General features: G+C 32.2%; 4 protein-coding genes, 1 long non-coding RNA gene and 1 pseudogene across 6 annotated transcripts; 3 read left to right on the top strand and 3 right to left on the bottom strand.

Annotated features, from left to right (window-relative positions):
* Positions 1–31,737: 31,737 nt before the first annotated feature.
* Positions 31,738–32,569, top strand: LOC105798281 (uncharacterized). Its single transcript, XR_001134995.2, has 2 exons — positions 31,738–31,894; positions 32,332–32,569. It is a non-coding gene; the product is annotated as an uncharacterized LOC105798281 (long non-coding RNA).
* Positions 32,570–33,077: 508 nt separating this feature from the next.
* Positions 33,078–35,848, bottom strand: LOC105798279 (type IV inositol polyphosphate 5-phosphatase 7). Of its 2 annotated transcripts, none has more exons than XM_012628285.2 (7): positions 35,335–35,848; positions 35,175–35,250; positions 34,981–35,091; positions 34,253–34,876; positions 33,754–34,020; positions 33,474–33,663; positions 33,078–33,393 (listed from the first exon to the last, which is right to left on the bottom strand). In XM_012628285.2, the coding sequence occupies exons 1-7, from the start codon at positions 35,441–35,443 to the stop codon at positions 33,283–33,285; spliced, it is 1,488 nt and encodes a 495-aa protein (XP_012483739.1). In that variant the 5' UTR covers positions 35,444–35,848; the 3' UTR covers positions 33,078–33,282. The 2 variants fall into 2 exon arrangements, with proteins under 2 accessions (XP_012483739.1, XP_012483740.1); XM_012628286.2 differs by having other exon boundaries at positions 33,078–33,378; positions 35,335–35,842.
* A 7,536-nt stretch (positions 35,849–43,384) lies between these two features.
* On the bottom strand, positions 43,385–44,263 carry LOC105798280 (helicase SWR1). The gene has a single exon (XM_012628287.2). It carries the CDS (start codon positions 44,079–44,081, stop codon positions 43,506–43,508), a length of 576 nt encoding a protein of 191 aa, XP_012483741.1. The 5' UTR covers positions 44,082–44,263; the 3' UTR covers positions 43,385–43,505.
* An 8,824-nt stretch (positions 44,264–53,087) lies between these two features.
* On the top strand, positions 53,088–53,672 carry LOC105797430 (uncharacterized). Its single transcript, XM_012627410.1, has one exon. The coding sequence runs from the start codon at positions 53,088–53,090 to the stop codon at positions 53,670–53,672; it is 585 nt and encodes a 194-aa protein (XP_012482864.1).
* A 3,901-nt stretch (positions 53,673–57,573) lies between these two features.
* LOC105797429 (uncharacterized) lies at positions 57,574–61,007 on the top strand (annotated as a pseudogene).
* A 4,896-nt stretch (positions 61,008–65,903) lies between these two features.
* LOC105798277 (uncharacterized) lies at positions 65,904–70,438 on the bottom strand. The gene is made up of 4 exons (XM_012628283.2): positions 70,296–70,438; positions 70,008–70,184; positions 66,531–67,595; positions 65,904–66,194 (listed from the first exon to the last, which is right to left on the bottom strand). The coding sequence occupies exons 1-4, from the start codon at positions 70,308–70,310 to the stop codon at positions 66,165–66,167; spliced, it is 1,287 nt and encodes a 428-aa protein (XP_012483737.1). The 5' UTR covers positions 70,311–70,438; the 3' UTR covers positions 65,904–66,164.
* Positions 70,439–72,089: the final 1,651 nt, after the last annotated feature.

Below are 72,089 nucleotides of genomic sequence, written 5' to 3'. Positions count from 1 at the left end.
ACACATATCAAATAGTCTTCCAAATATAATTAAACATGCATAGGGTTCATTTAGCAAAATTTTGAAACTGACTACTTGGGTATTGATATTGAAACAAAAGTATTGATATTTCTTTTAAAAGGTATCGATACCAATTGGAAAATCGGAACCAAAACAACATTTTGTTTCTCATTTAAAAATCAAATCCCAGAAAATATCGGTACCTTTATTAAAGTATCGATTATTCTACCCTAAATATCGATACTCGTGATAAGGTATCGACACCAAATTACAATACTGACTTCCTACACAATGAAATATCACAGAGGTGTCATTTTTAAAACCCAAATATCGATTACCTCTGCTTTAGACACAAATAATACAACATAATAAGGCTAATAATCTATCTCAATCATAAAGCAGTCAACATATAACTAATACCTCATCAAATAAACATCAAAATTACCATAATAATAATCAATCAAAATCGAACCACATTGTCTTCTCCCCATAATTCAAAAAATAATATTAATACCACCTACGCAAATACTAAAGCCTAACTTGGATCACTTCATTGGTATCACCGTAAATGCTAAATATATATAATGGTTAAAGAGAGTAGGTGAGCTTAAACAAGCTCAATGCATGTCGGAGTAACCACAAAGTATACACAATATCAAAGGTTAAACAATAGCATACTACAAAATGTTCACAACCATATTCTAACCAAGTCACAATAACATATTTATGCTTCATTAAATCATAAAACTCGCATATACTCTTATATATAACTACACTCAACCTATATACAAATAATTCATTTTACAATAATTCGTCAAGACTAACAATGTATACATGCTTTAATAACTCACAACTCTAGCTTATATATTCACATGCATTCACAAGTTAAATGAAAACGGCCCAAATCATAATTAGATATGCAATTTACTATGAGAACATACTAACATTTTCATGAAACTTAAATCGACTCATTTAACATATGTTTATGCATCCATCTCACATCGTATTATCATAATATATAAGATCACATATAAATAATAATTTGGCACTTAAGGCTATGAAACATAAAAGTGGGTTCTATCACCACACATCGGATACACAGATCTCCAGCACACCAAATGACTCATAGATTCAAACATATCCTAAAAGTGTAACATATAGCTAACACTCTCCAACAAACCAAACATGTCCGGTTGAATAGAGCTTAGCTCACATACCCTTATCTCTTCAGCTTGTCTCAATGCCTCAATGCCCAAAAACACAATACATATAGGTGAGTACTCACAATACTATGGCATGCCAACTATATCCAATGATTTTAAGAGATCACAAGGCCAAAATATCAACAATTACACATTTTTAATTACTTGTACACAATGCATGCTAATCAGATTCACATTTAATTGCACTTCAAGTGCCACAATAATGCTCATTGAGCCATCACATATCTAACCACATATGTGTGCATTAAAATCAGTACATCATATATCACATAAAAGTATTCTCACATATTAACTATCATAATAATATCACATTCCACAATTCAACACATATATACTTATCAAAATTCTGCTCGCTTTCATTACATATTTGCATTATTAGCATATCATTATCACTGTCATTCGGCATGTATACCATACCCACAACATAATTCACAATAGTCTTCACACATGTCTCATATCACAATATCGTATCATAATAATCAATCCATAATTATTCACATAATCACATAATTTGTCAAAATAAGGCAAGAGAAATAGAAATCTTACATTCAGAACTTAGGATAGGGGTTTAGGATATTCCTAAGCTCCCAATTAACACTATGAATCGTGTCTACAAGTAGGATTCCAAACACTCACCAATCACGCTTTCGCCTAATTGCCGAAAGTTTAAACTAGCTTTTCCTTATCTTTATCTTTACTCGTTGAAGGTCTTAACGATTCCGAAGCTTCAACAAGGTAAATCACAAAAGAACACAATCAACAATAAGCCAAAAACTCACTTCAAATAATCATTACACAAGCCTAAGCTAAATTCTCATGTAATCGAAACCTTTGACATATCAAACATGAATTTCAATTATCTCGGTCTATACTTAATCTTTTTCCATAAAATTGATTTTGTTCATCAATTTTTTAATCAAGAATGAATTACAATAACAATATTATGACTAATTATATGAAATGATATAGATGTAAGATTCTAATATGTTAATTGTGCTTTGTATATGAAAATATGGAAGTGAATTGTAATGAAATATTGAAGCATCTATGATGACAGATTGGTTAAGCTTAGGATTGATTATATTACATGAGCAGATTGATATTGAAGGTGTCAAATGACCTCTTTGATAATATGTTTGAGGATGTTTAGGTATGTATGTATGCATATAGGAGAAGAAAAGAGCATGTTTTCGGTCAATTTTGGGTACACACTGTAATAGCCCATTTTTAGTGAAAAATCAGAAATGTGGTTTTGGGACCACAAATTTGACGTCAAAATATTTATTTTATTATTTTATTGTTTGCATCATGATAGTAGTACCGTATAAAAATTTCATTAAGAAATTTTACTGTTTGCATAATTAATTTGATGAAAGGACTAAACCGCATAAATTGCAAAAGTTGTGTACTAATAGCTAAAGGTATTAAATAGCTATAGAACCTTAAATTATGAGTCCTTATATGGTAACTAGACCATTAATGGGATATTGGATGTACATGGCTTAGCATTAGTGAAATTTTTAATGTTTTTAAAGGTTATAATAGTAATTTGGTTAATAATGACAAATTAAATAAAATAAAGCAAAGTTATCATCTTTTTGTTTCGTCCTCAACCAAAAAAAGGGGTTAGGAATCCATTGGAGAAGCTTCAAAATTCAGCTAGTTCATTTCTAAGTGCATGGTATGTATTTTAGTCCACTTTTTAATGATTTCTATGTTTTTGGGATTGTTGTAGCTTAATCTAGCTAGCCCGGCGACTAATTTATGAAACTGTTAAAATATTAAAGATTTTCCATGAATGAATGTGTATGAGTTTTGATGTTTTATGGAAGAAAATGGTTAGTTGTTAATAGATAAACAACTTTTGTTAAGAGATTTTTGATGAAATTGTCCAATAGGGATTAAATTGAAAAATAGAGAATATTCATGGTGAATTTGTGAAATAAATTAAATGTAGGGCTTGCTAAGGACCTATATGAAATTTGACTATAGTGGATTTAGGATGAATTGCATGAATTTTCATTTTATGAGTCGGGAACAAAATTGAAATGAAATCAAAAGTAAAGGGGCAAAATTGTAATGTTGCTAAAATATGAGTTTGGGTTAAATTGAATAAAATACATATTGAATTGAGATGAATTTATTTGTTCAGATCAAGATAAACCTCATACGGCTTTAGATTGAGGCAAAGATAAAGTTTCAGATTAGTCGCCTCCGTATCTACGATTAATCGTCAAGGTAAATTCGTGTAATTAAATTGTTTTTATATGTTTTTAATTGAATTATACATGTATTGTGAATTTTCATATATAGATATCAGTCGCATATCCAACGATGTTACGTCGACTACTGAGCCCCGTCTGAACCTTAGGAATTCGTAGGATACAGAGGACATGTCATTAGGATTTACATGATTCGGGTGCTAGTCTTGAACATCTTACCGTGGCTGAGGTCCGACAAGTGTTGTGGATACTCCACAGCTCGTGTGAGCAGTATCCTGTAGCTATGTTTCGACCCGCAGCTCGTGTGAGCAGGCCTATTTTTATAGCTTGTGTGAGCATTCTGATTCACAGCTTGTGTGAGCATTCTGATTCAAAGCTCGTGTGAGCATACATGTATAGAAATTGACGGATTACAGTTATATGATTTAGCATACTATGTGTGAGCTATCTTGGGTATCCAACAGTATTCTAAATGGTTCAACGGGCATTATTCAACAAGGAAATGGTAAGAGTTCGATACGAACTAAGACATGGACATATGTGGATTTCATTGAAATGGTGATATAAGGTATATTGAGAGTTGAAATGGATGATATATGCAAATGATACATGATTAAATGTTGTGCTCATCCATGATTATATTTCCTATGTTATATGATTAAATGGCTAACATGTTCGGTGTACATGCTTAGGCTTTGGCCAAGTTGTGGTTGGATTATGACATATTTCACTTATTATGTATTGAAATGGTAAGCTATGTTTTAAATTATACAAACTTACTAAGCATTTATACTTACTTTGTGTTATTTTTCGGTGTTATATAGTGATTCAGAAGCTCGTTAGATTTGGAAGCTTGTCAGAGTTATATCACACTATCCATCGACTATATCGATACTTTTTTATGTTTCTAAGTTTGGTTATAATGGCATGTATAAGTATTTTGGTTGTTGAAGTAGCCATTTGTTTTGGCTTATGCTTATGAATTTTTGGATGATGATATGAAACTAATTTTGGTATGTAAATATTTGGCCTTAAAGCGGTTGACATCTTGGTTCTTGATGCTTGAAAAATTAAAGATGGATGGTAGTTTAAAATGCAAATTATAAATGTTTTGTGATATGTTTGAATATGGTGATTTGGTACATTTGTTATTAATGACATATATGGTTACTGATACTAGTTGTTGAATAGCATATTTGGTACTATTTGGTGTGTTAGTGATAGATAAATCAAATGGTATGTGTTTGATGTAAACTTAGTTTGAAGTTAATGAACATTTTGGCCAATTTGAGTATATGGTTATACATGTTTAAGTGTTGAGATTGAGGTGCCCTTTGGGCATATTGCTTGTATGCAAATGTACCACATTTGAATAGCTTGACTATGCATGGTCTTGGTGCATTTTGATGGCTTGTATATTTGTGCAAAAGTGATTGTAGGTGTATGCATGAATGGGTGAGAAAAGTGGCTTGGAAATGGCCTATTTTTCGTCCACACTAGCGTATGTCTTAGATGTGTGTGACACACAGCCTAGCGATACAACCGTGTGTCCCTGTAGCTTTCAAAGGGTTGCAAGTCAGGTTGTTACACGGCCTAGCATACGGCCTGGCACACGGGCATGTGAGGTCATTTCAAAGGGTACATGGCCTGGTACATGGGAGTGTGGCTTGGCCGTTTGACCCAAGTCAGTAAGTTACACGGGCTCAGACACAACTGTGTGTCCCTACTTCGAGTGTCCACACGGCCTGGAACACGAGCATGTTTCTCGGCCATGTGAGCCCCACAGTTTTGAAAATTTTCGCTGTTTTCTGAAAAATTCTATATGTTTCCAATTTAGTCCTTACTTGTTTCTAATGTGTTTTTAGAGCCTCGAGGGCTCGTATAAGAGACGTTATGCATGTCATGATTGGTTTTAATATGATTAATGATATGAATAGAAATGTTTATAATTTTTTTTCGTTTTGAAATGAAAACTCCAGTAATGCTCTATAACCCTATTTTGGTGACGGATACGGGTTAGGGGTGTTACACACACGGCTTGAGACACAGGCTGTCACACGGTTGTGTGTCACACACAGGCAACCCACATGGGCATGTGCCCTAAGCATGTTTAAGTGCAGTACCCACACGGCCTGTGACACGACCATGTGAGGGTATATCGATTGTTACATGGGATAGATCACGGTCTATGACACGATCGTGTGGATTCATTTTGAATGATACACAATCTGCATACGATTGGCCACACGACCATGTCCCTGCACCATACGGCCTGAGTAGTGCCACGCGACCGTGTGACCCCTATTTTGAATTTTTTTAAAATTTTCCTTGAATATTCTGATTTATTCCGATTTGATCCCTGAATGCTCATAACTTATTTTTAGGGCTTCAAAGGCTCGATTTAAGGCCGATAAGTGTTTGATTTATTTCATGTTGAACCTTATCTAAATTTATGAAAATATTTTAATGATTGGATGCTAATTGAAATGAAATGTTCCGACTTGTACAGTAACACTCCGTAACCCTATTTCGATAATGGAACAGGCTATGGGTGTTACACATATAAAGTTGTGTGTACTGCGCCATTTTGCAAAATCTTAATTTTGGTGAGACTTGTGGTTTGGCGGACTCTTCGTTTTAGTATACGACACCTCAGATGTTATGGTGAACTCGACTAGTTCACAATTGATTAGATATGTTTAATAATTTATTATGGTGGTTTGGTTGGTTAAGTTGAAATTTAGTTAGATTTTAACTAGACTACTATAGATGAAAAGACTTAAATCATCATAAGCCCACTTAATTACGGGAATCAAAAGTGTTAGTTGAATTATTTAATTCTTCCACTAATCCTTATCTTTGTGCTTAAGTATATAAGGATGGTGGTGGTCTTTTGAGCACATTTACGTTTTCTCCATTTCTGCTTTTTTTTAAACTTCCTCTAAAATTCTTTGAAACCTTTGTCCAAAAAAATTCTTCGTAGTATAGTTCGCAGTATTCAGCTAACTTATACATTAGTACCAACTCATTGGTAATTACTGATGAACCCTAGGTTGTCCTCAAAGTAGTTTATATGTTTTTCGTTATGCATGCATAAATGTTAGAATGATATGTGAGGAAGAAAACTTCCTGAAATTATATTAAGTGTTGTTAATTCTTGAATGCATGTTTAGATTTGATAGATTTAGTGATTTGATATGTTTAATTGTCTTTATTTTAGCTTAAGAAGCTACTAAAGGTCCAAGTGATAAAGGCAAATGACCTGCTTTGTAGATTTTGCTAAGTTTTTGGGGAATTCCTTCTTACTTTCATGTGATATAGAGTAAGAACCATTCTTTATGTTTAAGCCACTACCACTTGCTTCTAATATGTATGATATGATATGAACTGCTATATAGAAATGGAGTTAAGGAGATATGTTCATGGCGTAGCATTCGATAGAATGTACATAAAATCGACGGATCACGATACATAAATATGTTTGTATAGCCTTTGGTAGGGCAAATGTGTATTGCAAACTAGATTGGCAGGTCACGATAAAATATGCTAAACTAAATGAGAATGATATGTGGAGTAAACAGGGAGAATGCATATGAATGCAATCGAACAATATGAATCTGACTCTGAATCTGGGTACGTAGCTGACATGAAGATGGTTTGTCTGAGTTGTGTTAAGTTGGTGTATTGTATACGCCCGAATGATAAGTAAAATGGCGTATTGTCTGTCTGAGTTCTATACACGTCATTGTGAAAACTATGTGAATGTGTTTAAACCCTTGGAAAGATTCAATTGTATTATCAGTAATAATCTGTATGGTTTTCTTTTTGGAACTCACTAAGTTCTTATGAACTTACTCAGTTACCTTTTCCTTCTCAAGCTTGCTGACTGAAGAAAGGTTTTGACTAAAGGACTAAGCCAAAGTGTTATTACCATTGTTAGATGACTGCTTTTTTTTTTTACTGTGCATGATTCGTGGGGTGGCACAAAAATGTATTTTGAGAATGAATTGTATAAATAACTTATGCTTTTTAAGACTTTGTTCTTATTGAAATCCTTACGAAGTTTCATGGTTGTATAGAAAGTAATATACTTTGTTTGATGAAGGTTTTATTTTTGGTCTTATACGCTACATGTCTTATATGTTATTTTAAATTTGTTAATAGTTTAAATCCAACTTCAGGTTTTGTAAAGCTTCAATCAGAATTCTTTTGAAAACTATTTTGATTTTTAAGTAGTGACACTTCATACTCTGATCTTTTTAAGGATCGAATTTGGCATGTTACATGATACTATAGTGGAATGACTTTGTTACTAAATAATTTTATAATTAATAGGCAAAAGCTGAAACATAATTATAAATTATTTGAGCCATAATTGCATATGTTCAATCGATCCCTCTACTAGCTCGTTGAAATCATAAATGAACTGCATGTAGAACCAAATGAACATAAATTGATGAAAATGATAAAGTTAAAGAAATGGGTCACATTCACAAATGAATGTGTTTTCTCACTGAGTATAGAAGTGACTTGAGAATTAATTTAAGGTTTCGAACTATTATTTAATTAAATAATTGAAGTTTGAAAATGAAATTAAATTAATTACTCAATATGAATTTGTTGAATATGAAAATCAAATATATTTCCTCATAGATTTTGTTAAGGTAAAATTTACATGACTTTAATACAATTATAATTAGGTTGAGAAAATTATTTAATTAGGAAATTAGTTTATCTAATTATATTAATTAAATAAATAATGCTTATTTTAGGAAATATAAAAACATATAATGGGTTGGATTAAATTATAAAGTATTTGGTTAAAAGTCCAAGAAGCACATATAATTGGACCCAATACAGGAGAGACCCAATTCCCGTCATATTACAAGTGAGGGGCGACAACCCCAGTATATTTTACTAGGGTGTGCCGCCCCCTCTTCTAATTAGATTAAAAGATTGTTTTTCTATTAAATAAATATTATTTGTGTTAGACTAATTCAACTAGGATTCTCCTATCTCTCTTTATAAATAGATGGAAATGGTAGAGCTATTGACACAAGTAACAAACTTTTGAGATATTGTTATTCTCCTAGAAAGTAATGAGAATTTATATTCTAAGTATAAATTCTATTATCTGGGAATTACAATTATACCAGTTTCTATTGAGAGAAAATTGCTTTCCTACTAAAAGTAATAAATTGTTTTTGGTTTTGTGTTTTGTTTGTGATTGTTCGAGCCCACACTAGAAGTAATTTGTGGTGCGAGAATAGAGGAGAAGGTCATTCGGTTGAAAAACAGGAACGTCTAGGATAAGTTTCACTTAAAGCACAGGTGCTTTTCAGAAAAAGTTTATTACTAGAAATATCACAAACTGGCTCGGTTTTCAAAATTTTAAATTTTTATTGTGGCTAAAAACTATTTTTCTAACATCTGGTCGAATCAGTTGCTTTCAAACAGAGCTAAACCAATTTCTATCAAGTAACCCAACACTCAAATCAAAGAAACTTAAACCTAAATGTTACCTAGACTTGAAAAGAAAGCCTACCTGAGATCATGCTCAATTTAACTCAAGAACGAGACCACCGCTCAAAAAAAGAGAGTAAACACTCTACAAAGAGAGGTAGGATCTTATGAGTTTAAGTGAAGTTTATTATTAGGGTGAGTATTGGGTACACTGGCAGTGTACTTTTTTTTATTCTATAAGCAGTTTTGAAAAATTGACATGTATCTCTTTTTTTTTAATATTTATTCTTTAATATTTTACTATACCCTTTTAAGACACTTGTCAACTCCCAGACCCTGTTTGTAGAGTCAAAAAACTCTACAATAGACCTGGCCCGCTCGAAAATTAAGAGGGTTTGGGAAAAATATAGGCCCAAAAAATGGGCTTGGGAAAAAAATAAGGCCCATTTAGAAAATGTGTATGGTCTTGGGTAAGGCTTTTTGGCTTAGGCCCGAATTAGCAAAAAGACTAAAAAAATTAATACTTTTTGCTCTTTTTTTGTTGTTGTGCTGTTATTTTCTTGTTGTTTTCTCACTATTTTGCTACCATTACACTATTATGTTACTATTATTTTGTTGTTATTGCTTGAATACTGTATAGCTTTTATTTTATTGTTAATTTTGTTACTATTTTAAAGGCATTTGCTTGTTAAGTTACACCTATCTTAGTATTATTTAAGTATAAATCTTTTTAAAATTTATTTTCAATTTGTTGGGAAATATTTATTTTAATGTTTTTAGTTTCTTTGATGTATTATATTTTTAAAAAGAATTATAAAAAATTAATTCAAGCAGGCTAGGCTTGGGAAAAATTTTAGACCCATTTTTTGGGTCGAGCCAATCCCAGGCCTAGCAAATGGGCCTAAAATTTTGGCAAGGCCCGACCAAAATCTAATTTAGCCCGGCCCATGGACAAGTCTACTCCACTAGCAGTGTACAAAATAATTTCCTTTATTATTATTATTATTATTATTATTATTATTATTATTATTATTAGGGTGAACTACAACCAATGTCATTAAACTATTAATAAGTTTATGTTTTAGTCACTTAACTTAAAAAAGTTACAAAATGGCCATTGAACTATTCAAAGTTTTCATTTCACTAAACTATTTGAAAGTTATATTTAAGTCATTGGATTGTTAATTTTTTTATATATATAAATTTCGGCTAGCGAGCTCTAAGTGACGCTTTGACGATAAGTAAGGTGTATCAGTACCCATCGACAAGCAGATGAACATGCCTTTGATGCAAGTTGATCTGACGGTCAGTATCAAAGATCTGAGAAGAAAACTATTTAGATTTTAGTTCTCAAATTTGTAACATTCAAAGCCATTTCATTAAAAAATGATTTGTTTTAAAAGATTAGGAAGTAAAAATTTTGATTGGTATGAGTAGTGTGAACAAAGAAAACCATACAATAGCGAGTTTAACAACCCTGTAATTTAAATGAAAACTTTTAAATAGTTTAGTGAACATTTTATAGCTTTTTGAAATTAAATGATAAAACGTAAACTTACAAATATTTTAATGATTTTGGGTGTTGTTTACCCTTATTATTAATTAGTTTTGAAAATTTCAAACTTATGCTCGAAATCTAACATAAATAAATAATCGAATTTAAAGATAAACATGAGAATTTGACTTAGTTTTACTGGATAAATAACTTAATCCAACCTAATAGTAAACGTGTTCAAACTTCTTATAATTTGAGTTTATCTCGTTTCAAGTACCCTAGCCATGCTTATGTATGTGCAGCATCTGTACACTAGCCCTGTAGCACAAGACTGCAGCTTAAAAAAAAATGTTATACAAGCTCATTCAAATTTGTTTCAATCATTTTTAAAATAAGTTAAATAAAAAATATTGATTTTATTATCAAAAGTTTGATCATGTTGCAAACTACCGTATAGCATCTACTCTAATGCTGCCCAACCTATGAAACGATAATTTGGGGGTATCGTAATAAAGACAAAGAACACGTTTATACGAGCAAACTTATTATGCTATAAATTTTATTTATTGTTGTAAATTGAGTCAACTTATAATTAAATTAATTATTTAATGTACTATTCTTTTGTTTAGGAATAAAAGGAAAGCCAAACTCTAGATAAAGCAACATCAAACATGTATGTAATTGGTAAAATTTATTATTATGAATTTTAATTTATAAATTCAAAAATTAAAAATAGTCAAATATTATTAATACTAGTTTAATAGGTAAATTTTGACAAGTTGAATATCAAATTAAATACTAGTTTAATAAAGTAAATGACGAAATATTGTAACGATTGATCTCAAGCCATTAAAAGTGACCATCACCGAATTTATTACCTTCTCTATAGGTATGTTGAATAATCACCTCCCACTCCTTATTCATGTACTTACGAGCCTCCGTATACAACTTCACCAAATTTAGCATTACTAGACAACATATTTAGGGGTGAGCAAAACTCGATTCAACTCAAAAAATTCGAATTTCGAGTTAAACGAATCGAGTTATTCGAGTTAATCGAGTTATTCGAATCAAATCGATTTTTTTTTCAAATTTCGATTTCGAATCGAGTTGAGTTTTCGAATTCGAATAACTCGAATAATTCGAATATCAAACTATAATATTTTACATTTTTACCCCAAACTCCCAAACCTTTTTACTTTTACCTCAAAACTTTTACTCCTTCCCACTTTTCCCCCAAAACTTTTACTCCCCTCCCAACCCTCAATCTACCCAAAATCCATTTCCCACCAAAACTTTACTCTCCCATTTACTTTTTCTCAAAATTTTACTCTCAAAAACTCTCAAAACCTTTTATTTTCCCCCAAAATTTTTACTCCTTCCTACTTTTCCCCTAAAACTTTTATTCCCTTCCCGACTCACCTCCCATCAACCCCAAACCCTCTCCCCTCCAATTTTTTTTAATATTTTCCCTCCAAAATTTTACTGCCCCTATTTATTTTCCCTCAAACTTTTATTCCTCAAAACTTTTTATTTTCCCCCCTAAACTTTTACTTCTCACCCTGTACTCTCAAATAAAAAATCAAAATTATCCAAAAAAATATCACTAAACATAAATAGTAATAATTTTATTTATATCTACTATTTATATTATTAAATTAAATTTCACATTCTATATTATTTATATTATTGAATTGTTTAGTCATATTGAATATTTATATTAAAATTGAATTATTAATTATGCCATAAAATATTCGTGTTAAAATTTTATATTGGTATCAATTTCACATTTTATTTTTAAAATAATTTTATTAAAATTCATATTTTTACATTTAATATATTTTTAATTCCAAAATACATAGTGACAAGAATCTGAAGATAATTGAAACAACTAAGCAAGCAAAGAAGCTAACCAATATATAAAAAATTAATAAATAAATTATGAGGCGATGAAAGTTAATAAAAAATTTGATTAAGGCGGACAAATTTTATTACGATGGGTGACAGTGGTTACAAGGACTCAAAATTATTTTTTAAAATTTAACTCGAACAAATATATTCGATTCGAATTCCATCTCACTCGACTCGATTCGAGAAAACTTCAAATAAAGTTAGGATGATAAAATGAGATTCGAAAACTCGATTAACTCGAAAATTTTCAATTCGATTCGATCGAATGCTCTCCCCTAAACATATTAGTAACCTCCATACTATCGATGGATTTGGCTTTGTTCCCTCCCAAGTTGGTGTGGGTCTATCCTATCCACCATGGTTAGGTAGCATTTACTTCTTAAAGAAAAATTCTAATTCTTTTTTAATTAAACAATACTCATACTATAAAGTTCATATATAAAAAATAAATTTAAAATTAAAATTAAAATATAACTATTTGTTAAAAAACTAGAAGTGTAATAGAGCGGGTTGCCAATTCCATTTTGGTATTAGCCGGCATGAATCAAAATTATTAAACTCAAATTTTTGTGTGTTTCAATTCATTTTAATTAATATTGATAGGAGTGAGCAAAACTCGATTTGACTTGAAAAAATCGAAAAAAAATTCGAACTTCAACTTAAACGAATCGAGTTATTCGAGTCAACTCGAATTTTTTTTCGAATTTCGAGTTCGAATCAAGTTGTGTTTTTGAATTCGAGTAACTCGAATATCAAACTATAATATTTTACATATTTACCCCAAACTCTCAAATCTTTTTACTTTTCCCTCAAAACTTTTACTCCTTCCCACTTTTCCTTCAAAACTTTTACTCTCCTCCCATCCCAATCCCCCCCCGGCCCATCTACCCAAAATCCATTTCCCACCAAAATTTTACTCTCCTATTTACTTTTTCTCAAAATTTTACTACCAAAAACCCTCAAAATTTTTTATTTTCCCCCAAAATTTTTACTCCCTCCCACTTTCCTCCTAAAACTTTTACTCCCTTCCCATCTCACGCCCCATCTACCCCAAACCCATCCCCCCCCCCCCCGAACCCAATTTTTTTTAATATTTTCCCTCCAAAATTTTACTCCTCCCTATTTACTTTCCATCAAACTTTTACTCTCCAAAACTTTTTATTTTCCCCCTAGACTTTTACTTCACTCTCAAATAAAAATTTAAATTATCCAAAAAAAATCCCTAAACATAAATAGTAATAATTTTATTTATATCTACTATTTATATTATTAAATTAAATTTCACATTTTATATTATTTATATTATTGAATTGTTTAATCATATTGAATGTTTATATTAAAATTGAATTATTAATGATGGCATAAAATATTCGTGTTAAAATTTTACATTGGTATCAATTTCACATTTTATCTTTAAAATAATTTTATTAAAAATCACATTTTACATTTAATATATTTTTAATTCCAAAATACATAGTGACAAGAATCAAGATAATTGAAGAAACCAAGAAAGCAAAAAAGCTAACCCAGTATATAAAATATTAATAAATAAATTATGAGGTGATGAAAGTTAATAAAAAATTTGATTACGGTGGACAAATTTTATTACGGTCGGTGACAGTGGCTATAAGGACCCAAAATTATTTTTTAAAATTTAACTTGAACAAATATATTCGATTCGATTTGATTCGAATTCCATCTCACTTGACTCGATTCAAGAAATTTTCAAATCAAATTAGGATGATAAAATATGATTTGTCAACTCGATTAACTCGAAATTTTTTCATTCGATTCAATCGAGTTTCCTAGATTTTGATATTTTAAATCAATTTTTAATAATTTGTGTTTTAAACATTTTTATTTTTATTTTTAAAATTACATTAAAATAAAAAATAATCAATAAATTAAGTAAATGAACATAATTAACAATTTGAATTTTATATTTTCATATAAAAATATTTATACTATATATTTGCATGCATATAGATGGAAAATATTTTAAAATATCCATAAACTTGAAATAGTATTGTGAAATACACGAATACTTATACATATTAATATTAGAAGACAAATGATACATTAACTAATACAGTCCTGACCAAACTTAAAAATATCATTAATTTTTTTCTTCCCATATTTATTTATGTATATATAAATTTCATTTAGTTGAATATTCAACTTGTCTTAAGAGATAAACAAGATAGTAGACTGCTTGGCCAAAGCAGCAGTAGGGCTATTAAATCAATTAATTATTCTCATAGATTCATCGCAGCATGTAAGAAGACTACTAGAGGAAGATGTTCATCGCTCTCTGCATGAGGTGACCTCTATCCCTATGCATTCCTAATTTTCTAGGCATATATTTATATTTACTCAACTTGTCAAAAGTTTACCTATCATACTAGCATCAGGTAATTTTTAACTGTTTTTTATTTTTCATTTCTATAAAACCATGATAATAAATTTTTTATATATTATTTATTAGTGTTTTCTATTTTATTTTCATTCCTATTTTTATTTTTATTAATTTTAAAATTTTCTCCAATTAATATAAAATTTATAAAGTAAATTATAACCTTAATTAAAATTTAATAAACTATAACGTAGCAGTAGGGAAAGGATTGTATGAAACAACTTTGAATCATTGTATCTTCTTCTGAATTTTCATGATTCAATCATCATCATCATCATTATTGTATTGAGAAAATAGAAATTGTTAAAATTAAAACTCACCTTAAAACATCAATTGAATAGAAGCAGCCAACAATTGAATAGCAAAATAGCAGCAGTCAGCAGTTGCTGAAAAAATAACAAATGAATAGCAGCAGCCAACAGTTGCAGAGAAGTGTCAAGAAAAACAACAAATGAATAGCAGCAACTAGCAATTGAATAGAAAAATAGCAGTAGTTGCAGAGAAGTGTAGAGAAATTTTTACTTAGGGTTGAGTTGTGGCGGGAAATTTTTAATTGGGATTTTAGGGATTTATGGTTAAAAATTTGACAAAATAAGGTGTGAATCGCATGTAAAAATTAGCTGACATGTCATTAAATGATTGGCAAGGGATACAGATGAAGTGGCGTCACTATTTTATGCAATACTTTCTCAGACAGGGAATTAGGGGCAGAGGGTATCTACTCACAACCTTGGTGTACCGCTTATTCGGGTATTCACCATGTCTTTGAGAATATTTAAAAAAAATGTACAACCCTAGTGCATAATTAATCGAAAGGGAATCCCCCTGAAATGTAATCACAAGATCCGTACTTGCTTAATAGCTCCAAATGTCCAGGTACAAAAAATGAGTTTAAACATTATACTCATAACGAACGAATAGCTCACGTTGAAGATAAACTTTGGCTTGAAGACAACCAGCATCCTCCATGATCAAAATGACATCATGCTCTAATAATTCCACCATTGCATCTTGATGGCATTTCGATCAAATGGTGGACAATGCATCGACCATACTTTAGATGTTGTCCAACAGCCACACCAAATCCAACATTTCTAATCCATGGTTTTCATTGATTGATTTTGTGGTGGTGGTTTTGGTTGAGTCTTAAGTTAGCCTCCAATCAATCTATAGTTGCATTGGTTGCAGTGGTTGATTGACTGGATTGGCAGTACATCGAACAAAACCTAAGTAGAATAGATATTGAATTCATTTATGGATTTATTCACTTGTGACGTTCATAGTGTGGTATACCTTAATCCTGAGTGGATGACATGTATGCATAACTCATATACTTTAATATAAGTAAAAGCCTGAGTTCAAATAGATAACGAACTAAAAGTTGGTGGGTTAGGTATACAATTTCTGCAATATGTAGTATCATTCACAATAGTGAAATTCATAGCCCAAGAATGAGTAAATAATATCCTCTCATTGGCATTACATGATACATGAAAAGTAAACATGGCCACGAGTCATTTGTCTTTGTGATAGATGGATTAATTACTATTTGATAAGAATTGACTTTTCATGAAAGAAGATGTAATGGTTACCATAAAATAAAATAGGATCATATTGGGAGAACAGATTAATCCTAAAAATAATTAAGAATATCCTATAAGGGTAACACACTTATTACAAGGTCATTAGATGAGAACTAATCGAGTAGCTTTTCAAATGATATGTAATTAAGGAGAGTTTAATCACATTACTATAGTAGAATGACTTCGTGACTAAATAAGTTTATAATTAATAGGCAAAACCTAAAACTTAATTATAAATCTTTTGGGCTCTTATTATATATGTCCAATCGGTCCATTTGCTAGCTCATTGGAACTAGAAGTAAATTACATAAAGAATCAAATGAATAGGAATAGAAGGAAATAGTAAAGTTAGATAAATGAGTTACATTTGGAAATGAATGTGCTTTCTCACTAATTACGGAAACGACGTAAGAATTACTTTAAAATTTTTGAATTATTATTTAATTAAATAATTGAGGTTCGAAAATAGAATTAAATTAATTTGTTATTATGAATTTGTTGAATATGGAAATTAAATATATTTTCTCATAGATTCTTTTATGGTAAAGTTGTCATGACTTTAACGGAATTAAAATTGGGTTGAGAACATTATTTAATTGAAAATTTACTTTAATAAATAATATTTTTTAGAGAAATAGAAAAACATCTACTGGGTTGGACAAAATTATAAAGTGTTGGTGACGTGACCACGTCCCAAGCACCGCCAAGTCCTAGCCATGATTCCACCGAGCTTCCAAAAGGACCATTGACTCGAGCTGTAACATCCCGATTTTGGGCCTAGTTGGAACAGTGGTTTCGAGACCACAAATTCGATGAGAAAAAATTTATTTTTACTATATTTTTATGGTCTAAAATTTCACAAAATGATTTCGTGAAAATTTCATTCAAAAATTACGACGTTTGGGCACTCAATTTAGTCAAAATGACTAAATTGTAAAAAGTGCAAAAGTTGAGTTCTACATGTTAGAGGTGTCCAATTGTTATGAAATTTTAAATTGGAGGTCTTTATATGGTAATTAGACCATTGGTTAAGTTATGGACAAAAATGGACATGAGATAAGTGAAATAGGAAATTTTTAAGTTAGGGGCATTTTGGTAATTCGGTAATTAAAATGAATTAAAAGGGAAAAAGATGGCAAATTGTGCTCATCTTCTTCATTTGGACGAAATTAACAAGGGGGAAGCCATAGTTAGGGTTTTCAAACTTTCAAGCTCCATAATAAGTGATCCCAAGCCCCGTTCTTAATGTTCTTTACGTTTTTTGAGTCCCGGTAACTTGATTTAGCTTATTCTAACAATAAATTAACCTAGGGTTTATATTTGGAAAAATAATCATAGGTTAATTATGTTTATTTTTATGTTTTATGGTAGAATATGAAGCTAGAAATTATGTTAAACAATTTTTGCTATTCGATTTTAAGTGAAAACGAGTAAATTGACATGATCGGTAAAATACCTAATGTTCATAAGTAAGTGTTAGAGTAAGAATTCGATGTTGTCATAGAAGGGTAAAATGTTCAGCATGTTATAAAACATAAGAATAAGAGATGAAGTTTAATTTCTGAGCTTTGGGACAAAAGTGTAATTATGTAAAAGTTTAGGGGCAAAATCGTAATTTTGTAAAAGTTAGAGTCGAGGGCTGTTTTGGTAAATGTGAGTATTAAATAAACTAAATTTGCTATTATAGATCAAGAAGAACGAAATTTGGAGCTAGACCGAGGAAAGAAAAAGATTGAGGACTAAAGTGCTAGATTTGATCACATTTTTGTATCGAGGTAAGTTTACGGTAAATAAATGTAATATTTCAATAATTATTATTAATGCTGCTATTTTCCAGCAATTATGTATTTATTTCATGAAATTATTTAATGTTGACTTAAATATGAGATGACAGATAATCAGTGATAAAAGTCGCGTTGAAACATTAGGAGTGTATTGGATACAAATGCCATGACATTTGGGTAAAGAGATCCCATGTAAGACCATGTCTGGGACATGGCATTGGCATCATTGAGGTTATGAGAGGTCCCATGTAAGACCATATTTGGGACATGGCGTTGGCACCAAGATGAGAGGTCCCCCGTAAGACATTTCAGCAAGAGAAGAGTAAGTCATAATCATGAGTTAGCTAAGTAAACAAGCAAGAGAACGAGTAAGAGATTAAGTAAAGAGGAAATTAGGGATCATGTCACTTGAGTATAATTATTTGTGTTAAGTGTTGTTATTTATTTACTTGTAAACTTACTAAGCTTCATGCTTACTTCTTTTATTTTTCTTTCTTTTATAGTATTGCAAAGCTACTTCAGGGATCTTAAAGACGTCGGAGAGCATCCACACTATCAACCACAACAACTCGGTATTTTATGATGATCAATGTTGAACTATGGCATGTATAGGGACTTAGTCATTTTGAATGTATGTCCTTATGATAATGCTAAAGGATGATGTGTAAATATGTGATAATTTTTAGCTATTAAAATGGCTAAGTAAGAATATGTTTGGGAGTATGTATGCCTAGGTGATAGTTTATACCTAGAAATTGTGAAAAAGTAAAAATTTGCTATGAAACAGATTTCAGACAGCAGCAGTGACTTGACTTTGAAAAATCACCAAGGATAGTATAAAATAAACTAGGGGGTGAATGATATATAGAATTAAAGATTATTGAGTCTATTTTCATAGAAAAATAACGATGTAGAAAAAGGAATTATGTATTCTGAGGTATTTGTATTTTAGTTAGACAATGTCAAAGTGGTTTTTGGAATCACCTGTTCTGACTTTGGAAAATAAGTAAAAATTGTACAAAAATATTTATGAGTATTAATTTATATGTGTAGATTTAATGAGTCTATTTTCTGTAAAAACAAGTGAAAACGCCATATTAAAATCATACAATGATAAAATTGAATTTTAGTGACGAGAGGTCATGACAGCAGTGAAACAGGGAAGAATTTAACTAATAAACTGTACTAATTGGCTGATATAGAAGCTCGAGCCCATTTCTTGAAGACTTCTTACACCTTAGTGCAAGCTGATTTTAGCTCAATTCCTGCTCCCTCAGCTCGTTCCTACTCAAATCAGCTCACTTGAGCTCTTTTCAGCTCATTTGAGCTCAATTAAGCATACTGTAACAGCCCGATTTCGACCCTAATTAGACATAGTGGTTTTAGGACCACAAGTCTGGGTCAAAAAAATAAAATAATTTAATTTAATATTATTTTGTGTGTTTATTATGTGAGAATTTTATTGTGTGGAATTTTCGTGTTTTAATTTTTTCGTTTGAGTGATCGATTAAAGAAAAATGGCTTAATTGCGTAAAAAGATAAAAAGGCTAGTTAATGTGTAATTTGTTAAATTGCTAATGTCATTTTAATATGGAGTCCTCAATAGGTTATTAGTCCACTATTAAGTGAGTGGGTAGTAATGGTCAAGAATGACCTTGTATTATAAGGTATATAAATTTATAAACAAAGGTTAAATAAGTAAACTAGTAATATGTTAATTTATGTTAAATTATATCAAAATATAATTCATTATTCTTCATCTTCTTATGACCGAAACTAAAGAAAAGAAAAAGAAAAAAAAACATAAGTTAGGTTCGGCCAATTTACAAGCTTGATTCAAGGTTAGTTTTGTTTCAGTTTTTGATAATTTTTACGTTTTTGAGATCGTTGCTTCGAATACTTCAAAACCCATGTCTTAATTTTGTGAATTGATGATGATTTTAAAATGTGTCATTGATGAATGTTTGAGTTTTATGATGTTAGTTGATTAAATATGAAATATATGTGTTAGATTAACACGTTTTGTTTTTGAATTTTTGGTGAATTTGAGTAATTAAGGCTAAATTGTGAAAATAAATTTTTGAAGGACTAAAATGTGAAATAAATGACATACAAGGACCTATATGAGACTAAGGGATATTCGGCTAAACTATAGTGTAATTAATTTGGGATATTTTTTTGTTTTTGTTTAAATTGGACTAAATTGTAAATAGTGTAAAATGTTAGGGGAAAAATTATAATTTTCCCATTCATGTGTTTTTAGGCTAAATTGAATAGAATGGTGTTTAAATAAGCTTAATTTGAATATGTTTAGATCACGAATTAAAGAAACCAGATTTGGATCGGAGAAAGACAAAAGTGGTTGAGTAGTCGATTTAACTGTCGACGATATCCGAGGTAAGTCTATAAGCACATAAATGTCGTTAAATTTGATAATATATATATATATATGTTAAATGATGAATGAAATTTTTTTGAATATAATTGTGTATGGCCGAATGTTTATTGAGCAAAGGAGCGATATTTTAAGCTCGAATCGATCGAGATATGTTGTCTGAAAGTCCCGTACGAACCCTAAGAATAGATAGGATACATATGTCATGACATAGGATTTCCGATATGTGTTATCGTGTAATACAACGTCTGGGACGTTGGCATCAACTTGTGTTTACGTGTAAAACCCTGTCTGGGACAGTGGCATCGATATGTGATTACATGTAAGACCACGTCTGGGACGTTGGCATTGTACGAGTTTTCCGACTATCCGCGTGTCCTTTTTAATTTCGAATGGTTCAACGGGCAATGCAAAATAAAGACTGAATGTAAAACTAAATTACAGATTCAGGTATGTGTTAGTTATTTGTTTACACGGAAATAAGGTAAGACGATTATTTGAATTGATAAAAGTTCTTATTTTGATTATGAACAATGTGATAACCTACTTGAATATATAAATATGTATATGATTGATTATGTTCGGCCATAAGGAATATGTATATGAGGTTCAAATGTGAATTGGTAGTAAATGATAATTTGAATTTGATATTATGCATATTCGCCTTGGTAATAAAATGTTAATATGTAATTGTCGATAATTATATTTTTGCTTATGACTTACTAAGCTTAAATAGCTTCTGTGTGTATGTTGTTCTTCGTTTTATAGATTTTGGAAGTTGGTTACGAGCTCTGGGGATCGTCGAGAAGATTATCACACTATCGACTCCTCTCAAGATTTTGTAAATTTTGAATTGATCTTATGGCATGTATAGCGTAGCTGAAATGCTTGAATTTAGATTATGTAATATTAAGCCATGCGAAAATGGCTTACTTTTCTTGTTTGTGCTCGGTTTTGGGCTGAATTATGGTTTAAGCATACTTTAATCATGGATTAGTATTTTATGGTTAGTATTTATATGGTAATGTATATATATGTGTGCATGGTGATTTCATTCAAGTGTTTCAAAAATTATGTGGTTGAAGTAAGTAAGTTTGTTATACTCATTAAGATAAGTAATGTTAAGTTAAGTGTCTAGGTTATGTATTATATATGAAATATATATGATTTTGTTGGATTTAGTAGTTAAGTGAATATAGGAGATGATTTATAAATTGAAGTATGCTTGTAAATATTGATGATTAATTACGTTTGGCTTATTGAGAGAGTAAACGAATGTATATATATTCAAATGTGTATTGATTAGGATTTATGGCTTAGTATATATATAATGGATTAATTTATTTATATAAAAAATTGAATATGTGCTGTTCAATTTTGTACATATGTTATCAAATTTTGATGTATAAATGCAGTTCAATTTTATATATATGTTGTCAAATTTTGATGTATAATTGCAGTCCAATTATATTGTGATGTATAAATGCAGTCCAATTATATATGTATATGCTGTCAAATTTTGATGTATAAATGCAGTCCACTTATATATGTATATGCTGTCAAATTTTGATGTATAAATGCAGTCCAATTTTGTATATATGCTGTCAAATTTTGATGTATAAATGCAGTCCAATTATATATGTATATGCTGTCAAATTTTGACGTATAAATGCAGTCCAATTTTGTATATATGCTGTCCAATTTTGGTGAAAAAAAAATGCTGCTCAAATTGTTGTATATATGCTACCTATATTACTGTATATATGCTATCCAAATTTTGGTGTGAAAATGTTGTCTAGTTTGGTATATAAATGTTGTCCAAATTGATGTATAATAGTTGTCCAAACAGGGTAGACTACCTATGTTGTAATATGTAGTATAGTTAGTAACTTGAAATAAAGTATGTGTACAAATAAATGTTTGGATATATGCTTGAATTATGATTTATAATCATATATATTTGGAAATGTTCTAAGAATTTGAATGATATTAAATTTTGATTTGGTAAATGATAATGATATGGTTGAAATTTTGAGACATGGTTAGTATATGTAATTTGATTAATGATGCGTGTTTGATTTTAATTGGTTATGTGTTTATATATATATATAGAATGAAATTTCGTGGTTGAGTTAGTACAATTTATAAAAAAAAAATTTGAGTTGGGTTTTGATCTGTAATGCCTCGTAACTCTAATCTGGCGACGGACACGAGTTGGGGTGTTACACATACTTTCAGCTCATTTCTTTTATCATCTAAATAAATTAAGTATTAGTTTTATTTTATTTAATTTGCTAAATCTCATGACCAAACATTCCAGCTCAATTTAGTTCATTAAATTGTTTGCCATAGTTTTGATCTAGTCGAATTCAATGTGCTAGCTAAGCTCAATTTAATTTAGTTTCAAATTAGTTAATTTGTTAAATTAATGTGTTTGGTGTTTATACAACCTGGTTCAGCCGAATATACATTTTAATTAAAGTGTTCCTGTTTCATGTAGGTACGGCCGAATGTGAAGATTCATTCAAGCTAGGTGCATGTACGGTTAGATTCATCACAAGGCAGGTGCATGAACGTCTACTTTCAATGCATGATGAGTGAACCATTAGCTTCCTGAGTACTTTTTCGGCCAAGGAATAGCAACCTATGTCCATTCATGAATAGAGCCAATCAAGTGATGCATGAACAGCAAGATTCAACGAATGGGAAGGTGCCTGAATGTCTAGCTACATGAACTCGTGCGATGTATCTTTGGCCTTCTAGGTGACTATTCGACCAAGAGACTCTTATTGGCTGGTACATTTATGTTATAGCCGAGCCTAGACAGGGCTGATAGGTTGCCGTTCATTCATCTACATTCAAGAGCTATGTTTGCTTAAACAAAAAGGTGTCCATTGAAGTTCCATTTAGCCGAATATGGACATGCCCTTCAAGTTCATTTTACTAGGTTAATTTAACTCATTAATAGCTGAATTACTTAGTCATTAAGCTTGATTGTCCATTCGGCTATCATATAGAGGCTATAAATAGTTTGTTATTTCATGTTGTAAAGGACTTTTTGCCAAAATTCTGAATTTGAACATATTGTTCTTGTGAGGTTTTCCTCCTCTCAATTTCGATCGAGTCTCGAATTGACTGACCTAGCTCACTAGCGGTGTCAACCCGAACTCTTGTTTCCTTCCATCTTTTATACCTTTGAATCTTACTTCTTATAAGTAATGGGTCAAGGTCCATCTACTATCTACCATACTTCCCACCTTAAGTGATATAAGTCCCGAGGCAATACTTTATATATAGTATCGAATCGTTCTTGAAACTTAAGTTCTATTCTTCCATTCCATCTTTTCTATCAACAATTATCTTTATTTTATTTTATTAAACCGAACCTATCAACTATCTAAATAATCTATCCTTTTAAACACCCTAAAAAGACTTCTGCTATTACTTAATCAATTTCCTCTGTTAAAACGATTCCAAACAAACTCCTCGTCGACGATCAGGCAACTTAGTGAATTCGACTCATCATCAACGAGCCAGGTCACGTCAATTGGGTTAAAAGTTCAAGAAACACATATGAGTAACCCAAATACAGGAGAGGCATAAAACCCTTCATAATACATATGAAGGGCAACAAACCTAGTATATTTAACTAGGTTGTATTGCTCCCTCTCCTAATAGAACTAGGGGACTAGTTTGAGATATTGTTATTTGTATTCTACTAATTCAATCACGATTCTTCTATCTCTCCTTATAAATAGATGGCACTGATAGAGATAAATAAATAATACAACTTTGATATATTGTTATTCTGCCTGAAAATATTGAGAAATTTATTTTCTAAGTATAATTTTTTTTTCTAGGAATAACAATACTCTAGGAATAACAATACTATCGGTTTCTATTAAGAGATATAATTACTTTGTTACTGAAAGTAAGAAATTGTTTCAAGTTTTGTGTTTGATTCATGGTTGTTTGAACCCACACTCAAAATGATTTGTGGTGCAAGAATAGCAAAGAAGGTCATTAGGATGAAAGTCGAAAACGTCTAGAATCCGTCTCACACAAAGCACAAGTACTTTTCAAAAAAAGTTTATTGCTATAAATGTCACAAACTGATTCGATTTGCATCAAAAATGGATACATTCTCAACCTCCAACCACACATCAGTATCAAGAATGAATACTCAAATCAATCCACCAATACACCATTATATGCATCGAAGTGCTAGTTGAACATAAATGCACTGATCCCACCAACCACACCAGAATACAATCAAACCCCATGGTATTTGAGCTAGGGATGCATTCTCAACCCCCAGGTATTAGAGAACTATCACATAATGACACGCACGTAATAGGGCATGCCCACTATACCCATAACTCTATCTGACAATATTAATAGGGCATTTTCCATTATTAATTATCATAAAACATGTTTCCAACATATTAGCAATCAAACAACATATAGCAAGCATATTCATGTTTAATAAAATATCTTAAACATATCAAATAGTAAAGAATATGCATACCTCACGAACTTGTTCAACATCTATATCTTTTTCTTTCCATTCACTTATTGAGTTATGCATATATAAATATATTAAAAACAAATTATTAAAGCATAGAAGAAATGATTACTCGTCGACGACTTTCGCTTTTCACTTATCCTTCGACGTCCTGGCATCGACTTTGGCTACGTATAACAAATTCAATTACGAAAAAATTATTAGTTCTACATATCAAACATAGAAACATAAAAATTTAACATAAAATGCATTTTATTCAATTAGGTCCCTCAAACCCTAATATCCAAAACACTCATCTCACAATCTACCTATTCAAATATAAATCCAACTTCGTAAATATACTATATGGACTTAAATTATCATTCTATAGCATAAATTTCCAATAGCTTTTATTCTATTCAATATGATCTTAATGTCACAAATTAACCATATAATCTACTATCAAATTAAGCTCAAATCAGCATTACCCACTATGTTCTAACATGTTCTCCACATAGCCAAGCTTATACAAATCATGATTTCAAGCTCCCAATTCACTAATACTCAAAAATGGTAGCTTGAATAAAACTTAGCAATAGGAAAAAAAAAACTAACACTTGGGTTAATTAAATTGAGCTTGGATGATTAAGAATCCATAAAAGTTCAACAAAAAGGAACATGTTTACCTTGTGAATTATGAACCAAAAATGAAAAGAACTAAATCATTTTATTGCTTTCTCAAATTAGGTTGGGAAATGTTCGAAAAGAAAATGTAACACATCTTCCTCTCTCCCACTAAAATGTTATTTAAACAATGGATTAATAAGTTAATTAACCTTAAAAGGGCATAAATCATCATTAGAAAGCTCAGTGGAAATCAAGGGTTAGGATTAAAGTCATCCGCTAACGATCCTTTAATTATGATAATATTACTCATAAGTCCATGGTTCAATTGTCAACTAAGCCCTCTATCATTTCTTCAATTAAAACTCTTTAATGATGAAACTCTCGATTTAGTCCCTATACTATATCTATTAACTTATCTAATAAATTCCATGTAATAATTTGATTTTACAACTTCTATTTATGACACGTAACTATTCAATTATAATTTTAGATTAACTTGATTTAAAAAACTTAATCTCAAAACCAAATTTGACATTGTTGAAACTTGAGCCATTGCACTAACCAAATATCACCCATGGTCCTTTAGAAATAAGAAAACGCTTGAAAAGATTATCCATGGATTGAGACTTCACCATAAAGTAAATGTTTTTCAAGTCCATTAGATGAATTGATTTCGAAAGTTTTCATAAAGCATAGATTTTATTCAATAACATGTTAAACTTGATCCTTCTTCCTAACAACTTGATAATAATTGTTTTTACCATGCTTTACTCTATTAGTTAATGGAGACTCTCAAAGAATTTAATCAAAGATATTCCATTTATTATTTCCATGATAACATCACCCTCCAAAAGGTCAATTTTTTCTTCTTCCAAAGTTGTTGGAATTTCGATACTAAGCAGAGAATAAATGAAAAATTTAGCATCAAAATTGTCCGCTAATGTTTTCATTATTTTCACTCATCTATTTTGAACAATGTAATAAAGGTATTTATAACAAGAAAAACTCATAAATATGGAAAGAAGTAACAAAGATTTTTATACTAATAAATGTCAGATATAAATGTGAAATATATTATACTAATAAATACTAAATCTTCTAGAAAGAAAATATATTTTATTTAACTTGACCTGCAAGCAATCTCATTAAAACATGTTTATATTTTTTAGTTCACCAAAGTTGAAGTGTTCGCCAACTTTGGATGAACGGTCATCTCGCAACACTCCTCCTTGACCTTCATACTGCGAACACCAATTTTATCCCTCAACTCTTCAAACCTCATCTTCCTAAGTGGTTTGGTTATAATGTTTGCAAGTTTGCATCTTGCCTTGTTCACAAGCTTCTAGTTTAATGAGCTCGTATTATGGCGTCCTCGCACTTTTGTAGCACGTATTTCATTCAGTTTGCATTTTGTACTTTGCACAGCTCGCACTTGATTCAGCTTGCAGCTTGCACTTTTCATAGTTTACACATTTGTCAACTCGTACTTTTTTTGAGTTCGCAACTTGCATTTTGGTGAGCTTGCAAACTCACACTTCATCCTACTACTTGCTACTGCATAAGTGGCTAATTTGTAACACTTTTTCTTGACCATCTTGCAGCAAACTCCAATATTGTTTTCTTGTACAACTTATTCAAAAATTGCATGCTTCAATACTACTAAATCACATCTGTGATAAGTTTCAACAATAGGCCTGATACTTTTAACAGGAAGATCATCAAAACTTTTATCTTTATCTTTATCTTTATCTTCAACTTTAGTCATCTTCCCAACCAATTTTTATTTGCACACCTGACTAAGGGAATTATAGTTCACATGTCCTTGCCTTTTATGCCAACTATATGATTTATCCATTGAACTGGTATTATTCATTGAAACTATGACCACTTCCTATCCCAATGAATCAAATATAGTGCAGCATTTATCTTTGAAAACAACTATGTATTTCTTCTCCATCAATTGACCAATGCTAAGGAGATTATGATCTATTTCAGGAACTAAAAGCACATCTATAATTACTTTAGTACCTGTTGGAGTGTTGATCAACACATCCCCTTTTCCCTTAGCTTTTAAGAGTTTGCCATTACCAATCATCACCTTAAGATTGCATCTTCTGTCAATCTTCCTAAATATACTTTCATCTGATGTCATGTGGTTGGTGCTTCCACTATCAATCAACCAACCTTTCGCGACTCTATTTTTTGATACAGAACTTGTGGCTGTGAACACATGCTCCTCCTGAATGTGATCTCCCTCAGTTAACTGAGCTTGCACATTCTGTTGAGGGTTCATCCTTTGTTCGTGCATACTTTCTCCATGTGGCCAAATTGTTTACAGCTTCTACATTGAATATCTCTAGCTTGAACTAGTAATACCTTTCCAAGTGATTTGTCTTTTTGTAATGAAAGCATGGTGGGTTTTCTTCCTTGCCACCATCTCTCCATCTATCCTCTTTCTTCTCTGTCCAACCTTTCTTACCCTTATGTTTCTGGGGGTTTGCATTATCAATACTCAAGGCTCGCAATGTTTCTTCTTCTACGTGCTCCCAAAGCCTTATTTCTTCTTCTTCGTGCTTCCAATGCCTTGATGCTCTTCTTTGCTCTTGAACATACAGAGCATTTATTAATTTTGAAAAAGAGATTACTGAGAGATCCCTTGAGTCTTCGAGTGAGGAAATCTTAGATTCATACCTCTCAAAAAGTGTTATTATATCCTTCTTAATGACCCTGCTATCTGCGAACTGTTCCCCAAGTAACCTGATGTTATTCACTACCGCCATAATTCTGCCTACGTATTTCTTTACTATTTCAGTCTCCTTCATCTTTAAATTCTCAAAATCTCTTCTAAGACTAATGCGTGTGAATATGACATATGAGACACCATTCTGAATACAGGATATTACCTTGTATCTTTTAGTTCGCTTGTCACTATGGTGTTTGATTTGAGCGACTGTAGCATTGTCCCCCAATGGTGCTAGCTCGACATTAATATTCAAAACCTCCCACAAGTCATAAGCTTGTAGGTAGGTCTTCCTCTTAACAACCCATATATGATAGTTTTTTCCATTGAAAATGAATAGTGGAAGTGGTCAGAAGCTTGCAGAAGCCATGTATAACTCAAAAAGAACAGTAACGACCCGTAAGAAGACAAATCTAATACCATTTGTTGGAATTTTGATACTAAGAAAGAAACAATTGCAGAGAAGAACCTCAAAATTTAACAACAAAATTTTCTGTTAAGGTTTTTATTATTTTTCACTCATTTATTTTGAATAATGTAATAAGGGTATTTATAATAAAAAAAACTCCTAAATATGGAAAGAAATAAAAAAGATTTTTATACTAATAAATGTCAAATATAAATGCTAAATATATTATACTAATAAATATTAAATCTTCTAGAAAGAAAATATATTTTGTTTAACTTGACTTGCAAGCAATCTCTTTAAATCCTATTCATATTTTTTAATTCACCAAAATTGAAGTGTTTGTCAACTTTACATGAATGGTCATCTCGCAACAAAAGTCTTGTTTGATTCCTAAACTCCCTTCATTGCCTACAACAAAGTTTCCTTGAAAGACATGTTCTTATTGGATGGTGGCTCTAGGATAATATCCCTATCATCGTGTAGGTTTGCTTCTCTTAAGTGAACTTTCTTTATCACCCTTCTAACCATGGACGATGACGTATTCCCCGGCCACTGGAGTAAGCAGATAGTGAGAGCATGATTTTCCAGGCTTACAACCAAGGAATTTTTCTTGAAAGAATAACCAAGGAATTAATGCAATGGAAAAGTGCTATGAATTTATATTTTATTTAATTTATTACTATAAAATGTTAGAGTAAAGCTCATTTTGTTTTACTTTTAATTTAACACTAAAAAAATTTCTCGTTTTACTTTCAAGAAATCAATAATTAAAAAGAAAATAATTTCTCTAAACTTCTCTCATTATACGCTTAAATGAATTTATTAAGGTAGTGTTTGAAAAGTTATTTAGTAATTAGATTTGGGTATAATTGTTTGTAATTAGACAAGGGTGATATGTTTGGATAATCATTATAATTAGTGGGTCTCACTGAATTGAGTGTAGACCTGACTATAAGTCGGGCTGCTCGCTTAGGCCTGAAGGATTGCCTGAAAAATGAGAGGGTTTGGGTAAAAATATATACTCGAAAAATGAGTTTGGACAAAAAATAAGGCCTATTTTCTAGACGGGTCGTGCCTCGGATAAGATTTTTTTGACTAGGCCTGGCCGAACTCTAATCAATTGTTTTGCTATCATTTCGCTATTATATTGCTACTGTTTTATTGTTCTCGTTTTATTATTAATTTTGCTACAATTTAAGAGGCATTTGCTGGGTGAATTTCTGAAAAATGTCGTTTTTTTTAAATTATTGGAGTAGGCTATTTTTTAAAAAAATTACGGGACTAGGCTGAAATAACGAAAATGCTTCCACTTTCCAAGTGTATTCAGCGTATTGACAAAAAAACGCTTTCAGTTGGAAGTACTTTCGGCCACATCAGTAGAAAACGCTTCCAGCTGAAAGCTTTTTCAACTAATATAGCAGAAAGAGCTTCCAGCTGGAAGTTATTTTAGCTGAAGTGGTAGAAAGAGCTTCCAGTTGGAAATGCTTTCTGCCAATACGCTGAAAATTCTTCCAAGTGGAAGCATTTTCGTTATTTCGGCCTAGTCCCATAATTTTTAGAAAATACAGCCTAATCTAGTAATTTCTTTTTAAAAAAGGCATTTTTGGGAAATTTATTGGCATTTTCTTGCTAAGTTGCAACTATCTTAGTATTATTTAAGTATAAAGATTTTTTAATGTATTTTCAATTTGTAGGGAAACATTTATTTTAATGTTTTTTGATGTATTATATTTTTTAAATTTATTTTATATAAAATATAAAAAAAATTAATACGGGTGGGCCAAGTTAAGCTCGGGTTTAACATTTTTAATATGGGTCGGGCTTGGATAGAATTTTAGACTCATTTTTTGGGCTGAGCCCCAGACCTAGAAAACAGGTTTAAAATTTTGTACCGGCCCTGCCCATGATCAGGTCTAAATGGGGTCAATTGAAGCACTCCAACTACACTTTCCAATTCTTAGGGGAGGGTGAGAATTAAAGTAATTGCGCAGGTAATTACATCCAAATTATCCAATTTTTTTAAAAAATTATTTTTATACAAGTTATAAAAATTATATTATAAGCAAGAGCACTCATGAGTGTTTTAAATGGTTATGGCCAAGAAATTTTATATTATAAGTCCTAAAAATTAAGTTTTAAAAATAAATTGTGTATTTTATAAAGTTATAACAAAAATTAGATTATTTAAATCTTAAAAAATTCTAAAGTTATAGCTATAAAACTTATTAAAAATAATTTGCATGTTATAAAAGTGTTATAATATATTTATTTATAAAAGTTATGGCGGTATGGACATAATTTATATATGTGTCTATACTATATATTATAAAAAATATACTTATTCATAAAAAGTTAAAGTTTTTTTATCATAACTTATTTATAAAAATGATTATTTTAAAGTTATGACAAAAAATGTATTATTTATAGGAAATGTTATGAAAGTTTTGGACAATTTACAAAACAAATATAAATTATTTTTAATACAATTTAAAAAAATAAATAGGTTTTGATAGAGAAAAATGTTTATTCAAGCTGAAATTTGACCTTACATGAACACTTACAACAATGGCATCCACTAGTTTCAACTGAGTAGATATATTCAAAAACCAAGTAGTCTACTCGGCTTAATAGGCTCGACATGATTTAAACTGAGTTTAGATAATAATAAAAAAATTACACATTCTGAATTTCATTTAAATAATAAAAAAATATATAACATATCTAAAAATATATTTTAAATATTTTATGAATTTTTAAATAATGAAACCAATTTTTTTGAATAAACCGACATAAAAATGAACTTCAACTTAAAATTTTTTTGAATCTTATTTCGACCCATAAACATTTCTATATTAAAGTATACAACTGATTTTTCTTAAAAAAATACAATGGATTTAAGGCTTAGGCCCAACCTTCTACACTGGGCTAAGTATAATTTTCTCCCAACTTAGGCGTAAGAGATGCACACCACGATCTTAATTTTCAAAAAACTCTTCGTTTCGTTTGTTCAAATTTGAATTTTCTTTAGTAAAAAACAGGAAGTGAAAGCCAATATGGCGGGAACAGATCTACCACAAAATCTCCCTTTTCTTTACCTCGGCTTGCTTCAGATAAATCCAGAGGAGGTAATATAATCTCTTTACAGTTGCATATATCTTTTTTTTTCTTGAGAAAATGTTGTAATTGAAGTGATAGGAAACTTACGAAATAGCTCACTGATTTATGGATGGAAACTTATATAAGATCAAAAGAAGAAATTTAAAATATAATTAAAAGATAAGATAAAACAATAATAGCGAAAGGTAAATAAAATTATTTAAATATTTTAAATCCAGAAATATCAATAATTTTTTTGAATTTTTTTTTTAAATCCTGTTAACATGAAAGAGAACTGGATTAGAATTTCAGCAAAGCAGTTTTTCCGTCTTCTTTTTTTGCTTCTCTACATTTATTCTCTGTAGAAAACAAAGGGAGATTTATTTTAAAATTTTCACTAATTTGTTTTAAAATTAAATCTTTTTTTTTTTGCATATATTTTTAATAATTGTTCTATTGTTCGCAGGCCAGAATTGCTCTGATTCAAGATGAAATATCCACCGCTGGATCTGATGAAGGAGTTTAAGGTACTAAAACGGCACTGGTTCTATTATTTGCGTATCTGAATGAATCAAGGATTACTTTTTGTTTTTGTAATTAAACATATATTTAAAACTTTTGCATGGATTATTTGACGATTAAAGAAGCAAAAATAAGATAAAAACATCACCTATGTCTTTTTAATTTATGCAGAGATTAGTTTATTTTCCAAATGGTTGAGTTCAATTTTAAGATTAGGTTTGTTGTAAATTCTTCAATCCTTGGTGTTTTAGAGAGAGCGTTATCCAAATTGAAATAGTTATGGTCTAATTTCTTGATGAATGGATTATGGGAATTCATCTTTTGCAAGTCTTTTACGTACTAACATTTCTGTAATGGTATTGACGTCCTTAAATATAAATTGCATGAGAACTTTTGGGGCTATACATTTATGAAAGTTGATTCTATGGTATGGCCATAATTAGTGCCCTAAAGATAAGGTATATATAAATACCTAGTATCTTTGTTCATTAATGCTCAAGGTGCAAAAGAATGTCATTATCTGAATGGATTTTTACAGCAAAATTTCATATATATATATATATATATATATTAGCTTCTTATTGAAAAAAATTGAAATGATTTCTAATGCTCGAGCCTTTACTGCTCTCTTTTACAAATCTCTTACCATACTGTAAAAGAGGTTTTATGTATCTCTGTTCTTGCTCACTGTTATAGTCTTGATAAATATTACTTTCACTTATTGAATTATAGAAACTAGTTTTCATCTGTGGATCTAACTCATAACCAGTCATGGAACTCTGTCCAAAGAAACAAGAGGGAAAGGAGAAGAAAGAAGATTGTAAAATAATAATGCCTTCTTACAGCCGGCCCCGCTGTTAAATAAATTAGCTGAATCCATTTTCATAAGGTTTATCTACAGCTTTTGCGTGTGTATTGAAGATGCTTCTGTATCCTTTACAATCAAAGATAGCAACGTAGCTTTACCCTCTTCATAGTTTCCGCTTGTCCCCTGTAACGGAAAGATCTATCATCATATGCTTATATACAGACTTTAGGAAAAACATGCTAAAGTTAGGCTATAGTAATTAGAATGAGCGAACTTACAATCTGTTCTGGAGGCATAATGTTTGGAACAATGGTATCCTTGGAAAAAATTCTTGGATTGCTAGACTTGTTGACTTCTATCTGAGTTGAGAATAGGGCAGAGACCGGCCGATGATCGGAAAACTTAATTTCACTTCGCAAGTAGGATAAAAGTTTCACTCCTTTTCCATACCACAGAATTCTATCACACCTGTGACAAGACACATGCATCATGCTCATAGAATCAGATCTGTGTTTAAGGAGTTTGATTCTGTGAAAATTAGTTGGTTGCACAATATACCATGCTGGAGTCCTTTGTTTCTCTCCTGATCTACTGGGAACGCCACCTGAGTATCGATTACAATTTGATGAAGAGTATTTATAAGTTGGTGCAAATTCAATGTTACCCTCTCTCCAACCTTGGAACACTCCTCCATCTTCTTGTTCCCTTCGAAGCTGATCGAACTCTTGCAGTGCTTTCCAGTCTTTCTTCTGTATCAAATGCCTAGCTAAATTGTCTTCCAAGTTGTATAACCTATAGTTGAGATCCCCAAACCAGAATATCCGACTGTTCCATAAAAATGATGAAGGTTTTATTTCATGAATTTGGATTGTTAATACAACTAATTTGCATAGATTTCGGTTATTCCTATCCTAATGATACTTCGAACATTAATGTTCAATTGTTGCGACTGGATAATACTTTTTTGTTTGGAATTCAAGGTGGTTGTGAGTGCTAGACGATTTAGATGTCACATTCTGCCTACAAATATGTTCAATTTTGAAGAGGAATTACTTACTCATGTCCTAAGATGGTGAGAGGATGAAGATTGTGTTCATCTTTGGCTGATCGAGGAAAGCTTGTTCGCTTAAAAATCTCTGAAACTTGATGATTCCTTCGGCCTTCATCACCTTGTTTCTCTCCAGAAGCCAAATGAGCAGCAATGAAGCAGAAGCTGGTCCTTTCAATTGACATACTAACTGAAACTGAACCTTTGTTTCCCAAATAACCCATGATCCCACAAGCGACTGAACTAACTTTCACATTTGAAACACTGTATTTCGTCACCAACTCCTCCTTCATCCATACACTTATGAAAACACCAACCATTTTCTTGCTTGCCATTAGCTTGTATTTGCTGCCTCCAATGACTGCTTGCTGATGATGTCGATGTTGAGTTATTGGCTTACCTCTCATCCGCGTATTGTCACAAATTGCACTAAAACTAGCTCTTTTTTCTAAACCAGGATTTCTTACATAATGGTAGCTGTCACTTGAGATTGGATTCAACATGGGAGTCAACCAAGGGCAACCAGAACTTTCGTTTAGTGCTTTTCCTATTAGCAGGTTCCAATTTGTTGCTTTTCTTGGATCTTCTGCCCCTATCACCGTTCGAGTTTTCAAGGGTACAATCTCTTGAAATCTACAGGTTGAAACTTTTGTAATGTCAGTTCAACAATTTACTCTGTTCATTGCATGATAGCAGAGATTAAACAGCATTACATAATTTTTGGAATTATTTCATACCCGAGAACATAGATATCAACAGCATCCTGGGGTTTCAGCCATTCTTCTAAATCAACAGCTAAACTTCCTACAGGAGCTCTTCCAGCAACATTCCAAGTTCCTACAAAAATCCTGAGCCATGGAGGAAAGGTTAGCTAAATTGAACTTTAACCCCCTTTTTTTTTTCCTTTATTGTTTAAGCCTTTAAAACTCACCTTAACTCATTAGTTGAAGTGCATGGATCTATCTCTAACGAACTAACATAAATGTCTTCCATGAAATCATCTCCATCTGCAAGAAACATATCCAATGGTGAAAAAAAAAAAAGAAAAAAGAAAAACTCAAAAAAAAAACTAAAACAAGCATAAAAGTAACCTGAAAGTTCATCCTGTAAGTAATAAGGATCAGGTTGTTTCTTTTTGTGCTTCCTTTTGAGCCATTTCCTAAATTTCCCAGAGCTTGACTTTGGGTTCTTGTCATTCATTGTAACTCCTAATGGAAAACAAGTCCATACCAAATTTCTTTTTCCATAAAACAAGGAGGATTGTAATAAACTTAGTCCAACTTCTGTTGCTTTCTTCCTGATTTCACCGATCTCAATCTATGATAAAACCAAAGAAATATAGTTTTCCCTGTTGAATGTCTTAGTGTTCATCGCCTGGTAAACCTAATAGATGAGCTTGAAAAAAACAGTTTAAAACAATGAGACAAAACCCCGAAGTTTAGGCATTTAGTTTTATTTGATAATCCCAAGAGATTGAAGTATATGAGAGAGGGAGACTGGGAAAAACAGTTACAATGAAAAGTCAAGGCTTTGAAGGATGATGAGAACCTTCATCTTATATCTTGGGCATATGATTGAATTTCCTAAATCTCAAGGAACCAAAAAAATAAAATGAAATGAAATGAAAAAAAATTGGACCTCACAATGTTCTATCAAGAAAATTTTTTTGTTTGATTATTAGAGCTATTAGGTGGTAGTGCTGGTCACGTATGTCTTGTGTATTTGTAACGTGACAAGTTTATTTCATGTCCAACTCAAATTTTATATTATTAATATATTTGGTTGGTTTCTTTTTATAATTATGTTTAAGGGTTAATATTATATATGTTAATAATTCATATTATATCTATGATTTGTTGACATATTCATGTCGAATTATATTAATTTATCTTAGTGTAGTATTTTCTTTAAACATTTTCAAAATCTCAAGAAAAATGAAACCTGGTTTCGTAAAGATTTTACTAAAATGGAACTAAGTACTCAATGCACATTATTCTTTCTCAAGTCATTTTAGTTTAATTTATGTTTGCCTTGAATAAATTATTTAAACTAAACTTTTGATATTTTTTTTATAAATAGGAGTTCAGTCATTAATTGTACTACCTCCGTCATTCTACTAGGCATTGGCTCTGTTAGTCTATGTTGACTACAAACATTATTATATTAAAGTTTCAGAAACACGTAAATTAACTATTTTTGATAAATAAATCGTTCAAAGAAGATGACTATCACTTGTCACTAACATACTTTACCTTGTAACTTAAGTGATATTATAGTTTCACTTAACAAGGATCTTGGAAAGGGCCAATTGATCTATTATATCCAACTATATAAGCCCTCTCTCACCTCAGGCAGGAAGGGTAGAAACACTCATTCTCTTACTTAACACATTTAACTCCTGTCTCTCTCATCATCTCTTTCGTTCCTTCAAACCTCAACTTCTGATCATTGATAGAGTAAGACTCTCCGCAAATAAGATTAACTGTCTCCCGCAGTCATCATGATCTTTTCCACACCATTTCTTAGTATCAACAATCTTAAATCTAAAATACATCAAACTGTTTAGTTTTCATGTTAAAGCAAAAGTATCATATCATGTTAAAGCAATGTAATCTTGAAGGACTTTAACTTCTTTTAACTTGGTTTTCCCTTAGCTATTCATTTTTTAAGATTGACCCCCATGAATTCAAGAAAAAAAAAAGCATAAAAAAAGATGGCATGATGTTTCATCAACTCTTACAATTGACTTTGATTAAACTAAGGAGTTGATTCTCTTTACATTTATTTATTCAACTTGAACATTATATATCCTCTCTCAGATATTTTTCTATTTCTCATCAGATCCATTCCTTTTCGTGCAGACCAATTATTCTTATGACTAAACTAGAGCTGAATATATATAAATTCAATAATTGATTTCCATAAATGAATGTATTTATTTGTTTCTAGGTATCTTGGTTTTACAATGGTCAATTTATGGGAAAATTTTGCAGTTCCGACTCCAACCACAAATTAGACATCATGATTCTCGCTATGACAATAAATAAAATATTATATCCTATTAGAGATGAATAAAATTAAATAAATAAGACGTGTCAGTTTCTTAATTTCACTTGTAGATTTAAAAAATTTCACCTTTAATATATCAAATAATATTTTTATGTTATATTTAAATTTAAGATTTTAATCTATCTTTCCTGGAAAAGATAAAACCTAGCTAACAAATTGAGTCGTACTTATATTTATAGAATTAATATGGAAAAAATACAAAATATGCATATACGTACATATATAGATTATTGAATCTACCAAAAATCGAGTCTCAATCACAATCAGTCCAAAAGAGCAGCATTGGCCCATATCAGTTATGACTACACCTTCCACTTGTGTGGTTTGTTTTGGATATCATATCATCATCTTGTCAACAAAAATAAAAATCATGGTTACAGCTCCTTTTTTTTTTGTACATATGGTTATACTTTGTTCATTCACTCATTTTAATTGGGTTTGTTTCTTTTTAGTACAGATAAGTTTTTAACGGGAGGATAAGGTGAATTTTACATTTGGTCTTAATTTAATTATTATTTTAAAAATTAACTTTTAATATTTATATATTATTTCAATTTGATCATAATTTTAAAATTTTAAAATATAAAGCATACATATATTTTTTAAAAATATTAAAATCTGTAAATATAAAACTTTTTAGAAATCTAATTTAGTTCCAAACCCCAAAAAAAATCCTGATTGACTCTCATATCCACTGGTTTCCTGTTTTTCAAAAAAAGAAAAAACTTTGGCATATGAATCACCATCATCTAGTTTTTTCTCACCCAATTCTTTTGTTTTTCTTTATCACTTTTCGTTTTATAGTTCCTTTTAAAAGTCGACTCGATTTCTTTACCAAGTTTTTCACCATTTGTTTCTTCAAAATCTCAACATCTAGTCACACTCCCTCCTTTTCTCTCCCCCCATCGAAATTATTCTCGATTTCTTTTTTCCTCCCTAAACTCGATAACCCCTGCATCTTTACTTTTCACTTTCGACTTTGAAAACCCATTTGCATTTTCAATTAAAAAACCATGATTTTCAGTGAATTCATCAACTTTATCAAAAATTGACCGTTACTGGGAAGAAATTTTTCCCCCTGGATTTAGGCTCGGGGTTAGACTCTTGATCGATGAGATCAAGGATGATGGGTCCAAAATCAACACGAATGTCACCTTTGGTGAAGGAAAGAGGGGCAAACAAAGTTCTAATAAGAAAACTCACATTCTTAGAAGAAGAAAAAAGAGAAATTTCTAAATCAATTTTTTGAGTTTAAAATTTTGTGGGGTTTTTATTATTCATTTTAGAAAAATCCAAATCTATTTTTGAGAGTTGTGACAATGGGTGGACTAGTCAAGGTGAAGGTTTTGGGGTTTAGAATTTATTAGAATTAAATTAAAGAAACAAAAATAACTAGATGAATAAGAAGAATATAATTATTAGAACATAGATTTTTGGGGTTTAGGAGTAGATTGTTTTTTTTAATTTTTATCTATTTTGTTTTTCAATTTATAGTATTTAGATTTTCAGAAAATATTTATATTTTCTATATACTTTTAAATTCTTTTAAAATTAGGAAGAGATAATATATTAATGTTGAGGGTTAATTTTTTCAAATTATAACTAAATTAATATAACAGGTAAAAATTAAATATTAAATTTATTATTATATCAATTTTAAGCTATCACCTTACTTTCTCTTTAAAAATTTAACCACACTTAACGAACAAAGGACTCAAAAAAACAAAATTAATTGACCATTTTTAAAAAAATTATTAGATAATTAAAAAAATTGAGCATAGTTGGGCCACCTCTAATGTAATTTACCTTTTTTTTTGGATATTAGTCTTTTCACTCAATTTAATTTATAGCTAGTATCCATCAAGTTCCGTTTTTCGAATAAGGTCTAAAAGGTTAGATACAACTATAAATTTGATGTCAGCATTCTAGATAAATTTATTGTTTTAAATAATTCATGTATTTTGGGAAAATTATATTTTATATCTAAATTCAAATATAAACAAAAAAAACAAATATTTGTCAAAATATTTTGAAAACAAAGATTCAAGCAACAAAACCATCAAATATTTCATTGGAAATTATTTACATTAATCTTTCATATTTTAGCTACTTTTCTAGTTAATTTCTTGGATGTTGAGATGTTTTTACTTAAATGTCTATATTTTAATATATAAATTTGAAGTTGTTGAGAGTTTTTCTATATGTCCGTTCATATGAATTAATTTTGTATATTAATATAATACGGTCACTATTCATATATGTGACATGTTAAATAGGTTTTCATACACGATGACATGTATCCTATTTTAGGGTTAACACGCGTATACTCGAAGTAAGTTTGCATACACAGTTTTCACACCACGTGTAAGTGAACTCATTTTATGTATTACGCATCCTTATATTGGGCTCGCTCACACTACAAATATGCGAGCACTACGCATGTGTAAATCTATACAGAATATGAATCAAAACCTGACGAACTAACGGGTCAGTGGGTTGATAATAATTAATAACATAACACAAGTCTAAATTTTAAAATAAACCAATAAAGTTTATGAGACTACTTTTTTTTGTGTGTAATTTCGAAATTAACCTAACAATCTTACTTTGTTTTGCTTATTAGGATTCAATGCCATCCATATGAATTTTCACAAAGACCCACCAAAAATAAAAATAACTGATATTCAAAATAGAAAATATGACATATATTGTATTTTGTTACATAGAGTTTGTTTTTTTTTATGGATTGATGAAAATTTTTATAGATTATGTTTTTTTTTTTAATTTCTTTTACTGCTTATTAATATTGAGAGGGGGAAGGGATATTGTCCATTGAGATGAGACAAAGAGGCATTAATGAGGTGCTTACATTCTAACAAGATGAAAATGATATATTCTGCTCTTTGTAGATATATGTCTTTCTCATTTTAATTATTTTGATGGATGAGTCATTACCTGTCCTTATTCATTGGGACCAATCTAGGGATGACAAAATAATCTTCTTTTAGTGTGAAAACAGAGACTATAAGGATGAAATTAGAATGAGATTGATTTGGAATTAAGATTTTTTTTTTTAACCCTCATTATTTAGGTGTACGTAAAACATTTTTAGGTTTTCTATATATATTATATGAGTGCAGTATCACGATTTATAGTGTTTATTTTTTGATACAATGTCTAGAACTACCCATAGTAACTCCTAACCCTTAAATAAGAGGATACTGTGTTTTAGTGCACTCGAACTCACACCCTCTTGTACTGGCAACAATGTTTATGTTAACTAAACTAAAACTCAATCGACATTTTAAGTTTAATATTAGAATAATTATTTTCTATAAAAAATTTCTTTAAACGAGTTTAAAATGGTACAATTTTTTTTATTAAAATAATAAAATAATTAAAAATAACATTTTATTTCCACTAGTAGTGAACAAACTAAATGTCTTTTCTATTATTACAGGGTTTTTTTACTAAAATAATCTAAAAAAATTAAAAAAAATACCAAAATAGTATATCTTATTTTTTTTATTTACCAAAATGGTACAAAAAAAAAGCAGAAATATGGGTGATGGGCCTGCCACAGGCGGCACTAACATGTTCGTATTTTGGCTCTTTGTTCGTATTTTTTCTTTAAAAAAATTACTATTTTCTAATTTTATTATTTTACATTATTTTAGTACATTATGTTTGAAATGTATTCATTTAGTGTGTTTTTTTAATAAATTTTTAAAAAAACCTTATTTCCGCCCTTTGTTCGTATTTTTTCCCGGATTTTATTACTTTCAATAAAATATATTATTTTCGTATTTTATTATTTTACATTATTTTAGTACATTATGTTTGAAATGTATTAATTTACTGTGTTTTTAAATAAATTTAAATAAAAACTCTTATTTTGACCCTTTGTTCCTATTTTTTCCTGGATTTTATTACTTTTAAAAATATACTATTTTCTAATTTTCTAATTTTACATTTTTTAGTACATTATGTTTGAAATGTATTAATTTACTGTGTTTTTAAATAAATTTTAAAAAAGCCTTATTTCGCCCTTTGTTCGTATTTTTCTCCGGATTTTATTACTTTAAAATAGACTATTTTCTAATTTTATTATTTTACATTACTTTAATACATTATGTTTGAAATGTATTCATTTAGTGTGTTTTTAAATAATTTTTTAAAAAACTCCTTATTTCGTCCTTTGTTCGTATTTTTTCCGAATTTTATTACTTTCAATAAAAACACACTAAATGAATACATTTCAAACATAATGTACTAAAATAATGTAAAATAATAAAATTAGAAAATAGTATATTTTTTAAAGTAATAAAATCCGGGAAAAAAATACGAACAAAGAGCCAAAATATGAACATGTTAGTGCCGCCTCTGCCATAAGCACCTTTTGTGCCGCCTGTGGCAAGCCCATCACCCATATTTCTTCTCTCTTTTTTTTTTGTACCATTTTTTGTAAATAAAAAATAAGATATACTATTTTTTTATTTTTTTGGATTATTTTAATAAAAAACTCATTATTACATATCTATTATATTAATAAATTTATTATTGTAGAGAAATCTACTTGTATTTAATATATTTTTGTACGATTAATATTTGAACAGTTTAAAGTTTTAAAGGTAAAGTAAATAGTTAGAAATTTTTAATTTACGTTAAACTTGGCACTCATAATCTTAATGAATGAAATTTAAAATATGACGGCTAGATCATAATAATATTAATTGTAGAAAAATATATGAAAATGTATAAAATTAAAGTGGTGTAAATGGATTCCTTCCTTTTATTATTTTATTAGATTGATAAAATTATTAATACAAAATGTTAAAATAATTAAGATATAATTTTATTGTAAAAAACTTAATTTATATATAAATATAATTTTCAAGACTCACTACAAAGGAAAAAAATTATGAAAAGATCAACAAATGTTGGTTATAATGGTAAGATACATTACATTCTCAATGAGAAAACATAAATTTTAATTTTAAAGATAATATTGTTGAAATGAGTAATCATAAATCCTGAACCTGAATCATCAAACGAAATTAAAAAAATATCCCGAAAAGTTTCTCTAAGCTAAAGTAACCTATTGGTGAAATTTTTAAACTCCACGAACAAAAGCAATTTATTCTACCAAAAAATTCTTTCGAAGACAAACTAGGTTCTATAAGACTAATTTTCACCAATTGAAGTTAGGGGTATTCAAATAGTTAACCATTCGGCTAACCAAACTGAACTAGTATTAACCAAATTAACTAAACTTTTGAATTTTTTAACGGTTAACCGAATTGAATTTTTTTTCAAAAAAAATTAACCAAATCGAAATATTTTGGCTAATTCGGTCGGTTAACCGAAATTTATATGTTTTTATTTTTTTTGGTTAAAACAAGTATAAAATATATAAAAAACAAATTGATAATGTTCATTTAACTGAATTATCTGAATTAAAATTACATATAATTTGTATTATTAATTGTTAAGTTCGGTTAGTTACCCGATTTCGAATTGAATTAATCGATAACCAAACTTCTAAAAAGTCATTAACTAACCTCCAACCGAATTAGATCAGATAACCGATTGATTAATTAAATTAGATTAGTTCGATCAATTAATTCAGTTTTTGTGAAAGTTTGGGCTTGCCTTTCTTAGTTAACTTACTAATTCCAAAAATCGGCCTTGGGTTTATTGGTGGGCTAATTAAAGGCAAAAGACTAAAAAAGAATCGACCCCAACCTTCTCCAAATAGCCCACCAGTCTTCTCAGCCTATATCATCTCAAAATTACTAAGATTTTAGGAGTGGCTATTTCACAATTTAATGGAAAAGAGGGAACATAATATAAATTAAATTTGTGAAAATTGTTCTATCCTGATATTGTAATTTTGACTTTACTTTTTCCTTGAAAAGAATGTGTCAAAAAAATTTGCAAATTTTGATGAGTTCATTAGTAGTATTTTGGCCATCATATAAGCTTCTTGTTCCTTGTAAATCAAGCAACAATTTAAATTTTAACGTGGAATTAAAGTAAGCATGAAGATTTTTTTTTATATACAAAAAGAGGTTATAAGGAGAGAATTGAGTGTGTGTATATATATATATATTAAAATTGGAATCCAAAAACTCACTGAATAATACCTCTTAAAATTGATTGAATAAATCAATTAAGTTAGACCCAAATTCAATTATCCCTCAACTTTCAAAACGAAACGATTTACTCTATCAGATGAAAGGTTGGTGTGTTTCTTCTTGCTGCAATCAGCTGGTTTTCTTCCTTTTCTTGCATCTAAAGCTAACTGCTGTCTAAACATGGCAATGAATGCTTCAACTCTCTCATTCAATTCCTCCTTTGACAGCTTTAATGCCTCAATGTTTTCTTCTTCTTCTTCTTCTTCTTCTTCTTCTTCTTCTTCAACCACCACTTCTTTCTCTACTAGATCTTCAACTTCTTCACTTTTGCTTATTTGCTTTGAATTGCTGACCTGATGATCTTCTGTACATGCTTCAGCTTCATTGAAATTTCCTCTTTTCTTCTTCATTTCTTCCTCATTTTTATTCATTTCTTGCTGACTAATTTGACTTGAATTTGGGGTCATGGAAGTGAAAAAAATAGCCAAAAGCACAAGGTTTAACACAAGAAACACCCAAGCTCGCCATTGTTGAACTAGAAACAACAGTAGAGCACGTTTCAAACATACCAGTAAAACAGCTATTCCTGCTGTAAACAAAGCTGTATTCACATTTTCTTTCTTCTCCTCCATACTTTTTCTCTCTTGAAAAATTCTTGGGTTTTCTTTTTTCTTTGTACATGTTGGAGATGATCAAATTCACGATATATATATAAAATGGGAGATTAGAATTTTACCTTGAAACTAGGGTTAAAATGGGAAGCCATGGGAATCATCTGGCACCACCAGCTGTGAAAATCAGAGACAAAACATGGCATGGGAAGGGAAAGGGAGACAAGAAAACATAGATATAAACTTTTCAGTAACAATAAAGTTACCTTATGATTGCTACATTTTAATTTTTAGTCATGTAAGTATGTGTGTGTTAGGGCTTGGCGTGCTGACCAGTGGGCCTAAAATCATGTTTCCAACAGCTTTTTGGTCTTTCTGTTTTTGAGCATATCAATGGAGTTGCGAAACATTCCACTATCCTATGTTTCAAATTTGTTTGTTTTCTTAAATAGATATAAAGCTTATGTGATATTTTATTGAATCAAAGATGTACATTCTATATTTATATCCCACATTTGAATAACATCGGTAAAAGTATTTTGGAAGTCCTTGTATTAGGAGTCGAATTGTATTTTGTCTATTCTATTAAAAGAAATAGGTAAACTAATCTCTATACATTAGATTAAAGAGTAAATTGATCCTTTCTGTTAAAAATTGCATCTATTTGTATTGTTAAAATCTGACATGATCGACAGAATAATTAGACAGTGGCATGTGACATACCATGTGTAACTCATGCTGACGGTTAACGGCATAAATGGATGAAAGTTTTAACACAAGTATTAATTTGTTCTTTAATCTAACGTCCTCTTAATTTATTCATTTTGAGTAAAAAAAATGTAAAATGTAATTTAACTCTTAATATAGGAACTTCTAAGTTACTTTTATCGAATAGCATATGAGTATATATTTCAATTGCACATGTAGCACATTATTTAAGTTCTTTTCTCTTTCATCGTGCATTTTTTACCATCATACTATGTTAGTAATGAAATGGGAAACATAGCATAATGGTTGATAGGTAGAAAAGATGCAAAAGTGTTGTAATGTATGAATGGCAAAGATGGAATGCTTCAAGGAAAGTCTATTCTATTTTATTTCTTTTATCATCATTTCCATTTATTGTAATCATCAAAGGTTGAAATTGCATTATTTATAAAATTGAATTAAAATAAAAATAGTTTTTAAAAATATTTTTAATCAATTACTCATTTTATATGTTATATTCAAATTGGATTATATAAACTTTTGGTTAATGTGAGTAAGGTTAATGTTTTGGTATATTTAAGATTTCAAGTTCGAATCTTATCTTGAATAATTATAGAGGTGAAGTCATAAAATTTTTTGGGAGGGTCGAATTAAATTGTATATTTTTTACGATAGTAAAAATGTAATTTTATCATTTTAATAACCTATATTTTTATAACTTTTAAAGGATTAAATTAATTTTTTTATCATTTTTGGGAGCTAAAGTGTAATTTTACCATTACTAATTTTAAATTTTATAAACTATAAAGGGGCCTAAATAAAAAATTTTCCATTTTAGGGAGGACCGAGCCCCTGTCAGCTCCCTCGGATTCACCACTGAATGTAGATTCTCTTTCGATTTTATTTTTGTTTAAATCTCATCATTTTGTGTTTTATAATGAGTATTTTTTTTATAAGGGATGGAACTGGATAAAGGTATTAAGAAATTGAACTCGGAATTAATATCAACTGAAGATTTGAATACAATTTCTTTTTCTACTTCACTTGCTATTCAATTTATTCTAATGGAATGTACATTATTTGTAATTCTAATTATACATTCTCACAACAAATGGTAAAGACAAAATCTGAGATTAAACTCACATGCCCTTGGGGGAGGGGGGGGGGGGGAGCAGATTTTTCAGGTTTATGACAGCAACGAATGATCGGAAACGTGAAGGTTGATAGCACGCCTTGCTTTGTAAGACCGCAACATCGTAGGAAAATGACCCTACATCACCCATTTCTCCATGATTGTATTTTAAATGCAAAAAACAACATATTCCTTGTCCAAACATACCTTTTGTTTGTTTTTATGTAATAAACGAAAAGAATGTTTGGTAAGAAAAGGAGGCTGTTGCAAAGGAAAACTCAAAAAGTTGTCACTTGTTTTCAAGTATACTAGGCCTCAACCCTCCCATTCTTGAATCCTCCTCCTCCCATCATTTTCCAAAATGACAAAATTTATATACAAATATTCAAAAATAATCAGCCTTTGGAACAAAATTTAATGTTGAAATTGCATTATTTATAAAATAAATTAAAATTAAATTTTTAATCAATTACTCATTTTTATGCTTATATTCAACCGGGATTTTATAATATTTTGGTCACCGTGGCCTTAACTTATTATTTGAGTTAAACTTTGGATGTAATGGTTTTATGATTATTATTTTGCCTTTGAGACTTTGGTTTCAAATTGCATTTTTGAGTTTGTGCCTCAAGACAAAACAAATATATCTCAAAATAGGATGAATAAATTGCGCTGAGCATGCATTTCTAAGTGCATGCTTCGAGACATAGCATGTATATCCCGATACATAGTGGGTTAAGTCTCGAGATATTTGAAGTCAATAGCTAAAGTTTGCTTTTAAGGAAGGCAAGTCTTGAGACATAACTTTTGTGTCTCGAGAGTATCGAGACATGGGTCCTTGTATTGATACATTGGCCCAGGTGTTAAGATTTAGCTCTAAATTTCGTATTTTGAGCCCCCATTTGATGTTTTAAAACCTGTTTAAGCTAAATTTATGTTAATAATGATCCATTAATGCTTGTAACGATTAATCGCATGATATTATCTCGTATTTAAATATGTTTTAATTATATGATTGATCATTTGAATCGATTCGATGATGAATGTGACATTCTTTATTTAATCGAGCTAATTAGATGTTACATTTTCACACCATTGCAAAATATATATACAACATCAGTATAATAAAAGCTAGCAATAATGACATTTCATTTCCAAGTACTACAAATATATCCACCATTGAGTCATTCGCTTTCTTCAATTTCAACAGTAATTTAGAAACTTCATTCTTTAATTGAACATTTTCTTCAATAATTTCAGCTTTAACATCAAACAAACGCATTATCTTTCAAATACGATACATTGTTACTTAATTGATTAAACTTATCATATTTTCAACTCCAATATAATTTCTGCCATGCATAAAATCCACATATTTAATCCCACAAATAAATGAAGTGTTACGCTATATCAAAAATCATTTTTATATTTATAAGTGTTGAGTGTAATGATAAGATATATTGCACCTTCAAGAGAATATGCAAGATCAAATCTTGAAGATGACATTGTTAGGAAGGATAACCATAAATCCTAAATATGAACTGTAAAACGAACATAAACAATATAAAAAAAAAAACAATTTCATATCTGATAAAGCAATCAATTTTATTAACAACATATGTTTTAATATACAACATTATCTGGTATTTTGGACACCCATAAACCTTCTCCTGGATTTGCGTTTGTCCAAGAAGTCCACCTTGGTGTCTTTTCATTGCAAGAACAACAAACACCTCCTGCGTAATCCCATTCTATCGAGTAATTTGATATCAAATTGTACCCATTCGATTTTTGTTTTGCAAATATAAAATAAACTTAAACAAAATTAGCACTTATAAATACAATGAGTAAAAGAATTCTCAACATCACACTTTATATACATGAAGAACTGATATTTTTGCTTAAAATTTCGTTTTTTAAATGAACTTTCTTTTTCTTTTTTAATTTTATAAATTCCATGTTGGAATTAATTAACTTTTAAAAATTACATATAACAATCACTAAATGCCATATTAATGTGATTTTGCAAAACCACAAAAGTCTCTTGCATACATATGGTAATTACTCAAATAAAAAGGCTAACATTTTAAAAGATTTGATTTTATAAGGACAAATATCAAAATTGAATATCAACTTTCATATAACATTAATTTGATGCATTTGTATACATTAAATTTTACTTTTAGTTCAATTTTACATTTCACTAACTTGTTATCTATGTGGCACATTTTTGATTAAGTTATCTAAACTATTGACATGACATTGTATTATATTAGAAAACAAATAAACAAATTTAAATTATTTCCACCTACATTAAAAATATAGATTTCTTGGAGGAAATAAGAAACCCTTTTTAGATTTCCTTTTTCTTTTAATCTAAGTGGAAAGAATTTAAATTTATTTGTTTGTTTTTTAACCTTATAAAATACCATGTCAACACTTTTCACATGGCCTAATGCAAAATTGTACCACGTAAATTGTACAGCCCATTTTTCGCCTGGGCCCATTTACAAAAAAAAACAAACCATTCACTATCCAATAAACCTAACCCAACTACTGCAAGCCCAAACTCGGAGCCCAATACTAGGCCCAATAGACCTAGAAACCAAAGTCGGCCTAGGGTTTCAGAAACTAAGCGCCGCCCCTGCTTCAGACTGTTGGTCTCCCAAGTGCTGCCTGGTTCAGACCTTAGGTCTTCTGCCGCCACCGCCGCGCGTCTGTCACCGCCTCTGTCCCATCCACCGTCGCCCATTAAATGCCTGCAAAAAGAAGAGAACACGCAAGCAGCCAGATAATAGAAAATAGGAGTAGATCGGCTATAAAAGTCGAGCCCCATCTCTCTATTTTTCTTCTCCCTTTTTTTACAACATTCGAAATAAAAAAAAAAACAGATCAAAAAAGAACAAAAAGGTTGATTCAAAATTTTTTTTTCTGTTCTTGTATATTATCTTTTTATTCTCTGTTTATTGTTGTCGTTGTTTTTTTTTTTTTACTATTCTTTTAAACTATAAGCGAAACGGAAGAGAAAAGAAAAAGGATACTTACCGGTCTCGAAAGCCCGTCGGTGTTGGAATCGGATCGAAAAAGGGACGAAAGGTCCCTCCTTTTTCGGCTTGTTGGGTCTGAAGGATCGAGTCTTAGAGTGGGGATCGAGAACGGGGTTTAAAAACCCTTTTTTCTCACTCCGACCACCGCCCGTGACGGAGCATCGGCCTCTGTACGGCCGTTCATCGACGGGGACAATGGCCGGTTTCTGGATTTATTAAAATGGGGGAGAGGATTTTGCTTTGTTTTTTTTAGTTGAGACCGAAAATGAAGTTAAAAAAAATATTTTTGGTTTAAATAACCATTTCAAAACGGCGCCGTTTGAGCCACCCCTGACCCGCGCGGTGACCCGACCCAGGGGGAGGATCCGCGTGTCTTTAGTTTTTGGGTTATTTGCGCAAGCAGTCCCTCTGAGTTTGCAGCGCATTACAATTTGATCTTTTTTTGTTATTTCCTTTTTTTAATTTGGCCCTGCAATTTTACTTTTGTTTCAATTTAGCCCACTGCAGCGCTGCGTTTTGGGGGCTCTGGTTTATTCGCAGTCTTGGTCCCCCTCTTTTTGGCGCGTATTGCAATCTAGTCCTTTCTGTTTTTATTTATTTCGAATTCACCCAATATTTTATTTTTACTTTAATTTAAGTCCTTTGTAGTATCTTTATTATTATTATTATTATTATTATTATTATTATTATTATTATTATTATTACCTATTTATTTATATGTATTTTATTTAAATTTTCGGTATATATATATATACATGCAAATATTTTTATGATATACATACATTACCTTTTAGAACTCATATATACTTATATATATATATATATATATATATATATATATATATATATATATATATATTTACATGTTTTACAACTTATATACATATCTATATATCTATATTTTATTTTCATAAATACATATATCTACTTATATACAATCCTTACAATTTAAAATATAGCTTTTATGTCTATTTTTTTATTTCATACATACATATATATATTATAATATTATTCATTATTATTGTTTCATGTGGTGTTAATTTATTTATTTATTTACATGCTCATTATTATTATCTTTTACTTAAGTGCTTTAATTTTTATTTGTTTATTTACTTTTATTTGATGATTTCTTTTATTATGTATTTGCCATCTTATTTATTTATCTTTTCTAATTTTGCTTGTATTACTTGCATTATCATCATTATTGTTATTTTACATTCTTATTACTCGAATTTATCAAAAAAAAAACGACGAAAAATTTCAAAATAAAAGTAACAATCGGTATTTGAGATCCTCGAAAGAATCGAGCCCTAACGTATTGGGTTTCAATTTCCTTCGTTGGATCTAGATCATCGAGGTTATTCTTTTTATAAAAAAAGGACATAAATAAAACTCGTTATTGAGAATTCAATACGTCGTGTCCTAATGTATTGGACGCGATACGTTGATTTCTCGAGACGAGGATTTTTCAAAATAAATGCAATATTCAATGTTTAACATTTGAAGAAATTGTACCCTAACGTATTGGGTCACAATTTTTTCATATGACTTAAATAATCAAACATTTTTTTTAAAAAAAAAACTTTTTAATGCGAGTTTAGATTTGCTCATTTCGGAAGAGGTAAGATATCGTACCCTAACGCATTGGGTGTGACATTTTCTCTTTCTGAAATGAAAAAGTCTTAATGAGCAGCTCGACTTTTATAAGTTTTCTTTTTTTCAAAATAAGGATCGTATTTTTAAAATTCTTCAAAGTTCTTAATTTTCGACATCGAGACATTAAGTAACCAACTGGGTACCAATTTCGGGCGTATCGAGGGTGCTAATCCTTCCTCATGCGTAACTGACTCCCGAACCTGTTTTTCTGAATTTCGTGGACCAAACTTGTTGTTTTAATAAAGTCAAACCGTTTATTAAAAACAACCACTTTTAGAGGTGATCCAATCACACCTCATAAAAAGGATTGGTGGCGACTCCCGTTTCATTTTTCAAAACTCAAGTCGACCACGTTTTCATCCAAAAAAATGGTGTCAACAGCTTGGCGACTCCGCTGGGGAATTTTTCAAAAAAGTGAGTCGAGCCACGAGTTGATTACTTTTTGTCTTTTGTCGAAAATTGAAAATTTGGTTTAAATTTACGATCCTTTCATTGCATATCATTCTTCATTATAATTTTCATCATTGTGGTTTATAATTGCTCTATTTGTTTAAATTTTGGTATCTTTTGCATTGCATTGCATGACCTTTGGTCACACCTTTGTAAGTGGGAGTGAGAAGCTACTCCTTCATGAGGTTTTCACCTCCGTGCAGGATAGTGGATCGCTTTCGGGATACATCTGTACCTATGTCTTCGTGAGGTTTTCATCTCCGTGCAGCCATAGAGAAATGTATTCCCCTGAACCGAACTCGGTCTGTATGAGCCTATAATGGGTGAAGATCGAGGAATCTGCTGGTTAGGATACCTTATCTTTAGAGCCAAACCTCATGTAGTGACCCTTAGGAACTCACCCTAGGTAAAACTACACCAAACCCAGTAGATTCCCTGATATGTGCTCTTATTCTTTCTGAATTGTCGTGGATTGTATGTTTATACCTAATACTGATCTTTGCTGTTTTATGGATGCATGACATTTCAACTGCATGGCATTTCATGATTCAAGGCGTTGGTTCATGTTCGGTTTCTAGACTGAGAGCTTATCATGGAAAGGGGGTTTCTTGATAAGGTGGAAGATAATGCGGCGGTCCGAGTTTGGTCAGAAACAACGCAGCAGGAGAAAATGGATAGTTTGGCTGAAGGATATATATCAGAGTTATGGGACTTCACCCGTATTAGTGTAACACAGAACGATTTGCGAGAGTTGAAAGAGATTTGGGACTAATGGGATGAGGAGGTCAGACAGCTTTTCTATTCCAATTATGGGGATTTGTCGTACTTGCTAGATATGAAGGTAGACAAGCACTTGTTCCGGGCTATAACACAATTTTAGAACTCTGCCTACAGTTGTTTTACATTCGGAAGAGTCGACTTAGAACTCGAGAGCTGTAAATCCACCGACCATTCTGAAAAAGTTGATGAACATAACGGGTATGAGTGAGCAGTGGGTTCAGCCCGAATCAAACAAAAAAGGGATAACAAATGCATTTCTTGGAGGAATTTGAAAGATGTGGTTCTAGTGCATCCAGATGTAAAAAAGAGGGTAGATGTCTTCGCTTTGAGCATATACGGCTTAGTTATCTTCCCAAAGGCTTTGGGGCACGTTGATGAGGCGGTCACTGATTTGTTCGACCGTCTTGATAAGGGAGTTACTCCGGTTCCAGCGATTTTAGCAGAAACGTTCAGATCTCTAAATGCCTGTCGGAGAGCGGGTGAAGGTAGATTTATTGGATGTGCTCAGCTATTACTCGCATGGTTCCATAGTCATTTTTTGAAAGTTGATAAAGTCTCATATCGGGTCTTCTCTGAAAATTATTTGCCATTAAAAGAGGTAGTAGCTACACCGAGAAGGGATGACATCTCGATGGAAAAGTGGATGGCAATTCTTCAGAGCATGCAGGAAGAAGACGTTGAGTGGAGGGCTCCATGGTTACTTCCGGATGAAATCTTGTACCGGTGTGGTGCTTTTGATTGGGTTCATCTGCTTGGAATCTGGGGAGCTGTTGGTTATGCCCCGTTGTTAGTACTCAGACAGTATAGGTCAAGACAGTTTGTACCCGCAACCCAGGGATTAGCTGAGTGTGAATTTTCGTACGGAGAAGATGGCTGCAAGAAGAAAATTCGAGAGATGACCAATGCTTGGAAGCAAACTCGTCGGATGAAGAGATTAGTTGTAGGACCAATGACGACTCTCGAGTATGATGATTGGAGAGTTAGAAGAATTAATGATAATATCCCCGAATCAAGTTATGAAGGCAGTCAGTCGATAGAAGAGCATTTACGGGTCGTCCCTTCTGAATTAGAAATTCTAAAACAAGATTTTGAAAGGAGAAATGCAGAGTTGGAAAAACAAATAGAGCAAATAGAGGAAGAAAAAATGAACTTAAGACTGGATGCAGACGTTCAAAAGCTCGAGGCGGAATGACTAAGAAAAGGGAAAGCTAGGGCTGAAGAAGATCTAAATAGTCTGAAAACAGATACAAGAAGATGCGGCTATCAATGAGGACTGCCGGGTTGGGAAAGACTTCTGAGAAATGGCGCAAGGAGATTCAAGAAGAAAAGAATAAGGCTGATGAATGGGAAAAGAGGTTCCAAGAAATTCAAGTACAGAACGAGACTTTAAAGAGGAGCCTGTCAGAGAATCAGAAGGAAAATGGGGAACTAGAAAGCAGAGTGACTGAATTAGAAGGATCTCTCCATCGGCATCGAAATCGAAATTCTGTGATGGAATTGAAGGCAAGCTTAAATAGAATTGAAGAAATGAAAGAAAGAATTGAAGAGTTAGAAGCAGTATTACGAAATTGCGAGATCCAGATTGAGTATTTGGAAGCTAATAAAGATCGTCAAACTGAGCAGTTACACTACTTCCAGAACCAAGTAAGAGATAGAGATCATATTATGGGAGAAGCCGTGGTTCAAATCCCGGAGGTAGCTGATCATTTGCAAACGTTGGCAATACAAGCTGATGTGTTGAGCGTAGAGTACGAGTTAAAGTCAAGACGAGGACAGAAGTTAGCTTCGTTACTTAAGAAAATTAGAGTTTTGAGTATTAGGGCTAAGTCGTATCTGTAATCCACCTTATGTAAAGAAGTTTGTTTTCTAGTAAAGTTTTTAGAATGAAATTGAATTAGAATTAACACCTTTTTGCATTCATTTCATGCATTGCATCACATTATATGTATTAACAACCATTAAATGACCCTAATTGAATAAAATTATTTCAGCTAACCTAGAAAATCGACACTATTACGGCACCTGTGCAAAGTCAAAAATTATGGAACAAAGGTTGGAAAAACTAGAACGGCTTCAAAAGGAAATGCAAGACCAGTTGCAGGTGCAAATGAAAGAACATGTGGAAAAGATCCAGAAAGACATGGTACAAAAGATGAAGGAGTCTCAAGATGACCTAATGACTAAATTGACGCAATTAATAACCAAGGGAGCGGATAAAGGGAAAGGTCCTGTGATTTGTGACGAAGAAGAAAACAATGATGAACTACTTTTTCCTCCAGGATTCACGCCTCCGCATGCGCAAGTTCAGACTGAACCACATCCACGAAGACCTTCTGTTTCTATTAGGCTTCAGCATCTTCCAGGTGATGCCTCAATGCCGAAGAACCTTCAGGTTGGATCTAGTTCTAGTCCTAGCGATAATCTGGTTAATTTTGTTGTCCCGGATTTCGATAAAGTAGCTGAGAAAGACAAGGTGAAGGAAGAGTTACCAAAGCAGTTTGAGGAGAAATGGAAATGGATTGAAGAGAAGTTTAGGGCGATAGAAAGTATCGACAGCTATCATGGAATAGATGCGAAAGATCTGAGCTTAGTTCCGGATTTGGTGCTCCCTTACAAATTTAAGATGCCGGAATTCGAGAAATATAATGGGACCAGTTGCCCAGAAGCCCATATCACTATGTTCTGCAGGAGAATGACGGGGTATATTAATAATGATCAATTATTAATACACTGCTTTCAGGATAGTCTTACAGGTGCGGCATTAAAATGGTACAATCAGCTAAGCCGAACCAAAATTGCTACTTGAGAGATTTGGCACAGCATTCATGAGACAATACAATCATGTCTCGAAATGATGCCCGACAGATAACTCTACGAATTTGGAGAAGAAATCGAGCAAAGCTTGGACAATATGCACAGAGATGGAGAGAAGTGGCGGTCGGTGCAACCACCTCTTTGGAAAAAAAATGACGACGCTTTTATTAATACATTGAAAGCCCCATTCATCACTCACATGTTGGGAAGCGCTTCAAAGAATTTCTCGGATATAATCATGAGCGGCGAAATGATCGAGCATGCTATTAAAAGTGGAAGAATAGACGGAGGGGAGAACAATAAAAGGACAGCCCCGAGGAAAAGAGAAAATGAAGTGAATAATGTGAATGCCTACAGTAAATCAATTACTGTGAGTCAACCAAGGAAAGCGGTCATTAATCAACAGGGCTCATCGAAACAAGAGTCGGGAATGAGGCAAAATACTGAGAAGCCCCAGTTCACTCCCATTCCAATGACATATAAGGAGCTGTACCAGAATTTATTTAATACACATGTTGTCGCTCCTCGTTACTTGAGTCCTCTACAACCCCCATATCCAAAATGGTATGACACAAACGCTCAGTGTGACTATCATGCCGGAATTTCAAGACACTCGATAGAAAATTGTACTGCTTTCAAGAAAGTAGTGGAAGGACTTATCAAATTGGGCGTTGTCAAATTTGGTGACTCACCTAACACAGAAAGTCTGTTGCCCAATCATGAGGAAGGGGTGAACGCGATAATTGAGAATGGAGGAAAGAGAGTCAAAGCCAATGTAGCAGAGATAAGGACCCCCCTTGAATGGGTTTGGAAACAAATGGTGAAAAGAGGTCGCATCAAGCAAGATTCAATAGAAAGGCCTGAAGGAGCAAGTAAGTTTTGTGAGTTCCATGCAGAAGAAGGCCACGACATCCAAAAATGTACCGAATTCAGAACCATGGTGCAAAACTTAATGGATAACAAAGAGTTGGAGTTTTATGAAGAGATTAAGGGACTAGAAGAAGGAGAAGTTTATGCTGCAGAAGAAGAATCTACGGGGAAAGCCCAAAAGGCTAATCACCCAGTGGTAATTATTTCAAAACCAATGAGCAGAGAATCTGGAATACAAATAGCGCCAAAGGTCATAATCCAAAAACCTGTGTCCTTTCCTTACGAGGATAGCAAAAAGGTCCCTTGGAATTACGATTGCAATGTGACAATCCTAGGAAAAGAGAGTTTGGTAAACGCTTCGGAGGGGACGAAGGATTCTATACACGAAGTGGAAAACGCTATGATCCAGCAAACGCGAGAGTGGAATCTGGAAAAGGAAAAGCCTTAGCAGTTGAGTTGGGAAAAGCAAAAACAGACAAAATTGAACCGCGTGTCAATCAGCCGGTAACTGAAAATGAGGCTAAAGAATTCCTAAAGTTCTTAAAACATAGCGAGTACAGCGTGGTAGAACAATTACATAAACAACCGGCTCGTATTTCGGTGCTTGAATTGCTTATAAGTTCAGAGATACATCGTAATGCGTTGATTAAGGTGCTAAATGAAACTTATGTCGCTAGCGATATCTCAGTGAATAAGTTAGACCGATTGGTTAACAATATCAGCACCGACAACTTCATTTTCTTTAATGATGATGAAATACCAGCTGGAGGAAGAGGAGCCACCAAAGCATTACATATCACTGCTCGTTGCGGGGAGTATGCGTTAGCAGGAGTGCTAATTGATAATGGGTCAGCCTTAAATGTTTTACCCCTATCCACCTTAAATAGGTTACCGGTGGATAGCTCTCACATGAAATCATGCCAGAATATAGTGAGAGCATTTGATGGTACCGAAAGGAAGGTGATGGGAAGAATAGAAATACCCCTCTTGATTGGCCCGAATATATACGAGGTGGATTTTTTAGTGATGGATATCAAGCCTTCGTATAACTGCTTGTTGGGAAGACCCTGGATTCATTCAGCAAGAGCGGTGCCTTCATCATTGCACCAGAAGTTGAAATTGGTAACAGAAGGCCGGTTAATTACGATGGACGCTGAGGAAAACATCATTGCATCGGTAACCAGTGACGCACCATATTTGGGAACAGATGATGAGGCGGTTGAATGTTCCTTTCGATCCTTAGAGTTCGTAAATGTAACCTCTATCATTGAGGGAAAGAAGATCCCGATGCCCAGCATATCTAGAGCCACGAGGATGGGACTACAAATGACAATTGGAAAAGGAGCTTTGTCTAGAAGAGGACTTGGAAGATGCCTTCAAGGAAGGATAGAGGCACCGGTGGTGAAGGACAAACGAGATCGTTTTGGTTTAGGATTTAAACCAAATGCTAAGCAAAGAAGAAAAGAGTTGGAGAAAAGACAAGAGAGAAGGAAGGCGCGTTTGAATGGAAAAGAAGTTGATTGGGAACCGATGGCTTTCCCCCACATATCCAAGACCTTTGTATCGGGAGGAACCATGTATTCTGGACTTAGGACTCCAAGAAAGAAAACCACAGAGGAAATGTTAGGAAACTTGAACATCAATGCCATATTTGAAGAAAAATCTGAAGAATGAAGTACATCAGGCATCTATCCCATTGAACCTGGGAGTGTTTTAAACAATTGGACTGCAGAAGAAATGCCTAAAGTTTTTAGAGCTTTTTCAGAGTAATATTCAAAACATACTAATTGTTCTAAGCCTAGAGAAAATAAAACTTTTTGTGAAATGAGAGGGGCTTATATTTGAACATTGTGATTTCAATGAAATATATTTCTGCATTTTGAGTATATATTCTTTTAAAATTCTTTTCATTCTTTCGCATGAATAGTCATCTTGGATGCCTTTATTCTAGATCATTCTTTCATTCATTCATGACCATATTAAATAAGAATCCTTAAATTTATACATTCCCTGTACATTTTTCGGTACTTATAACAGGTCCCAAGATATTAATGACATGAGTGACTCTACTATAGACTTAGGAAATCCTTTTGATCGAGATATGTGTTTAGAGGAATCTCAAGATTTCGAAGATAACATAGGTTGCAACTTATCTCCGGACTTGTTGAGGATGGTAGAGCAGGAAGAGAAACAAATCCTACCTTACAAGGAGATAGTAGAGACGGTGACCCTAGAAGAGGGAAAGGTGGTGAAGATTGGCACATGCATAGCTGAAGAAGTAAAACAAGACCTCATTGAGTTGCTTCGAGAATTCAAAGATGTCTTCGCATGGTCATATCAAGATATGCCGGGGCTAAGTACTGACATTGTAGTTCACCGACTTCCTATAAAGGAAGATTGTAAACCAGTTCAGCAGAAACTCCGAAGAATGAGGCCTGATGTTGTATTAAAAATAAAAGAGGAGGTGAAAAAGCAATTCGACGCTGGATTCCTGCAAGTGGTCAGATACTCCGAGTGGGTGGCCAATATCGTTCCTGTCCCTAAGAAAGATGAGAAAGTACGAATGTGTATAGATTATAGAGATTTAAATAAGGCTAGCCCAAAAGATAATTTTCCCTTGCCGCACATCGACACCTTGGTAGACAACACAGCGGGGCATTCACTGTTTTCTTTCATGGATGGTTTCTCTGGATATAACCAAATTAAGATGCATCCTGAGGATATGAAGAAAACTACATTCATAACCCTATGGGGAACCTTTTGCTATAAAGTGATGCCATTTGGGTTGAAAAATACAGGGGCAACGTATCAGAGGGCCATGGTAACACTGTTTCATGATATGATGCATAAGGAGTTAGAAGTCTACGTTGATGACATGATTGCGAAATCTAAAACAGAAGAACATGTGCAGGTCCTTAAGAAATTATTTGTGAGGTTGAGAAAGTTTCAACTAAAGCTAAATCCAGCGAAATGCACATTTGGGGTCAGATCAGGAAAATTGCTTGGGTTCGTGGTCAGTGAGAGAGGAATCGAGATTGATCCTGACAAAGTAAGAGCAATACAAGAATTACCTCCACCGCGTACTCAAAAAGAGGTTCGAGGTTTTCTAGGAAGACTGAACTACATCGCTCGGTTTATTTCACAATTAACCGAGAAATGTGACCCCATATTCCGTCTCCTTAAGAAACATAATCCAGGTGTATGGGATGAGGAGTGCCAAAAAACTTTTGAAAAAGTCAAACATTACTTGTCCAACGCCCCAGTGCTGATGCCACCTTGCCCAGACAAACCGCTCATACTGTATTTGGCAGTATTTAAAAATTCCATGGGATGCGTGCTTGGTCAACATGATGAGACAGGACGAAAAGAAAGAGCAATCTACTATCTCAGCAAGAAGTTCACCGAATGTGAAACAAGATATTCGCCAATCGAGAAGTTATGTTGTGCCCTGATCTGGACAACTCAGAGACTGACACAGTACATGTTGTACCATACAACCTGGTTAATTTCTAAATTGGACCCTCTGAAATACTTGATGGAATCAACCGCTCTAAATGGAAGAATGGCCCGATGGCAAATTCTCCTATCTGAATTTGACATAGTTTATGTGAACCAGAAGGCAATCAAAGGGAGTGTAATAGCGGACTTCCTGGCAAGTAGAGCTCTAGAAGATTATGAGACATTGAACTTCGATTTCCCAAATGAAGATTTGATGTATGTTGCAACTACAGAAAAAGACTTTCAAGAAGATGGTCCTTGGAAGCTGAATTTTGATGGAGCTTCAAATGCTATAGGCAATGGAATTGGGGCGTTACTCGTGTCTCCTAGTGGAGATCATTAACCTTTCACTAGCAAATTGGATTTTGATTGTACAAATAATATGGCTGAGTATGAAGCTTGCATTATGGGCATCCGAGCAGCCATAGAGCGGAAAATTAAGGTGCTAGAGATATACGGGGACTCTGCATTAGTAATTTACCAGCTCAAAGGGGAATGGGAAACAAGAGACCCCAAGTTAGTCCGCTATCGAAAATTGGTTATGAAATTGATTGAGGAATTTGATAGTGTCACCTTTAGTTATCTCCCACGAGATGAGAACCAGATGGCAGATGCTTTGGCTACCCTAGCTTCTATGTTTAAAGTGAACAGGCTAGAGGATATGAAGCCTATCCAGATCAGCATTTATGAGGCTCCAGCCCATTGTTGCAACATTGACAATGAAGGAGAAAAGAATGATCACCCCTGGTACCATGACATATTGCGATACATGAAGAGTCGTGAGTACCCTGACCATGCGACGGAAAATGATAAGAAGACATTAAGGAGATTAGCCATTGATTATGTCCTGGACGGAGATATCTTGTATAAAAGAGGAAAAGATCAAGTATTGTTGAGATGTGTGGACGCTGTCGAAGCTAAGGAAATTTTGGAAGAAATGCATGAAGGTATCTGTGGAACGCATGCCAATGGCTTCACGATGGCCAGACAAATTATGAGATTTGGGTACTATTGGTCCACCATGGAAGGGGATTGCATTAATTATGCCAAAAAATGCCATAAATGTCAAATTTATGGTGACAAAATGCACGCACCACCGTCACCTCTTCATGTTATGGTTTCTCCATGGCCTTTCTCCATGTGGGGAATGGATGTTATCGGGCCAATATCTCCGAAGGCTTCTAATGGGCATCGTTTTATCTTTGTGGTTATTGATTACTTCACTAAATGGGTAGAGGCTGCTTCGTATGCAAATGTTATGAAGTCAGCAGTTAGCAAGTTTCTGAAAAAAGAGATCATATGTCGATACGGGATGCCTGAAAGGATCATATCCGATAATGCACTGAACTTGAACAACAACTCAATAGCGGAAGTTTGTAGTCAGTTCAAGATCAGACACCACAATTCATCACCGTACCGTCCAAAAATGAATGGTGCTGTGGAAGCAGCTAACAAAAATATCAAGAAAATTGTAGGGAAAATGACTGAAACCTACAAAGACTAGCACGAGAAACTACCTTTTGCCCTTCTAGCATATCGTACCTCTGTTAGGACCTCTACGGGGGCAACGCCGTTTTCTTTAGTCTATGGGATGGAGGCAGTTTTACCCATAGAAGTTGAAATTTCTTCTCTCCGAGTATTAGCTGAACTAAAGTTGGATGAGGCTGAATAGATTCAATCTCGATATGACCAGCTGAACTTGGTAGAAGAAAGGAGGTTAAAAGCTATTCGTCATGGTCAGATGTATCAAAAACGAATGATACGAGCCTATAACAAAAAAGTTCGTCCTAGAGAATTTTACGAGGGGGACTTGGTGTTGAAAAAGATTCTTCCTCTAAAAAAGATTTTAGAGGAAAATGGATGCCAAATTGGGAAGGTCCATATGTGGTAAAAAATACCTTTTCAGGAGAAGCTTTAATCTTAAGCGAAATGGATGGTAAAAGCCTGCCAAACCCTGTGAACTCAGACTCAGTCAAGAAATATTTCACTTAAAAAAAAAGAAGAAAAAGAAAAAAGGAGAGGCCAAGGTGAAAACCCGTAAAAGGCGCCTTGAGACCAAAGGGGATTTGAGTTGAAAACCTGAAAAAGGCGGCTCAAATTTTGATGAGGCATGAGGTGAACGGAACAACTCAAATTTTGATCAAAAATCTGGGGCATGTGATGGTCTCGCTATACTTGAATCACAAGAAAGGGTAGGCGACATCTTGAGGTATCGACAAAATACTGTAGATTCCCTAAACACATATTAAATGGTCTTAAAAAAAAAGAAAAAAACTTATGCAGGGAAGCTCGTGCTGCGATATCTGGGGCACCTGTTGTTATCTTATATTTTGAATCTTGGCAAAATTTGTTGTCTTGATTGATGTATTCATTTCAAGCTTTGCTCCCCAATAAAATTTCATTTTGTTTATTTTTCATCTTATCTTAGGAAAATTTGTTAACTCATTCATTTCGAGATTTGTTCTCAATAACATTTTGTTTGTCCATTGTGATAATCTATTTTCGAAAACATTTGGAATAACGATTAATGGACTGAATGTTCAAGCAAAAAGAGCTTTGCATATTACTCTAGAAATTTCTAAATAATGAAGGAACCTGAAACAGGACCGTTGTTTAGAACACACAAAATTTGAAGTGTCTAAAAGGAAAAAGTCTAAATCAGGACTATCCTTTTAAACTTTGTTGTCCAAACGTGGATAAAACAAAATGACAAATGTCGTGTTAGGTGACAAGGCTTCGATGAACAAGCAAGTAATAACCACCAGGCAATAAGAAGAGGTTTCTTCGGAGAAGAAATTCCTCATTTTATGCATGAGCATTTGGTATGACACCTTGGGAATGAGGTAAAGGACCAAAGAGCTTTACACTCTGTATCCTTGAATTGCGATAGGAGAAGATTGAAAAAAAAGCCGTATCTTTCTACCCTTGGGTTACAGTGGGAGATTGATGGTGCAAATTTTATGTCCTAGTGGGTTGAACTTTGACGTTCACAGTGGGGTACAACTTGGCTAAATGTTCCTTTAGAAAAGTTCGTCAAGCAAGAAGGTGTTGTAACACATCAGTCACAAAGACTTAATAAACTTCAAGTAATGATAACCTAAGCGAGATCATTCACGAAAAATAAAATTCTGCATTCATGCAAACACCATTCACACATGTCTAGTTAGGAGCATTTGTTTCATTTTGATCATGTCATCCTAATCATTAGGCATAATTAGGTTCATTATACAGGTCTTATCTCCCTGAGATTACAGTGGAGCAGACCGAAGAAATACAAGTCTTATCTCTCTGAGATTACAGTGGAGCAGACCGAAGAATTGCAGATCTAATCTCCCTGAGATTACAGCGGAGCAGATCAAAGATAGTAATCCTATCTCCTTGAGATTACAGTGGAGCGGATTAAAGGATCTTATCTCTCTGAAGTTACAGTAGAGTGGATCGCATCAGGTCTTATCTCCCTGAGATTACAGTGGAGCGATCAAAGAATTGCGATCGATCTCCACGAGCTTACAATGAGCGAGATCAAAGATAGTAATCCTATCTCCTTGAGATTACAGTGGAGCAGATTAAAGGATTTTATCTCTCTGAAGTTACAGTAGAGTGGATCGTATCAGGTCTTATCTCCCTGAGATTACAGTGGAGCAAACCGAAGAATTGCAGATCTTATTTACCTGAGATTACAGCGGAGTAGATTGAAGCTAGTAATCCTATCTCCCTGAGATTACAGTGGAGTGGATTAAAATAAAGGATCTTATCTCTCTGAAGTTACAGTAGAGGAGATCGTGTCGGGTCTTATCTCCCTGATGTTGCAGTGGAACAGACTGAAAACGTAAATTTTTGTTCCCGTGAAGTTGCTGCGAAGAAGATTAAAGCTACAAATCAGATCTTCCCGAAGTTGCAGTGGAATGAATCGAAGCAACAAGGCACAGTGGACTGGAATGAAGCTACTTGAAGAAGAGAAGCACCAGAACAAGTCAAGAATCGGCGAGGCCGGGCAAAATGGGCCTTTCTTAGTCTTTGCTCTGTTATCGTTACACGACAACGAGCAAAGAGGGCGCTGTCTGACCCATTTTTCGCCTCGCCCATTTACAAAAAAAAACAAACCATTCACTACCCAATAAACCTAACCCAACTACTGCAAGCCCAAACCCGGAGCCCAATACTAGGCCCAATAGACCTAGAAACCAAAGTCGGCCTAGGGTTTTAGTTTCTGAAACCCTAAGCGCCGCCCCTGCTTCAGACTGTTGGTCTCCCAAGTGCTGCCTGGTTCAGACCTTAGGTCTTCTGCCGCCACCGCCGCGTGTCTGTCACCGCCTCTGTCCCATCCACCGTCGCCCATTAAATGCCTGCAAAAAGAAGAGAACACGCAAGCAGCTAGATAATAGAAAATAGGAGTAGATCGGTTATAAAAGCCGAGCCCCATCTCTCTATTTTTCTTCTCCCCTTTTTTTACAACATTCGAAATAAAAAAAACAGATCAAAAAAGAACAAAAAGGTTGATTCAAAAATTTTTTTTTCTGTTCCTGTATATTATCTTTTTATTCTCTGTTTATTGTTGTCGTTGTTGTTTTTACTATTCTTTTAAACTATAAGCGAAACGGAAGAGAAAAGAAAAAAGGATACTTACCGGTCTCGAAAGCCTGTCGGTGTTCGAATCGGATCGAAAAAGGGACGAAAGGTCCCTCCTTTTTCGGCTTGTTGGGTCTGAAGGATCGGGTCTTAGAGTGGGGATCGAGAACAGGGTTTAAAAACCCTTTTTTCTCGCTCCGACCACCGCCCGTGACGGAGCATCGACCTCTGTACGGCCGTTCATCGACGGGGACAATGGCCAGTTTCTGGATTTATTAAAAGGGGGGGAGAGGATTTTGCTTTGTTTTTTTTAGTTGAGACCGAAAATGAAGTTAAAAAAATATTTTTGGTTTAAATAACCATTTCGAAACGGCGCCGTTTGAGCCACCCCTGACCCGCGCGGTGACCCGACCCAGGGGGAGGATCCGCGTGTCTTTAGTTTTTGGGTTATTTGCGCAAGCAGTCCCTCTGAGTTTGCAGCGCATTACAATTTGATCTTTTTTCGTTATTTTCTTTTTTTAATTTGGCCCTGCAATTTTACTTTTGTTTCGATTTAGCCCACTGCAGCGCTGCGTTTTGGGGGCTCTGGTTTATTCGCAGTCTTGGTCCCCCTCTTTTTGGCGCGTATTGCAATCTAGTCCTTTCTATTTTTATTTATTTCGAATTCACCCAGTATTTTATTTTTACTTTAATTTAAGTCCTTTGTAGTATCTTTTTATTATTATTATTATTATTATTATTATTATTATTATTATTATTACCTATTTGTTTATATGTATTTTATTTAAATTTTCGGTATATATATATATATACATGCAAATATTTTTATGATATACATACATTACCTTTTAGAACTCATATATACTTTTATATATATATATATATATATATATATATATATATTTACATGTTTTACAACTTATATACATATCTATATATCTATATTTTATTTTCATAAATACATATATCTACTTATATACAATCCTTGCAATTTAAAATATAGCTTTTTATGTCTATTTTTTTATTTCATACATACATATATATATATTATAATATTATTCATTATTATTGTTTCATGTGGTGTTAATTTATTTATTTATTTACATGCTCATTATTATTATCTTTTACTTAAGTGCTTTAATTTTTATTTGTTTATTTACTTTTATTTGATGATTTCTTTTATTATGTATTTGCCATCTTATTTATTTATCTTTTCTAAATTTGCTTGTATTACTTGCATTATCATCATTATTGTTATTTTACATTCTTATTACTCGAATTTATCAAAAAAAAACGACAAAAAATTTCAAAATAAAAGTAACAATCGATATTTGAGATCTTCGAAAGAATCGAGCCCTAACGTATTGGGTTTCGATTTTCTTCGTTGGATCTAGATCATCGAGGTTATTCTTTTTATAAAAAAAGGACATAAATAAAACTCGTTATTGAGAATTCAATACGTCGTGTCCTAATGTATTGGACACGATACGTTGATTTCTCGAGACAAGGATTTTTCAAAATAAATGCAATATTCAATGTTTAACATTTGAAGAAATTGTACCCTAACGTATTGGGTCACAATTTTTTCATATGACTTAAACAATCAAACATTTTTTTAAAAAAAAAAAACTTTTTAATGCGAGTTTAGATTTGCTCATTTCGGAAGAGGTAAGATATCGTACCCTAACGCATTGGGTGTGACATTTTCTCTTTCTGAAATGAAAAAGTCTTAATGAGCAGCTCGATTTTTATAAGTTTTCTTTTTTTTCAAAATAAGGATCGTATTTTTAAAATTCTTCAAAGTTCTTAATTTTCGACATCGAGACATTAAGTAACCAACTGGGTACCAATTTCGGGCGTATCGAGGGTGCTAATCCTTCCTCGTATGTGAATCGACTCCAACTGTTTTTTCAATTTCGTGGACCAAACTTGTTGTTTTAATAAAGTCAAACCGTTTATTAAAAACAACCACTTTTAGAGGTGATCCAATCACACCTCATAAAAAGGATTGGTGGCGACTCCCGTTTCATTTTTCAAAACCCAAGTCGACCCCGTTTTCATCCAAAAAAATGGTGTCAACATAAATAATGGGGTTAGCAAAATGTGAAAATAAAACAAAAATTAAAATTTGATATATACAAATGTACCAAATTAAAATTGATTTATAACGTTACAAATTATATCAAAGTTCATGTATATTTTAGTATTTATCTCATTTTATGACTTAACTCTTAAAAAGCTATTTAACAATATAATTTTATATCTATAAACATCTTTTTCAAATTATTGTATACTAATGTTAAAAGATTAAACAAAAGCTCACATATTTGGGGTCCTATTTTATCTAATTTAATTGACTACACAACAAACTCAAAACAAAAATTCAGATTTCAAATAGTATTTGAGAAATCTAAAGAAACAAATCAAGTATGAATAAAAGTTTTGGCCAAATAGACAAACTATGGAATATAATATATCAAGCATTTACTCACCTTTCATTGAAAAGGAATTCCTCAAGAAACACCTACCGTTTCAAACATTCCTTTGTTTGGTTAGATTAATGTTAAACTAATCCACCAATTACCATCTTTTGCCCGATAAAGAAATGAGCTGCACCAAATAAGTGAAAGGTGATCATCAGGGCTGTATAATAGCATATGGAATTCTTTGACACAGTCTCAAAGCCATTTAACACTTTTGAAAGTAACGCTTATGAAATTATAGTATAGGTTATTTGGAGTTTGCATTATTTAAGTATTTATATTCTATGTATATTTAAATATGGATATATATAAGAATATAATCTTTCAGAAAACCGCAAAAATACATAAAGAAACTTGAATAAAATTAAACCATGTATCCAACACTTATGCATAACTCCAATTAACATAAATCACAGCAGCAACACAATGAATAAGAGAGTTAGATGGAGAAAAGGGAACCAACCTGGTGAGCAACCTGAGCCAGTCGTCGACTCTCCTTAGAACATTCATTAACCAATTTAGACTTGGTAATTTCTTGTAAACTGTTCTCTTTCTCCCCAGCCCCAGCCCCAGCCCCAGACCTCCTTTTTAAACTTCTCCCTTTACAAGTCTTTTCATCTGTGTTCCCAAGGGATTCCTTCTTGCGCTTCCTGATGTGGATGCTGTCGTTGGTTCTATCCACCATAGCCGAAGACTCATCAGTTGCGTTTGATGCAGGATCCACTTTACATTTAATAAGTGTTGATCCAGGACCCAAACGGGTCAACGGCTTCATCTTGATCTCGGTTTCACCTGTTTTCAAGTCACTTTCATTTGAATCTACATTAAAGCAGACTGCAGAAGAGCTAGGAACTGATGAAGACTGATAAGGCTCAGTGAGCTGATTGTATATGTTCACTTTTCCATTATAGACGGTCATAACATCTTCATGACTGCTGCTTTTATGCTGGAATTCTTCTGATTTTGTATAGCTTTCTGTTCGATCAACATTACCAACCCTGATGGAGGATACAGTGTGAGAATCTTCATATGGTTTAACATTTCCATTGATTGTATGTTTCATCTCCAAGTTTCTTTGAGGAGCACAAGTTTTCTGTGTATACAGCACTTGCTTCTTGCTTGCCATAGCTATGGTGGTCAAGTCAGAGCTATGATGATAATAACTCTCAACATGAGACACATTAGGTTGACCAGTTTGCTTTGTAGCATTGCAGCATCTATGAAGATATCCATGATTGAATACATTGTCCCTCATGTCAGATTCTGCAACAGTCACATATCCTGAATTCAACGGAGATTGTACAGTGGGCTTAGTTATTGGATATTTTAAAGAAGCTGTTGCATCCCCACTAATGATTTCTCCACTTAAAGGCTTCTCTTGAGTTTTCTTTGCTATTTTAAGCTTATCCCGTAGACAATTTAATTCCACTCTGAGATCTGTTATAATATCCTCTGCTTCATGCAGCTGCGCTTCTAGCTCATCAATCTTTCTCTTTTGGTTCAAGGATGTTGTCTCTGCTTCAATTGTCTGTGAGGAAGAATTTGAGACTGCTATATTTATTGACAAAACAAATTAGAAATAAACAAAAAGGGAGAAAAGCTATTATGATTGCTTTCTGGGCCCAACTTAGGAAAGACCATTACTCCAATTAAGGTTTGTATTTTTTTTTTGGCTTTTTTAAAGCTTAATTGAATAGAAAGTAGTAAACTATTAGATTTGTTTGAATTAGGAGAAATTATTTTATTAATCCTTCTACTATATTATTCATGGCTCTTTCCTAATTATTTAATGATATTTCAGCAATTTCTTGTTATTAACACATAATTTTGATAATTTTTTTTACTTCGAACTTGAACAGCAAACCCGAACCTCGAATCCAAGTCTTGAATCCTGAACCTCAAACTCTAAGCTCAAACCCCAAGTTCAAGGTTTAGGATTTGGGTTTGAGATTCGAGTTTGAGTTTGAGGTTTAAGAGTCAAGATTCGAGGTTTAAGGTTCAAGATTCAAAGTTTAAAGTCAGGGTTCGACGTTTAGGGTTCAAAATAAATAAATAAAAACCAAAATTATGTGCTAATGACATGAAAAAATTACTGAAATGTCATTAAATAATTGGAAAGGAACCATGAATAATATGGTGGGAAGAATCCATAGAATAGTTTCTCCAAGTACCAACTTCAGTAACAAAATCAAAGTTTAGATATTCGGATCAGATCAATCAAAAAATAGTTTAGATACTTAAACAAGCTCAATAGTCTAGGTAGCTCCCGAGCCTTTTTCTTAATTATTCATAACCTTTTCTTTATACATAACCCTTTTTCTTAACTCAAACAAACTCAAAAAAACTATTCATAGTTTTTTTTTATACTATCCATATTTTCTTGCATTAATAATAATATTGATATTAATCAAACTAAAATTCAGTATAAAATTTTTTTTAAAGTAATTTATGTAATAAGAATGGTTCTTAAAATGGACGTATGGATCAATAAACAGCAAACGATCCCATTCATGGCTCGTGACTCAATCAAGACTCACGAACATAGGAATTCGACATAAAAGCCAACTCAACAATGACAAAACAATGGTCGGCATAATGGCGAACAAAAATATTCTAAAAGGGTGAGCATATGCGATATGCTCACAAAGATAGAACAAATGTTTCATCGTACATTGCAACATTTTGATAAACTATTGCTGAAACCAAAACTCAAATGTTGAATCAAATGCATGAAGGAAAGAATAAAACGATTGCTTGTATACTAGTTAGTAACTTAATGCTAGATACGAAGTTAGATTTTCTAATTAAACAAAATCAAATCATGGTAACCTCTTCCATCAAAGCTTATTAACCCAGCTTAACTCATTTTATCATTTAAATATAATAAAAATAATTTTATATTAATATTTATATATATTATAATTAAATTTAAATAAAAATAATATTCATTAGTTTTTAAATAGTAAAATAAGTCATTTAGCCAAATTGAGCTCAAGTGAGATTTTTTTTTAAAAATCGGATTCAACCCGACTAATGAATACCTCTTACCTCAACCTCTTCTAAACTCATACAATAATTTGTCCTTTTCTAAACCGTTCAAAAAATGCTCAAACTCTATACCTGAAAAGTTTAATGAGTTTAAATTTGATGGATGATATAGTGAACAGCTGATAGAAACTCAATTGTTAGGTTTTTTATTGTTAAAGATGTGCAATTTTTTATTATTAAGTACATGCTTGGTTTATGAGTTGTTACTGGAGAAAGCTTAGTTAAGTTGTATTTTAAAATTGTGAATGCTGGTGAAGATTTTGAAAAGATTTATTTGATGGTGCTCATAAATGAGAAAAAAGTTGAAGGTCCGTGACACTATTGGTTTCAACTATTAGTAATGAGAAATAGAGATGGCAAATAGGCGGGTTGAGATGGATTTGGATTAGATTTCCTTTTAACTTAGATCAGTTTAAGTTTGGATTTTTTTGAACTTTAATTTTTTCGACTTCGAATTTTCTTAATTTTAGATATATTACGAATTAAGATTTTTTGGGCTCAGACTCTTTTGGACTCAATATTTCTTTTTCTAATTTTTCATATTCAAACTCGAATCTAATACGAGCCAACTTTTGAGTTCGGAACTATTTTCCCAACTATAGTGAGGAGTAATGGTATGATAGTCGTCGGTTAATCTAATATAATTGCCTATGATTCAATTACAATGATGATTGATGGATGTGTAAACACAGGACACATGCCAATTATTCTTGAAGAAGATGCTTTTCGCCAAAATTATCTCAAGTTCGAGCTTGAGGATAAGCTTTTTTTTCAAAAAGTGGAGTAATATTATAAATGTTTTTGTGGGCTAAAACTATGTAATTAAAGGAATTCAAAGTTCTTTTCCAAAGCTAATTGTTTTGATTTCATTCTCTATTCTTTCTAAATGTACCTTGTCGTCGATCATGTGTTTCAACCGAAGAAGCAAACGAAGCGACTCCTTGTTGGAACAATCCAGTTGCTGCTGAAACAACGCCGCTCTTTTCTCCGAAATTATCACTCTCGCCGCTGCTTCCTTTGCCGTGTTCAGTATTACCTCTGCATACGCCGCCTTCAATGCAGCCATTTTCTACACCAAAACAAAAACAACAAAATCACATTTCAAAAAACAAAAAGAAAAGTAGAATAACAGAAGAAAAGAAAAAGAAAATCTGAATGAAAGTGTAGTTTCGTAACTTACATCTAAATCTCCCATCGCGATTTGAGAGCTGAGGCCCTTCGTAGTTCCCAGATTTGAGATTGCTCGTTTGGGCGGGCGTTTTACGGGGCTGAAAGAAGTTAATTGAAAGGGAATCCAATAGGACGGTATTGACCTTAGCTTTGAATTTGAATTACGAAAAAAGGAAAAGGAAAAAGAGCTATCTGCCAAGGCGCGTAATAATAGATTGGGTCGTTGCTCGTTAGGGAACGTGGACCCCACATTTTGAATTTTTTGAGAACGAGATGAAAGGACTAAAACGGTGCGTTTTGTACTGTAATTAAATTGGCTGGAAAATGTGTTTTTTTAATCCAAAAATAAAATCAATAAAGTACTTTTGGAGCCATCATGATATTTTTAACCTTTACTCATAATTTAATATATTTAATATATTATTTATATTAGGTATATAATTATTTTTATTAAAATTTATTTTAAATATATAACATTATATATCTAAATTTATAAGGGTTATATTTTAATCAAATTTAAAATATAGATTATATATTCAAATTAAATTTTATAAATAAATAATATTATTTACCTACAAATATTTAAAATTTATATTGCATATATTAAAATATTATTAATGAGTTATAATAAAGTATTTTTATATTTTTACTAAAATATCATAATATTAACTAATTTGAACATTATTTGAATACATATTTTACTTCACAATATCATGTCTAAAATTAATATTATTTGAATAGCTTGGAGTTTTAAGTAAGTATTTCTATAGTCTAATGCTTATTTAAATCTTGCATCTTTGTGTTACTTTACATCGTAGATTGTCTTAATGAATAATCGAGGATAAATTTAATTATATTGAGGTTAAATGTTGATACAATGACTAAAGTGAATAAAGTAAAAATTATAGTCATAATTCGAAATCAATAATCTGTATGAGAAATTAGTTGAAGCTTATTGAAGCATTTGTTAACCGATGGATACTGTTTTATGAATTATAAATTGATTCATATGAAATGAAGGAAAGGACAAATGATAGATTTGAATTGATAAGCCATTGTTACCGGGTAATTCGAGTTGACAGTACTATATCGATAAACCATAGTTTCCAAGCAATTTGGGATGGTAAGCCATCGTCGTCGAGCAATCGGGGGTGGCAGGTCATTGTTGCCGAGCAATCCAGGATGATAGTTCTATAACTATAAACCATCATTGTTGGCCAATCCGAGATTGTAGGCCATCGTCGTTGAGCAATCCGGTGTGGCAGGTCATCGTTTCCAGGCAAATCTGGGATGACAGACTAAAGTAAGTTAAACATGAGCACGTGAACTTGGAATATTGACTGAAGGGTAACATGGTTTGAGATTTTACGAATTAGAAATGTATATAGAATAATGTTTCATGCTGAAGTTATAAATAACCAAATTTTTAGATGACGATTCTATGTATTGGGAATTATACCATCTCTTTATTATGTTTCAGACTTATAGGAATATTACTAAGTGATATACCCATCACACAATTTTATTTCTCGTGTGCAGGATAGGTTCAAATCCATGTTCTTGGCACCCATTTCAGCATCATGTCAAGATTTTTGACTCTATAGAGTTTGTGCCTCTTACTCTAGTTAGGCTTGGCATGTACCTAGTGTGTCTTATAAGGGTTTTGTTTTGCAAAAGATGTTAACTAATGGTGTTGGTAGGTAAAGTCATTTTGGGTATAATATGTATATGTTTGTGATATGTATAGGTAAAATAAGCATAGTCAAGTTATAATGTCTATAGTTTATTAATATGTAATGTATGA

Source organism: Gossypium raimondii, chromosome 9 (assembly GCF_025698545.1).
Source record: "Gossypium raimondii isolate GPD5lz chromosome 9, ASM2569854v1, whole genome shotgun sequence".
Classification (NCBI taxonomy): domain Eukaryota; kingdom Viridiplantae; phylum Streptophyta; class Magnoliopsida; order Malvales; family Malvaceae; genus Gossypium; species Gossypium raimondii.
This window is presented reverse-complemented; position numbering and strand designations above follow the sequence as displayed.

Bases quoted from the DNA above. Each gene is read 5' to 3' on its own strand.
- LOC105798280 (XM_012628287.2), bottom strand. From the start codon at position 44,081: ATGGAGGAGAAGAAAGAAAATGTGAATACAGCTTTGTTTACAGCAGGA.
- LOC105797430 (XM_012627410.1), top strand. From the start codon at position 53,088: ATGCGGCTATCAATGAGGACTGCCGGGTTGGGAAAGACTTCTGAGAAA.
- LOC105798277 (XM_012628283.2), bottom strand. The intron at 67,596-70,007 runs GTACATTTAGAA...TCTTCCTCACAG, and splicing joins AACACATGATCGACGACAAG to ACAATTGAAGCAGAGACAAC. The intron at 66,195-66,530 runs GTTGGTTCCCTT...TATTTGGTGCAG, and splicing joins TGGCTCAGGTTGCTCACCAG to CTCATTTCTTTATCGGGCAA.
- LOC105798279 (XM_012628285.2), bottom strand. From the start codon at position 35,443: ATGAATGACAAGAACCCAAAGTCAAGCTCTGGGAAATTTAGGAAATGG. The intron at 34,021-34,252 runs GTAAGTAATTCC...TTTATGGAACAG, and splicing joins CTCACCATCTTAGGACATGA to TCGGATATTCTGGTTTGGGG. The intron at 33,664-33,753 runs GTATATTGTGCA...GTCTTGTCACAG, and splicing joins AAACAAAGGACTCCAGCATG to GTGTGATAGAATTCTGTGGT.